The following is a 67,373-nucleotide window of genomic DNA, read 5'->3' as shown; positions in this document are numbered from 1 at the left end:
AAAACATAATCCGTTAAATCAACACTATATAGTTAGCTAGGTAATGTTAGCTAGACAGATATTAGTATAGGCCTACAGTAAACTAGCTTACCTTGTAAATAATCAGAATCAGCTTTATTGGTCAGCTGTGCCTATGCACATGAGGAATTTGTCTCCAGCACACAGCAGCTTCTAGCACTTGCAAACTCACACACACACACAAAAGAAAAATAACGAAAAAAGGAGAAAAAACCCCCCCAAGAAATAAATGGAAAAACAGGACATTGGAGGCAAGTTTGTATGCACAACAGGTATGTCACTACTATACAGAGTTTTGTTATGGTTGAGTAATCAGCAACTTATGCCCATATGTTACACCATGTTGCTTATATACTATATTGCCCATACACTATACCATACACCATACCACAACTCCACAACCTATCATGCCCATATACAATGCTATATACTCCTTCTATATTACACTATATTATCTTATTTACCAGGAGTATACACTATATCATCTACCAGCCACCTCACTACTACATAGTACTATATATTGTATACTTATGTCACAACTACAACAACAGCAATAATCAGTATACAGCAGTTGAATATGCATTTAAAATTGTACATTGTGTTGCACAAACATTGTATTACACATCTGGTTTGAGGAGGTAGTGCACATCGTAGATATATAGGTGAGACATCTTGACCAGAAGGGGCTGTTTACAAAGTGTCATATTTACGTAGTAAGTGTCCATTATTGCACCATGCTATTAAGTGGTCATGAGAGAGATGGCCTGTGGGAAAAAAACTGTTCATATGTCTGGTGGTTTTGGTGCACATTGCTCTGTAGTGCTTGCCAGAGGGTAGGAGTTCAAACAGAATGTGACCTGGGTGTGGAGGGTCTGTGCTGATTCTTCCCACCCATTTCCGGGCTCTAGAGGTGTACAAGTCCTGCAGGGTGGGCAGGGGAGTGCCAATGATTTTTTTTCTGCTGTCCTTACTGTTCTCTGCAGTCTGTTCCTATCCTGTTTTGTTGCTGCTCCAAATCAGACTGTGATGGGCATGCGCAAGACATGCAATGACTGCGGTGTAGAACTGGCTCAACAGCTCCTTTGGCAGACCAAATTTTCTCAATTGCCACAGAAAGAACATCCTCTGCTGGGCCTTTTTGAGAATGGAGTTGATGTTGGTCCCCCACCTCAGGACTTTGGAAATGGTAGTTCTCAGAAACGGTCTCCATGGTTAACACTGGGCTTTTGAATATTAGGGGGGGGGGCAGTGCTGAGGGGTGTCTCCTGAAGTCCATTTTCATCTCCAGTCTTGAGCATGTTCATCTCCAAGTTGTTCTGACTACCAGGGCAACAGCCGCTCAACCTCGTCAGACTTGTCGCCATCCTGGATGAGTCTGATGCCTGTAGTGTCATCTGCAAACTTCAGTTGTTTAACAGCTGGGTCCTTGAAGGTGCAGTCATTGGTGTAATAGTGGGGGAGGACACATCCCTGGGGGGCACCAGTGCTGACTGTCCGTATATCAGAGGTGACTTCCCCCAGCCTCACCTGCCATTTCCTGCCTGTCAGGAAGCTGGTAATCCACTGAAAGATGATGGGGATATAGTGAGTTGGGAGAGTTTGGAGGAGAGTATTTCTGGAATGATGGTATTGAACGCCAAGCTGAAGTCCACAAACAGGATTCTTGCACATGTCGCTGGGCAGTCAAGGTGTTGTAGGATGTAGTGCAATCCCATGTTGACTGCATCATCCACTGACCTGTTTGCCTGGTGGGCAAACTGTATGGGCTCCAGCAGGAGTCCTGTGACATTTATCAGGTGGGCCAACACCAGTTCTTTGAAGGTCTTCATGACCACAGACGTCAAGAGTGACAGGTCTGTAGTCATTCAGTCCTGTGATGGAGGGTTTCTTTGGGACCAGGATGATGGTGGAGCATTTGAGTAGAAGGGGACTTCACACAGCTCTAGGCATCTGTTGAAGATCTGCATGAAGATTGGAGCCAGTTGGTCAGCAGAGGCTTTAAAACAGGATGGGGAGACACCATCTGGATCCGGTGCTTTCCTGGTCTTCTGTCTCTGGAAAAGCCAGCTCACATCCTCTACATGTATCTTGAGTGCAGCCTGAGTATCAGGGGGGGAGAGTAGGGGGGGTGCCAGAGGTATGATGGGGGCTGTTGTCTTTGGGCTGGAGTGGGTGAAGGGTGTGGATTTGTCTCTCTCAAACCTGCAGACAAAACCTGCAGAAGACATTCAAGTCGTCAGCCAGGTCTTTGTTTGCCTCAGCATGGGGAGATGGTCTTCTATAGTTTGTGATATCTTGCAGGCCCCTCTACACTGACATAGCATTGTTGCCTGAAAACCTGTTTTTCAGTGTAGTTTCTTTCAGAAACTCTGATGTCCTTTGTCAGTGAATTTTAGGCCTGTTTGTACAGTGCTCTATCCTCACTGCAGTAGGCATTCAGCTTGGCCTGCACCCAGCTTGGCTTGTTATTTTGTTATTGTTGTATGTGCAGAAGGTCTTGGTAGGCACACACATGTCTTAACAAAAGTTGATTTAAGGTTGCCAGTTGCAGCTTCAAATACACTTCAATCGGTGCGGTCAAAACAGTCCTGCAAGTCAAAACAGCTCTGCTGTTCCTGCAGGACTGTTTTGGACTGTTCTTGCCTCACTGGTCCATTTCTTCACTGTTTTAACCACAGGCCTTGCAGATTTTAGTTTCTGCCTGAAGGTGGGAATAAGATGAACCAAGCAGTGATCAGAGTGCCCCAAAGCTGCCTGGGGAACAGAGCGATATGCATCTTTAAGAATTGTGTAGCAGTGGTTCAGTGTGTTATTTTCCCTGGTGGGACAATTAACATGCTCTCTGTATTTTGGTAGTTCATGGTTTAATTTTGCTCTTTTTAAATCCCCAAGGATTATGAAAAGTGAGTCCGTATGTTTTTGTTCCAAGCTGGTAAACTGATCAACCAGGGTTTGCAGTACGCCATTCATGCTGGCCTAGGGTAGGATGTAAACACCGACTAGGATGAAGGATGAAAACTCCCATGGTGAATAAAATGGCTTGCAGTTTATGAACAATGACTCCAAGCTCGGGCTGCAGTATTTACTTCACACAGCAAATGTGTACACCAACCTTCATAGTACATTCCTCCACCCTTGGCTTTCCCCGATAGAGCCTTTACGTGAGCCACTCAGTATACGTGGAATCCTGGTAGATGTAATCCGCTGTTGGGATGGATTCGCTGAGCCAGGTTTCAGTGAAACAAAGGGCAGCAGATCGTGCAGTCTTTGTTTGTCCTGTTGAGGAGAAGAAGCTTGTCCATTTTGTTTGGCATGGAGCAGAGATTCGCCAGGTGACTCGTTGGGAGTGCAGATCGAAATTCCCGCTGTCACAGCCTCACCAGTGCACTGGTGGGCTTCCCCTGTCTGCATTGCCTCCATCCACAGAGAGCAGCTGTTCCTCCAACTAAGATCTCCAAAAAACTTTATGGGTTTGGGAAAGCTGGTGAAAAACTGTCTTCAGTCGACTGACAAGTTGGCTGTGTCAAGCCCTCAGTGGATTGTTGCAGACTTGCAGTACAGTACGAGACCCTCAGGTGGGGCAGTGCTCGACAGTTGGACTGCTGTTGTGGTGCAGTATGGTACAAGACCCTCAGAGGGAGCAGTACTTCACCGTTGGACTGCTGTCATGTGGGGTGTTGTGTTGTTTGGTGTCTGACTAGTATCAGTCAGGCCCAGCTGGGTGTACATTCATCTCTAACAGCCTTCGCGTTAAGTATGAACAAATACCGAAGCCTGTTAGAGGGCGGAGCCCATACAACATAGAAATAGTAGTTGCCCCGGTGTTCTATGAGTATGCTGGGGTGTTCTAGGTGGTTGGGCGCTATGTCTCCTACCACTTGATTGAGGGAGGGTGAGGGAAAAGATCTGTCTCAGGTGCTGAGGCGGAGCCTCGAAGGGGTAAACCAATAGCGAAGCCCGTCAGAGGACTACGCACATACTCATAGAACTGGAGTTACATCCAGGGTAACTACTATTTTCCCACCATTCCCTCCAGGACCGTGGTAAAGGGTAAGGATGCAGTTTTTACAAGACGCTGACATAGGGACTATGTCAGCTGCATTGGTAGAGATGTAATGACATGTAAATATGACAAATCATAAGACTGCGGTCACAGACTACATAAATTGCTCATTAACAGCATAACAGCATTTTTACACGCTTTCAAATGTGCATAGTTGCTTACATACCAGTGATGAAATGTTCGTGGCGGTATGCAAATATATGCAAATTTAAGGAACATCATTGGCTGAAGCACTTAAAAATGCGTTGACGCTGGCAAAAGTGCCTTTTTTTTTACATGTACTTTTTTGGTGTATGGTGAGTTGTATGAGAGGTTAGCGTTGTATGAGAGGACTTGTACCGATTGGCTAGACAGAGGGACTGAGCTGGGAAGGATGTGCAGCAGGTTAGGGCAATCAAGGATAGAGATGGACGTGCTGACAAGCGAGGAGAGTGTGCTGAGAAGGGGGAAGGACTACTTTGAGGGGCTGATGAATGAAGAAAATGAGAGAGAGAAGGTTGGATGATGTGGGGATAGTGAATCAGGAAGGAAGTGAAGGCAGCTATGAAGAGGATGAAGAGTGGAAAGGCAGTTGGTCCAGATGACATACCTGTGGAGGCATGGAGATGTTTAGGAGAGATGGCAGTGGGGTTTTTAACTAGATTGTTTAACACAATCTTGGAAAGTGAGAGGATGCCTGAGGAGTGGAGAAGAAGCATACTGGTACCAATTTTCAAGAACAAGGGCGATGTGCAGAACTGTAGCAACTACAGGGGTATAAAGTTGATCAGCCACGGCATGAAGATATGGGAAAGAGTAATAGAAGCTAGGTTAAGAGGAGAGGTGATGATTAGCGAGTGGCAGTATGGTTTCATGCCATGAAAGAGCACTTCAGGTGTGATGTTTCCTTTGAGAATGTTGGAGAAGTATAGAGAAGACCAGAAGGAGTTACATTGTGTCTTTGTAGATTTAGAGAAAGAATACGACAGGGTGCCGAGAGAGGAGGTGTGGTATTGTATGAGGAAGTCAGGGGTTGCAGAGAAGTATGTAGGAGTGGTGCTGGATATGTATGAGGGCAGTGTGACAGTGGTGAGGTGTGTGGCTGGAATGACAGATGGGTTCAAGGTGGAGGTGGGATTACATCGAGGATCGGCTCTGAGCCCTTTCTTGTTTGCAATGGTGATGGACAGGTTGATGGACGAGATCAGGCAGGAGTCTCCGTGGACTATGATGTTTGTGGATGACATTGTGAGCTGTAGCGAGAGTAGGGGGCAGGTTGAGGAGGGCCTGGAGAGGTGGAGGTATGCACTGGAGAGAAGAGGAATGAAAGTCAGTAGGAGCAAGACAGAATACCTATGCGTGAATGAGAGGGAGGACAGTGGAATGGTCAGGATGCAAGTAGAGGTGCCAAAGGTTTGTGAGTTTATCGGGTCGACTGTCCAAAGTAACGGGGAAAAGAGGTGAAGAAGAGAGTGCAGGCAGGGTGGAGTGGGTGGAGAAGAGTGTCAGGAGTGATTTTTGACAGAAGGGTACCAGCAAGGGTTAAAGGAAATGCTTATAAGATGATTGTGAGACCAGTTATGTTATATGGTTTGGAGACAGTGGCACTGACCAAAAGACAGGAGGTGGAGCTGGAGGTGGCAGAATTGAAGCTGCTAAGTTTTTCATTGGGAGTGACAAAGGACAGGATTAGGAACGAGTATATTAGAGGGACCGCTCAGGGTGGGTGGTTTGGAGACAAAGCAAGATAGGCAAGATTAAGATGGCTTGGACATGTGTGGAGGAGAGATGCTGGGTATATTGGGAGAAGGATGTTGAATATGGAGCTGCCAGGGAAGAGGAAAAGAGGAAGGAAAAAGAGGAGGTTTATGGATGTGGTGAGGGAGGACATGCAGGTGGCTGGTGTGGCAGAGGATGATGCAGAGGACAGGAAGAAATGGAAATGGAAATCCTCTGTGGCGACCCCTAACGGGAGGAGCCAAAAGTAGTAGTAGTAGTAGTAGTAGAGGTAAAAATGATTGCGTGTACAAGTCTTTTGCAATGTGCATTCAGGCCCAAAGGCCTGCCATAGAATGCCTCCCGACATTGGTGCATTAATAACACCGCTAACTTGCTCTGAGGATATTAACAAACATGGCATGGAGCAGGATGCTACGGTGCCTCTAAATCTACATACCGGCTTTAGAATCAAAATCAGAATCAAGTTTATCGGCCATGGAGGTTTGCACTACATGGAATTTGACTCCGGTTTCGTGGCTCTCTCAGTGTACTTAACATAGAATAACAACACAACAGTCTTCAGATATATACACAATGATTGACTTATACAGGTGAAATAAGAGTTGATAAGGAGCAATGGCGCAGAGGATATACCAGAGATGCTGAAATAGATGTTAACAGGTTACTTACACACATGCCTGAGGTAGATGGACATGGCAGAGTGTACCATTATACTCTACTGTACAATGTACAGTACAGTATGTACAAAATGGTTGGATTTATTTGACAATGTTAAGTGTTCATTTGAAAGACAGCCCACGGAAAGAAACCGTTTTTATATCTGGTTGTTTTGGGGTACAGTGCTCTGTAGCGCCTACCAGAGGGGAGGAATTGGAACAGGTTGTGACCAGGTTGTGATGGGTCTGCAGTGATGTTGCCTTCCCGTTTCCTGACTCTGGAGGTGTGTAAGTCCCGAATGGAGGGCAGGTTGGCACCAAGGATTTTCTCTGCAGACCTAACTGTCCGTTGTAGTCTGTCCCTGTCCTGTTTGGTGGCCGATCCAAACCAGACAGTGATGGATGTGCAGAGGACAGACTGGATTATCGCAGTGTAGAACTGAATCAACAGTTGCTGAGGCAGATTGAGCTTCTTGAGCAGGCAGAGAAAGTACATCCTCTGCTGGGCCTTTTTGATGACTGTCTATGTTGGATGCCCACCATTGGTTCTGGGAGATTGTGGGACCCAGAAATCTGTAGGTTTTCACCGTAGACACCGTGCTGTTGATTATGGCGAGGGGGGTCAGTGTTGGAGGGGGTGGGGGGTGGGGTGGGTTCCTCCTGAAGTCCACTGTCATCTCCACTGTTTTGAGCTTGTTCTGCTCCAGGTTATGGCCATGCGGAATACCTCTCAATAGTGGTGAATTGGCAACTAACACTATGGTGGCACCGAACGTGATAGTTAACATTAGTAACTGTCGACACAATTTGACCCGTTCCAGATTTCATGCCCGTATATATCTCTCCTTCTCGTTTCCTCCCCTGTGGCGCTGCCTCCAGCCCAGGCTCCAGGTGTCTTTTCCTTTTTCGTCCTGCCACGATGACGTCATCTTCCTCTTTTGGAGGATTGTGTATCTCTTCCTCTAAGGACTGGAACAGTTGCGGCAGCAAGGCTGGGGACGGGAAGGTCCCCACATCTATTTGCTGATTTGGTGGACACATGGGTGGTATTAGTTGTCTTTACTGTACCTGGCCAGGGATTAGAGTGAAATTAATGTAAAATTAAACTGGCAGATTTACAGAAATGTTTGTCAATGTGCACCGTCACTGTGAAACTAACCTGAAATAACTAGACTACCTAATATGAATCAAATGCACATGAAGATTAGGGAACTCGAGCCAACGAAACTCGGTTTGGGTACTTTGGAATGAGATTTTATTTGAAAAAGGATATACAGAAAATGATAAAACTAAGCAACATGGATTGTATAAATATCTGTGCAACCGAAATGGAGCACCGAGGCACTTCAATGCCTTCTGCTGCCATATGATATATTTCTGTACAGACTCCCTCCAAAGTCTAATGAATCTCAATATACCACATTTTCCTCATAATTCATTTTCTATCATCCCTCAAGTTTTCTCTGATTTTGTATTTATTGTAGGCTATGTTCTAAGCTAAATGTACAATCAAAAAGGATTTACCAGGAATTTAGAATTTCAAAAAAGGAGCTGGGGAGGCGGATGGCTGTGTAAACACACATGACTACATAGAGGAGTGGTTGACTTAACACGGGCTGGAGTCAGATCTTGAGCAACTCAACAGACTTTCTTCACGAGCTGCTGTGGCAACTTAGCAGTCAGAGTAATGCACGAGTAGTACTAAACAATGGAAGCATGCAGACTAAAGATGGTGTGAAGCAAACGCAGAGAAATAAAAGTTCGGTCACACAAGCCACCAGGCAGTAGCGCTGTGCTTGGAAGATTTAAAACAAATCCAGCAACTTGACTAAGATCAATGAATTACATTCTGTTGTAGTGCTTTGGCCCAAAAACCCCAAATGGCACAATTAACAGGACAAAAATTAAGTGCAGAGTCCAAGTTCATCATACGGTACATACAATATGTTTAAAAGTTATTCTTTGATTATCCAAAGGTCATGAACCTGCTGCATGGCTCGTGCTCCGTACAGAGCGACGCGTCGAAGGAGCACTTTAGTTTTCTGTCTCACAAAAAGTGCGCCAACAGACCCAAGTTTCATAATTGCATGCCATTTAGTCTCACCTCGGATACAGTAGGTGTTGGTTCCAAATAATTCTCATCATACAGTACCACGGTCACAGTATTGCATGAAAATCCGATTTGTTCAGAGGAAATCAATTACTGCTCAAGTGAGACGAAGCTCACTTTGTATATGGTGTAGGGTTGACTTGTGTGTGCCCACTTGCACCAGCGCACCCTTGATTCATATGCTGTAGCATTACTGCTTCACATTTTACATCAACATTCCCACATTCAAAATTTCACAAAGATCATTACTTTCAGAAAACATTCATGTTATTGTAAATTACCATGTTAACAACATTTCTCTCCCGGGATATTCTTCCTTATCAGCCAAGTCAGCGGAGTCCTTTGAAAGGAAGTAGGTTACATGGGCAATACCACATTTTGCAATGTTATCGGTAATCACTATTATCAAAGCACATCATTAGCTCAAAAAAGAAATAAATAAATGTATATATATATATTTAACAATGTGATCCATAACACTGAAGTCTTGTGTTCATCTTGGGGCTTAGGGGGTCAGACTCCCAGCTTGTTGGCGATGGTCATGACCACTTTGAGGATAGGCATGAATGCGGAGATCTCGCTGAAGTTGCTGCTGCTGACCACCTGGGTGTGGACCTCCAGACCATGCTGGTAGTTCTGGCTGGCCACACAGCGGCTGATCTCATGTAGCCCCGCTAGGATATTGTGAGAGAGCTGGAGGATGGGTGAAAAGATAGTATGGAATGTTACTGTGGGATCCACATTAACAGCCATGTTTCTAACATAACGGTTTTGTTCTGACAAAATGGTGGACTTTTACCTCAACATTTAACAGGTGCAATTTACATCTGGGGAACTATCACAGCTATATACTTTTCAATACCAACCGTTTGCTCAATTATGTTTGTGAATTAGAAAGTAAACTAGAGAATGGTGGCATTTGCATGTCTTATAGGTGGAAAAATGAAAGAACCCTGCGTTCTCCAGAAGCCCCTTACCCCCCATTACTAAACGCTGTTGATGAAGTACGTTGCTCAGTATGCAACAATTCCTTACCGACTGGTCTCTTAGCTTGTCATAGAGGTATCCTAGACGTTTAGCTGCATCATCAAGTTTTCTTTTGGTTTGCTACAAAGGAAATATTTCTGTCATTTCATATTCAATATAATACCAAACCTTCCCTCTGAGTCTATGTAATATATTTATTGCCATTATTTCACAAGCTGAATGACACAATAGTGTGGGATGGCTGAGAGACTTACCGGGTCTCCCGCAGCAAGCTGGCAGCGCTGCACCAGGCTGTCAAAGGTGGTTTTCAGCACCATGTGTTCAGAAGGGATCTCTCTCTGCTCCACCCTCTCTGCTGGTAGCTGTTGCAGAAGCTGTGGAAAGAAACACAGTTCTCCAGTGTAGGCCTGTTCTCTGAGTTTTAGAGCACATGAGTATAGAGGAGTACACAATAAATGTATTATCTGTTGTCAGCTGACTATACTGCATTCAAGAAAGTAACCTTACATTAAAAAGTCTGTATACAACAACACCTGAAAAGAAATTTAATATATACTGAAGTGTAAGAATGTGCAAGAATCAGGATTTTTGTACTATTCGGTGACAGGTGGTAAACACTGTCATATATGATTTAATAATTTTACATTGTGGGAGTGCAGGAATGAGGAGACGGAGAGATCGAGTCGAGTCAATCCCGTTTACTTGCCACACAAAATAACACCAATACAGCTCAATCTCTCGTGGCAACCAGCTAACCGCTAGGCTGCTGCAAACATGGCTCACCCGGAAACTCTAAGCAGTGCCTACATCAGCACTCTGAGTGTCTGCCTTAAAGGAGCAGCAGCCCCTGGTGAATCTACCCTCATTTGTGTATCACCGCAACATCCCAATTGGCACTCGTAACACCTACTTAAATGTGTTTGTGAAGCATATTAATGTGTAGTAGTATGAAAACGGTCTGACACTGACCTGCACACTGGGCTCCTGAGGGGCTCCAGGTGGGACTTGGGCATGGTCGCGGGGCTGAGGCGTCTCTACTGGGAAGCCCATCACAGGAGCAGTGATGGGAGCTGGTGGAGTGTAGTTATCAGGAACCTGTATTTTGGTAAACAGTACAGTACATTCATACAGTAAGAAGAGGATTACAAAAGGGCATTACACCTTTCTGGTGAATGAACTGTAACCTTGTTTTACTAAACTACTGCAAAGGTTAGCGTGCATGACAATTTTTATAACATTCTCAAACACACAAATTAATAATGCAATCACTTGTTTAATGTATAAGAATTGTTTGTGATTTCTCACTAACCCAATAAGAAGAATGAATCATAGGTTAGGTTATAAAATTGAGCAATTGTATTTCTGAAATTATAATCAGCTCTACTTAACAGGTGCACGTTAGAGTACATACACCACATTTTTTTAAGTAGCCATCTCATCCATTATTGATAACTCAAAACAGAATTCTTATCTTTTCTGACATTGTGTACAGTTTAACCACCCATTGGGTAAACTTACATCTCATCAAGCTGCTATATTTATTAAAACTTCAAGCCCTGCTCGAGGTGAGGACAACAAGAAAACACTAAACACAAGTCTTAGATTTGGAAATCCTCCTCAAGTCTTTCCTAACAAGGAGACTGGGGTAAATAGAGCTTGTAAAAGTAACAGAGGCAGAAGTACCTTCTTCTTCCTGGGTCCACCTCGTACTGCTGGGGGGTCGTTCCATCCTTCCTGAGCTCCTGCAGCAGAACGTATTCAGAGTTAGCAACAGCTTAAGCCGCAGGGGCTTTTACGAACACGCATTTTCCCAGCACCATTACTCAAACTCAAACAGCCAAAGCCTTGAGCCTTTAACAGTCTCTTTGAACCAAGGTTAGTCTACATGGCGAAAGCACTCGAGAGAAAAAAGCAAATATGGCAGTGGTCAGGCAGAAACAAATACGAATAACTATTCATAAGAAGTTGTTGGTTTACTTTAAATTATTAATAAGTCATCATCACTACCAGGTATTCAGTGGATCTCAGGGCCCCAGACTCCAAAGCATGACTAACTGGTCACATTTTACCAGTGCTAGAGACAAACTGGTTGCTTTCACAGAAATCCTTTGGCTGTCCCTGTAGCAGAGGCCAAACCCAGCCAATTTGATCAAATTTTTACTCATTTTACACTAAAGAAAAAAATACTAAGGCTGGAACATAAAGTATGCCTAATAAAACATTTCATTACCCATTGTAGAAAATTATCTGGGCAGATCAAATTGAAATAATACCATGACAAATTCAAAGTAAACTATCAGCTGACATATTTCAATGGACAACATAAGTCATTGTTGAAGCTCTCTGGGACACAACTGTGATTAAGGGCTATACAAATTAAAGTGACATGACATGAAGCAGTCTCTGGACCAAACTATTGATGTCTTCAAATTATCTCATAATGCTACCAACATTACTAGCTGGTTGCACCAGAAGAAAGAAATGAGCTTGGAGCCCTGGACCCATTATGCTCTTACATATAATTATTTTTATTATTGTCATCAAATAAAGTTATGTATTCATTGGCATTGGTGATAATGCTCAATAAGTGTTTGTATTCATCAAAAGCTGCAGCTACACAATCTTGAATAAAACCTTACAAAAATGTCCAGCCAGTCTTGGATTTTGTCGATTGTCACCATGTGGTTACAGCTAAACTAACATATGAACAAGTAGATCCACACTTAAGCCTCTACATTTCCCTCAAGCGTGTGGCAGCACAAAAGCAAACGCTGCCATACATGTTTTCAGCACACACTTGTATGTATCCCTAAACCTGTCACCTTGATCCTCACACTGGGAACCCAGCCAAGGAAAGTAACCTGAAAGTCAAATAAGGGGGACAGCTGAACAGCAGTGAATGAATATTGGCAAAAAAAACCCAAAAACAAATCTTAGTTTGCAGAATCCCAAATATGTCTATCTATCTCCAAGTATCTAGAAATAACATGTCAAAAGAATCATTTTACTGAAAATCCTTTGTTAAGCACAACTAAAAAAAAGAAGAAAAAAAAGCAAATGGAATGAATATGAGTGTGGTGGTGATTTGCTTTGGAGTACACTCTGCCATGTTGTCTACCTGTGGGAGGAGGAGGGACGGCAGGAGCCGGGAAGGGCTTCACAGCAGGAGCTCCGGGTCCTCCCTGTGGATACCCTGGACCGAGCGGTGGGTATGGGCCAGTTGCCATGGGGGCTGCAGGAGGGCCCTGGTTGTGAGAGCCCCCTGGGTACATGGGGACAGGGGCTCCGGGTTGCGAGCTGACAGGCATGGGGCCTGATGGTAAAGACGTGGAGGGCATGAAGCCCGTTGGTGGGATCCCTGGGCTGGGCATGGCAGGCAGCCCCCCGGGGGCAGATGATGATGGCAGTGGAGGTCCTGATAAGTTAGCTGGTACAGAAGGACCTGGTGGAGGGAAGACGGGGGGCCCACCCATGGGCATGGGTTGAGGTTGGAAAGGCTGATGAGAGGGGAAGCCTGAGAAGGGACACAAATGAGTACAAATTACATTTTAACCAAATCATCTTTCAGCTGCTTTAAGTTGTGAGCAAATAGCTAATGTCAAACCTGAAGCAGGAGCCGGATGCTGTGGGTAGGAAGGTCGTATGCTGAGGCGTGGTGCACTAGATGGTGGTACATGAGAAGTGGGAGGTAGACTAGGCCCAGTGCTAGTAGGAGCAGCTTGCGGTGTAAAAAGTGAGGGCATGGGAGGCTGCCCACCTGGAGCAATTTGTGTAGAAGGGGAAGGCTGGTACTGACCCTTTGGTAACAACAGCAAAAACTGATCTCACTTATATTTTAGTAACAAGAAATGGTCCAACATCCATAATAACAAGGAAAAGACACAAACCGATAATGTGCAAATCAAGTATCTTTACAGCAATGTATTCAATAAACAAAGCTTTGAATGGCTGAGGAATCAATACCATTATTTGTGCATTTTGTGTCGGTGCCTGAGCAACAGGAGCAGGCTTGGCTGTAGATACACTGACTCTGTTGTAGGGGGCAGGAGGCTGCTGTCCAACAGCCACCTCTCCCTGAGCATGGAATAGCCTCTCTCTCAGCATCTTTATCCCGGGCTGGAGAAACAAAAATGTCAACACATAAATATGGGGCTTTTGAGTGTGACTGAAATACGTGCATAGTGGATGAGGTTTGTTGCTCCGCCTCTTACTTGATCTGACTTCTCAGGGAGGTAGGCCATGGCAGCAACAAGGCTTCCCTCTGAAGCCAGTATGCCAGCATAGCAAGTTAGCTTCTCTGCCAAGATGGGACTCTGAACTGCCACCTCGCTGTTGCGGAGACGCTCAATTGACTTGCGCAAAATCATCACCTTCTCTACCAGGTCCTGACAAGCCCACACGAAGATGTAGAAAAACATACACACAAACATACAGCGGTACCACAGGTCAGTGTACAGTTTTTAACAGAATTTATCTGTTACTTGCTGGTTCTCTTGCAAATCTCTTTGGACAAAAGCAAGAAGAATAATTGCATGACATTCATAAACACTTACCAGACACAAACAATACAGTCAATATTCCACCGTACCAACTTTTTGAGAAGGGTTACTGGGAAATGGCAACATTTCAGTAGGTACCTAATTTCTATTCATATGGTTGGTAGTTTTGTCATAAAATATTGTTGATGGTCATCAGCTCACTAAAAAGAGAGTGATGGCACATTAACGCCACTGCAAAGTTACACTTTTATCAACTTTGTAAAGTGCTCCATTTTTTTTTTTTTTTTGCTAGACATGTCACTATTTCAAAGTTCTAAGTATCTTGGTTTGGCTTTATCATTCATGTAAAAACAAAAAAAGGTTGAGCTAGTACAATCCTTCTTGCCAAGTTCCAAAGTAGCTCTTCCCAGCTAGGCTCTTACTCAGTCAAGGTGATGAAATGTCCGCTGAGTTTGAGCCAGCTTTGTCAACCCGGCTGGTATTTCCTGATCCTCTCGCTTCCACCCTTATCTTGAATTACCTGCCAGTTTGTACTGATTTTTTTCCCCAAACATTTACAACTCATCACAATGAAATGCCAGGGAGTGGGGTGGTGAGCGAGGGAACAATCATATTTAAGTGTGGGCCGCTTTGGATGATTTGATTTGACAGGTTGCTGCAGTGATCTGTTTTATGCATCTCTACTCTGTAAAAAACATGGTGAGAGGATCAACTGATACTAGCCAACTTGGCGGGGCTAGTGCCGAGCCGGGTGGAGCTATCTTGGGAATAAGGATAGAATTTGGCTAAATGAGCAAGCACCTAGTTGTGTGTAGTGTATTTTGGATCTTGGTGAGTGGGATTGTACTCCTGCTAAAAATAGGTGCTGGCAATTTGAAGAAGGTGGCATAGCACTGAAAAATATATAAAATTTGATGAATTGCTCAAATGAATTTATATATCAACAAAAGGTATACCTCTAGAATAAGGGGAGAGGAACAGTCTCTCTGCAGAGCCCAGGACTCTACTAGCTTCTCAATGTTTCCAGAACAGATGTAACAGAGGCAGGCCTGAAGGCAACGCTTCTCTGTCCCCTCATCCTCCAAACGGGCTCCCAGGGTGTCTAGCAGGTGGAAAGAATGAAAGAAAAATGAACAGAGGATGAGAGAGTGAATAAGCAGAAAGAATGCAGATATAAAAATGTCAGTCCTCAAGAAAACAAGTACTGCTGAACCTAGCATGGTTCATGTACTGCTGCACTACTGAATGACTTACCACACAGATGAGCAAAATCTTCTGGGTGAGCATAGGTCAGGAGAGCAGCAAGAGCCTCCTTCCAATTGTCCAGTTCGCAGCTCTGTACTATGTCTCCCCAGTTCTGGGTGACCACTGACGATATAAGCTGGGGTAGGGGATAACTGAATTATCTTATACTGGCAATATTCTTATTACCAAAAACCTGTACAAACTGGACCACATTGAATTCAACTTGACAGAACAAGTCAATATGAAATCATCTGAACATTCACAAGATACACATTCTCTTGCCATTGAGACGCTGTTCTTCTGCTTTTCCAGGTATCTCTGTTGGGTCTTCTTGAGCAGCTCCTCTCCTCCACTGATAGACAACAGGATGGCCTCAGCATAGCGGCCATCATTCAGACACAGTTCCACAGCCCCTTCAAAGTTTCCAACCAGCAGCGCCTGACTTATCAGGCCGTCAGTATCTTCAAGAAAACATAAAAGGCATAATCCATCTACCACAAAACAGCAACTGCCATGATATTCATACACAATAAGCCAGAAAGAAAAGATGAATTTACATATCTTAACAATGACCGCTGTGTGTGAATAATTTGGTGATGAGTGTTTTACCTGATGAGACAGGGATCTGGAAGTTGGGCTTTTCCTTAGGGATCTGGCTGAAGAAGTCTGATGGTGAGGCAGAACCAGAGGTTCTGCTGTCACCTGAAGCACTGGCCTCATCAGACCTCTAAGGAAAACAAATGAAATAATTTACAAGATTACAGTGGCAGCAAGGTCTGACAAATGTAAAATGTGGGCAAGACAGATCATAAAAAGTCTGGATGACTATAGGATTACTGACCTCTGTGGAGAGCTGCTGCATCTTTTCAGCCAAATCTTTAGCATCCACTCCAAGTCCGTTAGGCTGCAAATTCTTCCCCAGGCATTTTGAAATCTGAATTGACACAGTATTGATAGAGCCAATAGACTTCACACAAGAAAACCAACCTGCAAGTGTTATATCTTGAATAACTTAGACTGCTAGGTGCAAATTAAGGCAATACCTTTCTATCCAATTCATCTTTGCTGAAACCCAGAAGCCTAAGGAACTTAACACGGGCTTCATCTTCAAAATTGACCTGTAAAATTTAAGTGTTGGATTAGCTTTAAAACAGCAAAAAAAATCCACACAAATGGACTTGGCATGTTTATGGCCTATTTTCTGTGTAAATATGAATGCTAATGATTACATAAGGCCCACCAGAAGGAACTTCCATATGTCCTGCTCCGCATCAGATGGAGCGTTTTGAATTTTGGCCTGGCAGTAGCTGTTAAAAGAGCCTGACTGGAGTGTAGCCTGCAGCTCTTTGGATCGCTGGAGGAACTCGGTCTCTGTGGTGACCTGGCTAACAAAAACTTGTCTGGGAACAGGCTGGGGGCTCTGTCCTGGAGGCACCTTGAGGTTCTCAAAGGTTATAAGTTTCCCACCAAACTGAAACACAAGAAACCAGCAGGTCAGAATGGGATAAACAAGTCACTTAATACATTTATATTAATGTCCTCCTTAGACATGATGCTAAACATATTAAGAGAGTGTCTCACTCACAGCAAAGGAAGCCCCCACTGGCCTGCGCACCCACTTGGGTGGCTTCTTTAGTGGGGGGATTATGGTAGCCTGGGCTGACGGTTGGGGAACTTTAAGGGGAGGGAGCACCTGCCCTGTTCCAAAGGGATCCATCGTGTCAAATGAGGAGGATATCTGTGGAATGCAGGACAAAATGCTAATGAAACAAGTCCAAATGCTCAGAGCATTATCTTTGACACTTCAGACAGTCATTTAACTATCAACAAAATGACAAGTCATACATGTGTCTGTGACAAAATATCATTTATCCAGGTTAATCCATGTACAAAAAGAAGCAGGTTTTACAACCAACTAATCTCGCTGATAAACACGTCGTGGTTTTGAAGAATAAAATGAAATGCGGCCACAAAAGATATGAGAGCCACCACCTTATCAGCGGTGCTTTGCTGCTGGGCTTCCAGGCTCCCTCCCATCACAGAGTAGACACTGATCCTGCCATCAAATGAGGCTGCTGACAGCAGCGATGGATTTCTGGGGCACCATTGGACATCAAAGCACCATTGGTTGGTAGTTGGCAGCTCATAGATGACCTAAAACAAGAGACATGTGAGGTATGCTGGGTATATCTATGACACTGACATAATATTGGATGCAAGGTAACTTGGAACTATAAAAGAATTTGTCTTTAGAGGGGCATACTTCTCCTGTGTTTGGGTTCCAACAGAGGATGCGGTTGTCTTTAGCACTACTCAACAGGAGCTCTGAGTCGGCTTGGCTCCAGGATATGGACAAAATTCCCCTACAAGACAGGGAAAACAAGAAGAACAGAGTGAAGGTTCTGCAGTATTTCTTTAAAACATGAGCCATTATTATTTAGGTGGAAAACTGCTAAGGCCTTACCTTGTGTGGTTCTCAAAGACTTTGAGGGGGGACGTTGCAAAACGCAGGTCCCACATCTGGATGACTGGTAGGCGGTCATCTTCAGAGGCCAACACTAACTGAGTGGCCACATCAGGGTGCCAGAGCATTCCGGAACAGTGCATCTAGTCCACAAATATCCCATAAAATATACCGTATGCCAAAGATTTATTTTGGGGTATAACACTGAATTTTGAAAGCTCAATATAGGTTCCAATGCAAGATGAACAATAGACATTTTTAAAACAACCAACCCTGTTGCTGTGATCACTGATCTTGATGATAGGCTCATTCTTTCGCAGGTCCCAGACAACTGCTTTCCCACTGGGGTTGGAAGAGGCCAGGATGTGCTGAACCTGCCTGTTCCAGGACACAACACTGATATCCTCTGCAGGCTGAAAGGAGAGGACACAGTTAATCAAAATGTACAAACAGACAAAGGTTTGATATTTACATGATGCAACTACAATTTAAAATGCCATACTGACAGTGTTAGCTGTGCACATCTACATTCAGAAGCACTCACTGATGACAATTATTAGAAATGAAAGTGGCAAACCTAACCACACACACCATGTGACTCGCTGGAAAGATTGTTATCATTACAAAACCATGGTGCTAAGTGCTATACACACACCAATCATCTTTACTATATCAAAGAGACCACCCAGTGACATCACATGTTTTTAAAAATTTGGGACATGTCACTCTTATATAAGAAAATGTTCACACGACAGGGCATTATTATGCTCATGAGCCCAAGGCGGCTGAAACACACCACACACCAAGTGGAAACCACAAACAAAATTTTCTTGTGGCTTTCATTCTTACCTCACAAAGCTACAAAGGCAAGGACACAGGAAGACAACTGTTCAACTCAACAACTCCAGTAGAAGAGTATTTTTACTGCTTTGACTCAAAGCAAAAATGGGGGTTATCATTATGTCAGAAGAATCAATCTTTCCCGACAACAAACTTATTCAAAAATCATATTTTATCACAAATGTTAAGACAAAACACAATCACCTGTGTCTTTGCTCCTGGTGTCATTGGATTGCTAAAGTTGTTCAGATCCCAGATATATATCTCTGAATCATTTGCTCCTGATGCAAGGAGATTACTCTGAAAGAGAAAACAATTTAATTGTGTGGAATACAAAACCATTGGGAAAACTAATCAATGAGAAGTACTTCTTTATGTAAGATCACTGAAAAAAACAAAACAAAACAAGTCTTGAACCATAAATATTACCTGAAAAGGGTTGGAATCAAGTGCTCGGACAGGGCCTGTGTGCTTCTCAGACTGTCCAATTACTGAGTCGGTTCCATCAGTAATTATGGCTTCTGGGCTATATACTGTTAATGTGCCATTTTCACTCCCACCAATCAGTCTCCCTCCTGAGCCATCTGCTCCCATTCCAAAATTCACCCATATGATACTATGCAACCTGTAAGTTTGATGGCATGATGGATACAATTACTAGCAAAAAAAAAAAAAGAAAAAGGGATTTAATTCCAAGATGGCGCTATTGACTAAAATCACACATTTTACCTATACACTAGGACTGAGTGCTGGCAGAAAGTTATTTTCTTTGTCTACACATCACTTTCATGCCTCTCAGCATTGATTCCATATAAAAAATATACTCCTTAAAATGGTTTAGGCCAGTGACACTCAGTCCTTTACCAGGGCCATGCATATGCAGGTTGTCATTCCAACCTAACGCCAACTGATTTCACAAATGAGCACATCTTCAACCAGACAGGGAGACCTGATTGGTGAAATCAACAGATGTGGGCTTCACTGGATTGGAATGAAAACCTGCAGACACATGGCCAAACATGACATATGATTGAGTACTAATCAAATTAGGACCCTTTCTTTTATGATTTAAGAGAAGACTGGGAAACTACAATTGCTGTCAAGTGTCTAAAGACAGCTTGATATTCATAAAGGACGATTTCAGTGCCACAGCTGCTAAACTAGTGAAAGCAGCGGGTGAGTTTTTCGGGCGTTAGATGAACAAAACACACATTAACTTAAGTTTGCAACACTGAGTCATTGCGACTGTGTTACATATTTTAGCTCACCTGTTCGAGGTCGGCAATGATCCCTTGATCTTCATGTCAAGAGAAGGATCAGAAAAATCCACCTCAAATATCTCAAGGGCAGCAGTGGTGTTGAAAGAGGCATCCAGCTGTTGTGCTGAAGTGCCTATCCATTGACGCAACAAATCAAAGTAAATTAATAAAGATTGATCAGAGATGTGTAACATATACCTGAAAAGCTCAGTTCATCGTGTGAATGAAAATGACAGTCAGCAAGAGATGCATTGTGTCTTTCAGGCGAGCCATCCAGACTAGAATAGTCCCGCTACCTAATGCCAGGTAAATAGGGTGGTGTGAGACAGGACTCCACGCCGGGTGGGCTGTCCTCTGGATCTCCTTCAGCCTCATCTTCAACTAGCCGTGTGCGACTTCAGAGCCCTGGTAAGAGGAACACACACTCCAGCAAGTCAACAGTGAATTCCTTCACAGGCCATCGTTTTTGAGTACAACGACGGTAATCCTATCCATAAACTCAGTCGAATCGTGCGGCATTACGTCTGACATACACCTCCAATTTTATCCATCTCATGTGTGATGCATCAACATGATGAAACAGGGTGGCACCCATACCGACTCCCACTATGCCCTGAAATTACTAGCTCGGCTAGCTAACCAAGCAGATCATCCACAAAGGCGACGCCACATTAAATGGAAAGACTCACATTAAACTGACAGAAACTGGACTGATCGCAGACTCGCACTGAAGTTATGTCAACGCAAAGCGGCTCCGTTAACAAATCAAAATTACTTCAGCGATGAGCAGTTCTGTTCCGTTCAAACGTACTGAGCAGCACTTACTAGCCGATAGCAAGGCGGAGGACAGGAAGCGGGCGAACTGATCATACCTTCTGTAACACTACTTAATGCAAACATGGAGGAGTGAAACCCGCAAAAGCGGCATCTCGTCATCGTTAAAGCACTGGCCGCTAAGTTCCAGAGAATAGCCGCAAGTACGGGAACGCTGCTGTTAGCTGGGTTAGCTAGCTAAAGTAGCTAATTTACTCAGCCTATTCCACGAATAAGCGACACCCGATTGATCGGACCCGGCAGCTCTGATTTAAAAAAAAAAAATACCCAAAGACTTTTGACAATGTACTCACGTCAGAGTTTTAATTGCAGTGAAATCGGCCTAACCTACTACAAAACGAGGAGCTAGGTAATCGCTAAACCTGCGGCTAAGCCACGGCTTCCGACCAAAGTTCTATGCTGTGTTGTCACTCCTCTACGGTGGCCGACACGGGTTAGCAGGTGGAAATGTGATTTGCGGAGAAAGATTGCATCGCTTCTTTCAAGTTGCTAAATCCAGTTTCCAAACACTGGCATAAAAATGCTACACACTGTTTTAATTCTGACTTTTTTTTGGAAAATAGTAGACATCTGAATATACAGCCAGTATTATAGCTGGCTGACACAATTTCCAAAATCATAACAACACACACATGTTTAACGTTAAGTCTTTATTTTGTGGAAGAATCATATGTACACATAGTTGCAGTAAGAGCACTGACATTAGATTTCATAATTTTTGACGTCCTCTGGTGTTTTGTTTGGATCTCCTCCTCTTTCCAAGTACAGGTTGTTGTAGGGAAACTGCTTTGGACCCTGGAGAGGAGAAAACGTCACAATTAAAACAATTATGTTGGCGATGTGAAAAATGTTACAAGCGTTTACAATTACCCCAGGACAGCACTAAAATAAAGGATGGAAAACACAAGGTGACACAAGCCTATGAGCACATCAACTCAAACCTTTTCAACAGCTGGATTATTTCTTTCTCAAGGCACGAGTTCTAATCAATCAAATGCATTCATGCAGATAGATTATATGGGAGCATGATCTAATTTAGCTATAGTTTTTAATTCTGTTTACTATTTGGCTCTCCTCAAGCAAAATAATTTCAGCACTGTTATGGAATGATTTAAATAATAACCAACTCATGACTGCCTCTGGTGTATCTGATATCACCATGCTGGTGTTGTTCCCACATCTGAATTAATGTTGCTTCGGGACCATCATTGCAACTGACAAATCACATTGTTGCGCTGTCGTGCTTTTGCAACTCAGGGTTTTTGCAACTCAAGATTTAAGGGTTTATGAAATTGGGACGGTTGTGGGATTAGATAGTGGGTTAGCTATAAATTAGGTTAAGGTTTGCCATCAGTTAAGGTAAGATAAGTGTTAGGGTTGGTTGAGGTTATTAGGTTAGCTTTGGCATTTTTCTGGTCTTTTTCCTGCATCGCAAAGGCATGACATCACAACATGATTGGTCTGTTGCAATGATGGTCCTGGAGCAACATTAATTATGATGCCGTGGGAACGAACAACAGCAAAACTGCGATATCAGATCGTGCGACCGCCTCCACTCCCCAGATTCTGCAGTCAAAAATGCATAAGTGAGGCAGGCTATATAGTTTTGCTGTTACTGAAGCACCGTCTTCCCAAAAAACTTGGCCCCTGTGCAATCCTCGGCAAATTATGCAGCAATCTCAGCAAAAAAAAAAATCCAAGGGTTTATGAAATTGGGGTTGAGATGTTGACAAACTTGCTGTGTAAAACAAAAAACAAAACAATAAAAAAACAAACCGCTTGGGATTTGACCTGCTAAAAGTCTCAGTTGATGGTTTACAGTGGGCAACATGATCCAGAAAGGGCTGGTATGGGTGCTGGTCTTTGTTCCAACCAAGCAGTTACACACCTGAGTCTACAAATCAAGGTCCTTAGCAAAGACTATTGGTTGACCAATAGAATCAGGTGTGTAACTGCTTGGTTGGAACAAAGACCAGCATCCATAACGGCCCTTTCTGGATCATGTTGCCCGTCCCTGGTTTACGTTAAAATATTAAGCTAGATTTAAAATGTAACAAAATCCAGTGGGGAGTAACTGAAGGTATCATTCTGCTAAATCCCAATTGAGGCAGATCCAATCAAAGTTGTCTGTATATGATTCATTATTTAATAGTTCTGCCTTAAATGGTAGCTGTTTGTCTCCTATTTTGTTAGCATTTGAGTGAGCACTGATTGATATTGAGTAAAAGACTTTTGCTCAGTTCTAGAGTGCTCCAAAAAGAACAAAAATCTGTCTTTATATTGGAGACTGAGTGAATTTGGTTATTATCATTCACTCATACTGCGGCACATTAATCCTATGAATGGAGGATTCCGGACACTAGCCCAAATGAAGAGGGAGGACAATGATTGATAAGTCAATGTAGACAGAAAATGTAGGGCAATATATTAAGACCAGGTGTGGGTGCTCAGCAAGAGATGTGTCACGAAATCAAAATAAGTTGTCTAAATCTGCAGCATATTTATACAGCCGGGTGGTATAGAAACTAGTAATAGCATTGACAAAAGGCAAGAAAAACAACCACAAACAAGAAACATATTCTTATGCCCACTGAATGTATGTTACATTAAATTGCATTCCCTCAAACTCCACAAGGCTGACATGAATCCCCTCAACCCCCACCCCCTCTAAAGGTTTGTGACATGCAGATGTAAAGTCTTTGTTTTCTCTGCACTCACAATAGGTTGATAAACTGGCATTTCATGCCCAATGTAGAACATCAAAAGCATGAATCCAATGAAACCAAGCAGTTGTTTGCACATTGTGGACCAAGGAACAGGGCTGGGAGAGGTATCCACACGGTTCCGGATGTACATGTCAAAATCCCAGTGCATCTACAAAAAGAGCCAGAACATATAAAGACCAACTGTAAGGAGCAATCTGACACCGACAAAGACAGTCAAGTTGCTACTTCTGCCAAAAATATCAAAGAATTGCACACTTTAGAAGAGAGAGGAAACAATGGTACATGACAAATGGTTAGCAATTCAAGCTTTTTACATAGTTTATGTTGTCATCCAGGTTAGCTTGCGTCATTTAAGGTGTTTTAAAACATGTGTTATCGATAAACTCACTGAATGAATTTAGACAATATTAGATTCATCCCAATACATATATGGTAGCCAAAATATATATATATATATATATATATATATATATATATATATATATATATATATATATATATATATATATATATCAAGTGCCACTATTATCTCACCGGTTCACCCCAGTTCCTTCTCAGGTCAGGGTGGTCCCACTGGTACCAGGGGTCCCGCTCATGCTGAGATCTGTCCACTAGCTTCGGGTAATCACCATATCTACAAAACATAATTACATGCAACAGTCTTGCGAGAATATCTCATAGGGCAATTATCTGCAAACGACTAGTCTGATTATACTCAGTGGTTGATGTGATGCTATTTATTTGATCAACATGATTAAAGCTACGCAAAGGTGTAATTTTGTGTCTGTAAATGACTTAGCATGACTAAGAAAAATAATTATTAGACATTTTGTTTAAGGAATTAAATAATACTCTCACCCATCGCCATCGTCGGGATATGGTTCGTAGTCCTCAACCCTTATGTTGTACTTTTTTGCTGCAGCAGCTCTCTCCTCGAGGGTTTTGGGGTATGGGCCGTTCTTCATACCACTAGAGGCTGAAACGAACCAAAAATGCACATTTGACTACAAACACTCATCTTCGGGGTCGGTTTTACGAAATTATCCAAACAAATGGGTTATCCCAGCGGCGTTATTGAAACTGGCAGTGGCCACTTTGCTGCCTGCCGTACTGTAGTCCCGTCAAGGTTACGTCTATTAAAGGATCTAAACTCAAGCCGCTTTTAGATCTTAGGGGCACAATGCACCAGCGCCATTATCAGAAGAAAAAAACACAACTTACCAGCTCTACATCCTGACAGAAGCGCTGAAATGTTAGAATATTTCCCCTTTGAAAGAAACCGGGCCCATCGTTGGAAGCCAACGCCGGCCATGTTTAATAGCCGCTTCTGATTCAGGGACAACAAAGTACGCATGCGTAACGTTTATGGGTCGCCAAAAGGGACATTTAAATTGCTACCAGCAAACGACTGGGCAGGATTTGGTTGTTTGCGGTTTGCTAAATATTTAAACCTGATGTTTACAAAATCATTCACTGACAGTTGCATGTATTTTCCAATGTAAAACGAAAAAAGCACTATATGAGGGAAATATTCCGAATAATCCAAACAAATCGTTTTAGCACATAATTTTATTCAAACTTTTACAACAGCACATATATGGTCAAATTGGGAACAGTTTACAATGACAATCCGAACACCACCATTGGCCGAAGGGAAATGTTCCTCAGAAGGAATGCGCGGAACCTCTGAGTCCTGTTCCCCTTCCTATCAGATCCAGCACAGGTGCAGGTTTGCATTTACTGGGGGATCGTCACTCTGCCACTGATGTTTTTTGGTCTTGAAGACCAAAAAACGGAATTATTTTGCTTAGAGAAGTTCTGTAATGTCCCTTTCCACCTTCTCAACGGGACAATGAAGTTCGTAACTAAAACAAAGAGAAGTTCATTAGGTCTATGGGGGTATTTCTTCCCCCTAGAAATTCTACAATTAAAATAAAGAATTTGTTCAAGTCTATGACTTACCGTCTGAAAGGCACGCCATCTGCAGTGATCAGAAACTTCTCAAAGTTCCAGCGAATGTCATTGACTTTAATGGGTGACCAGTAGAATTTTTTAATATCTCCAATAACTGGGTTAACAAATGGCAAAGATTCCTGTTGCAAAAGAAAAATAGCAATGTTTGCTGTAAGCAAGCTTGGGTGTATACCAGAGGCAGCAATGAAATAAATCTAGTCAGTCACATTATTTTTAACGAGGCACAAGGAAAGCTCCAAGCCATGCAAAATGTATAACCTTTAGGTAGCTGAAAAGAGGCTCCTCATTTAGTCCATTCACCTCAACCTTGCCAAACACAGGAAACTTGGGGACAAACCCCCCGCCAGGTCTCACATGCTTGAGAATGTTAAGGGTTTCATCATTTACCTCTGGAGAAAAAAACCAAACATAAAATGGTGAGACAGTATGTTAAAATGGCTGTAATACATTTGTCAAAACTGAGATCCAGAGAGTCAACATAATGTCATTAAACTAAAAATAAAACACAGTAATAGAAAAAGAAAATAAGGCCACAGTGTATATAATTAATATGTTTCCTCTGGATCCTCTGATTATTTCACAATATGCTTGGCATATATGATTTAGCATATACATTGGATAAAAAGAAGGCTGCAGGACATTGTTAGTGGCTATCAAGTTAGATATTTTCAAACTGACTCTGCAAGACATAAAACAAAAAAGCAAAACAAAACACGATGCTGAGGAAAACACAAGCTCTTCTGTCCCATTCCAAAATCTTCAATGTGCCTACCTGGTGACTGAAGGCCAAACTGATTACAAGGGAATCCTAGGACGGTAAAGTTGAGGTCACCAAACATTTCCATTAGTGCATTCAGTCTGTGGTACTGAGGAAGGAGCAGTTTAATGAGTAGCTGTCTGAAATGCCTTTACAAAGAAGAAAATCACCTGTTTTGTATCGTGACATTAATTGATATGCCATTATTTATCAGTGATCTTTCAAAATATTACCTCCTCTATTGTTGACCCTCAGAAAGTGGCAAGGTTGACGACCAGAAGCGCCTTACCACGGTAGATACTGAGTGGAACAGGTTGTCCATCCAAGGTCTCAGCACAGAAATTATAGATTGATACATCTGCCATACTTGTATTTAAGCTTGTCTTTTAGCTTGTAGTCAGTCGAAGGTGGGTAGTCACTCAGCCACTCTGTTGCCTTACCTCATTCTGTGAAACATAACTCTTGGGTCAGCAATTGTTCAGCATGACTGACTCCATTGTTCCTCTGAGTAGAGGTGAATCGGCAGGACGCTCATTTGTTCAACATGTACATGAATCTGCAGAACAGATTTATTTGGCTGAATCTTGTGCTCTTATTTTCTGTTGATAGACTACCACAGAAAGAAGGCTACTACTAAACTCAGATTTCAGCTACTATATAGATATTTATAATCATTTTTTAAATTATTATTAAACAAAGGTATGAACAGATTCCAGCAGCAAATAGTGTGCTTATTCAAATTCCAATCTAAAATTGCATATTCACAGAGGGGGGGAAAAAAGATATCAAGGTCAGTGTGTCAGTTGCACTGATTTTTATGAGTCACCAAAAGCTGAAACCGCTCCCCATTACTATTTACAGCAGGGATTATTTATTTTCCCAGTCTCTGAACTGCATTGCTGTATCAATAACCGTTATGTGACCCATACCCACGTTGGGTCGATTACTTATTTTACAATGTATTTAGGAAAATATGTATTAGTCTATTTAATGTGTAAAAATGTATGTAAAATAAATATTAGGTACTACTACTAAAATAAATATTAAGTACACTAAACGAGTGTCTAAATCTTACATACTTAGGGCAATATGACCTTTTGTTGAATATTTAAAAAACCCAATGAATTTACCAAAAAAAAAAAAAAGAAACGTCAATTTACAAACCCGGAAATCCAAACACATCCTGCACAGCTACCCATACATTCTCAGGGAGTGTACACCCGGGGCTCGCAGCCGCTTATGAAGACAACACCTTACTCGTAACTCTGTGCAATATGGCAAAACAGTTAACGGACGAAGAAGCAGCCGTGCGAAAGTATGTGCCTTTTGTAAACGGACAGTTTTGTGAAACATGTCAGCTAGGCAGCGCGGAGCGGGCTGGTTAGCTCTTCGGCTAACATGCTAGCTTTCTTGACCAGCTAAAGCTAAATCCACTGCTTGTGTTTTGGTTTTGCGCATGCGCTTCCTAGTCCAGCGTTAACGCTGGTATACCCATTAACTGCCAAACTCGTTGTTAAATGTTCGGCGATATATAGAGAGTAAAATTTTACCATGGCATGGAAAATAAAAGTTGTGTTGATTGGTCGTAAACGGATCTCATTGTCTCGTTGTTTTTTTTGCCACCCAACGCTTTTACCGACAATGGGTTATGCTTGTTAAATCAAGTTTTGTACATTTCCCCAGATGCCATCTCTTGGACTTGCCATGGGAAGATGTGCTGGCGCCGCATATTTTAAGCTATTTGCCTTTGCGACAGCTCGTCAGCCTGCAGACTGTGAGCAGGCAGTTCCATGCCCTCATCCAAGTGTACTTAGCCAATTGTCGGACTCTTGATCTTTCACAGGTAGGTTAGAGGTGAACATGGCCAGATGTGCCTTGACAAAAAAAAACAAAACTTGATCCTCATGTACCCAGAAGATGAAAACTAAACCAGAATAAGACAAAGTATCCTTTAACTGTGGTGGCTTTGCCTTTAGTAGCTGTTGAATAAGAAAGTCATCCCCTTTTTATTCTGTCACTTCCAGATTGGTCAGTGCATTCCTAAGGAGGCCTTTTGCTCTATGTTAAGGGACAACAAAGTTCTCCAGAACTTGTCAGTTCAGAACTGCTCAGATTGGGTGACAGACAAAGAACTGCTGCCAGTGATAGGCCTGAACCAGCACCTGCTGAAAGTGGATCTAAGGGGATGTGTTCGACTGACCCGTCACTCCCTGGTGGCAGTGTCGTTGAGCTGTATGCACCTTCAGCACCTGGGCCTGGCGCATTGTGAATGGGTGGACAGCCTGTCCCTGCGCAGCCTAGCAGATCACTGCGGGGGGCTGCTTTCTATCGACCTCACTGCCTGCCGCCAGCTCAAGGACGAGGCCATCTGCTACCTGGCCAAAAAGTGTCTCAAGTTGAAGTCTCTGTCTGTGGCAGTCAATGCCAATATCACTGATGAGTCTGTTGAGGAGGTGGCCAAAAACTGCAGGGCCCTAGAGCAGCTGGACCTGACGGGGTGCCTGCGAGTTAGGAATCAGTCCATCAGGTAGCACCTTATGATGTCACTTGATGTCACACTTGATTTATTCAATAGTAAGCCAAATGTTACTTTAGAAAGTTGCACAGGCATCGTCTGTAATTGTTTCTTTTTTCCTTTTGACAACTCTGCATGCTGTGCTTACAGGACTGTTGCAGAGTACTGCCCAAAGCTGCAGTCACTGAAGGTGAATCATTGTCACAATGTGACTGAATCCAGTCTAGATCCCCTACGGAAGAGGAATGTGCAGATTGATGTGGAGCCGCCTCTACAGAGAGCGCTGGTTTTGCTGCAGGATGTTGTGGGCTTTGCCCCCTTTATCAATCTCCAAATATAGCCAAAAGGCGATCTGTCCAATTAATAAGTCCTAAATAGGTAAGTAGTCATGCTAAATAGCAATTTTGACATGAAAAATTATATACTTAAATAATACACAAGGGGGGAAATTTCCTTTTTGCCCCTCAGCTTGGGTGCAGGGTCAGCCAGCTAGACGGTTGCCCATGGAGCTGGTATGAATGAAGTATCTTGGTCAATGACAATTCGACAATGTAATTGTTGCCGGATGGGGGATTGCCAGAAAAAAAGAAATCACACTGGCCACTGACCATGAGCTTTACACAAGTCTTAACTAATATTCATTGGACAGACTGTAACAAATTTATCTTGTACTAACCATTTTTCTCCCATCATTACAGGTTTTATTTTCAAAGCAGTGGATCTGTTTCAGCTGCGTATCAGGAATATCAGCTGCGTTGAGCACTGCTACAAGAAGACAGTGTAAAAGCATACGGCAAATACTTTGTTTAAACAAAGTATAAGGAGTATAAGGAATGTCTGCCTCAGATGGCAATGAAACTACTCCTACACTTACAAACGACTGAAGAAAGCCATGCACTTTTCTATACATTTGACCCATTTCCAAATGAGACTGTAAACTGCACTATGTTTTTTTTTATCCCTTAGTGTTGGAAAATGTTCACTTTTAAGATGAGCTAACATAAGTCAAGTACAGCATGTAGTTTGGTTATCTGTGTTTTTGTTTGTTTTTTTTATTTTTTAAAACAGTATGTGCTTTACTTTATGTACGTTGTACAGTTGGTCATACTGTAAGAAAATTATCTTATGTTTCATTGGGAAACATTGTAACATGTTTGAGTTTAATTAAACATTCTATTTTGCATTTGTGAGTGCTAACTTAATTCGTTGTTGTTGTAAGATTTTTTTTAAATAATCTTTATTTCCGTTCAGCATGAAATACTTCCATACCTTTCTGTCCTGGGTTTCTCTTACATTTTCTGTTTTGCAGCCCTATTAATCTGAACATCGTTAAGGTAGAAAAATAACATTGTCAGAAAGGATTGTTATACTGCTAAGAGGTCAATCCCTTTACCATAATCCATAAAACATTTTAGAAATATCATGGATAATATCTGTAGTTAAAAATAGTGTCAATATATTGATTATTTCTTCTTTTTTTCTTTTTTTTTTTTACCTCGTTCAAAGACTTTCTGGTGCATTGCCTTGTATTAAACTGTTGTGTAGACATAGTTCACTCTACAGGATGTAAATATAGACTTAATTGTAGAAGCGACTGGCTTGTGTTGTTCTTGACTCATCTCTGTGGTGTAGTTTTATAGATCTATGCTGAATTTCATTTGCTAGAGTCTGCAAATGAAATAGTGATTTGTGACATTTGCACAGTGTGTAAAGCCCATCATCACCCACCGAATGTCAGCTTCTATTGTTCCAAGTCTTGCAATGGAGATGGCAGAAGAGAGAGAGAGAGAGAGAAAAGCTCAGTCAGGTAAGTATTGGTGTTTCCCTGAAGTACAGTAAAAGTTATAGTATAGGGACCTTCGATCTAAGCAATGCCAAATCAACAACCGAGGTGGGATTTCATGCAGTCAGTTTAAATGTAGAGGACCCTACGCGGGCTTTAATGGACCGGACGCCATTAATCAGTTTTAATTGTAGGTTTTGGAAGACTTAACACTGGCGTGTTTCGATATTCCCACCGTTCTCCACCTTTGGATGCTGCTGTTTAACTTGAATTGGACACCGGGAGGCAGCAATGGGTCAGCCCTTGCAAAGATGCAAGGATGCAGCGCGAGCCCCATGCAATGTACGTGGCCATGCAAAGACGGCAGTCATTATTTGCATGCTGGATACAAACTCAGCACATTGAAATCATAGCATATTATTTTTTTCTCTGACGTCATAATTGTGTTAATTAGAAAATTTACATGTGTAGTGTTCTTTGTTAATAAACTTGTTTGGCGAAGTTGTAACTTGCTCTTAACAAGCAGAGGTCTGTTTCTTGGCGGTCAGGTGTTCTCATCCAGGGAGTGAAGATGCTCCAACAGAGTTGTGTCTAAAGCTCATCACTATTCTACAGTTAGCAGTCGCTCACCAATGAGACATCGACGTTTATGTATCGAGAAAGAAATAACACATTTTCATTTCTTCTGGCAGAGCAGCAGCTACCTCATGCAGAATGACATGCAGTATTATCCAGATAATACTTAATCATCCCAAACGGAAATGTCTTTCAGCTGTTTCACAGTGCAAGCAAGAGCAAAAAAAAAAAGCTTAATTTTTCATCTCATGGTATAACAAAAAAGGCCAACTTCAGCACTAACTTTGGTCAACAGAGTCCATGCAGCATGCGTTGCATGCTGTGCAGCATCCCCTCTGTGTTGTGTTGCTCAGCAGCCAGTGGGTTAAAAGCATTTTAAACCATATCCATCATCTAGGGCCTCAATTAGCATTGATCTGGAAGGGGGGAAAGAAACATGGTTGTGTTATAATATACCACGGAGCAATTTCTGTTCCAGTGATTGAGTGTATGAGGGGATTTCTGAAACATAGCTGGCCTAACATATTTTGTCTTCCTGTCAATAATGTGGCACATGTCCAAATTATGGATCAATAGCGACTGATTGTTTTATGCTAAGGCACAATGAAGTTGGTCCATTTGTTCACTATGCATTTTTAGCCCGTGGCATTGTATGATATCGTTGATAAAAAAAAAAAACCTAGGCTGGATGCAATGTGAAAGAACATATCTCCATGACAGAGGTCTTTCTAGCAGAGTAGCGTGATGTTTTTCAGAGACGCTTAAGTGTCATTGGTGTGCGTGGCTTGGTTGCTTCATATAGCAAACATACGAGACTTCTCCCTCTTAGGGAACCCCCCCCCCATGATTTCAAAGTTGTCATGCTGTTATCTTGTTTAATGTGCTCTGGGGGTTGTTTTGCTTCAATCTTGAAAGCTGCCATTTGTTTTAATACACTTATTCTATATGGCTTGGACATGAAATGGGGGGTAAAAGTGAAAAGAAACACATGGCCTTTGGATTTCGTCGCTATGTACACGTCATGTTCGTATAGCTATGCAAGTGGATATACTTCACTACATGAAAATACTTATCGTCCGCCCAAACTGGCTTAGCATGCAGAATCCCATAATGCACAGATCACATCACAGTGAATGACAGAATGGGTTTGACCGATGAATACACGGACATACAGCCATGATGCCGTGATAAAAGCTTATTCCTTCGTTGAGCATGTTCATCTATTTCAAACCCGCCTATCGACCTGAATTCTATCATGTTTTACGAAATTTACCATGTGCCCACATATGTTTTCACATCAAAATGGGTATATTTATATGTAATGCATGCATTTACACCAAAATTGGAAATGTGCATATTTCATGTTAAACATCTACCCACCATTTCACGAACTTTTCCTTAAAAGGAATTTCTAATTTTGTGAAGAATGCCAATGAATTTGTGAGAAGATTTTGCAATCTAGCAGAAGCACATGCAAACTGAATGAATGTGTTTTGTTGCACCGACGACTGAGTGTCGATGTTTGCCAGATATTCACCAAATCAATTGTTATATCTATATATTCTGTAATATTTCTAGTTGCAGGCGGCATGGTGGCACACTGGTTAGCGCGGTCCCTTCACAGCAAGAGGGTCCTGGGTTAGAGCCCCGGGGTAGTCCAAACTTGGGGGTCGTCCCAGATCGTCCTCTTTGTGGAGTTTGCATGTTCTCCCCTTGTCTGCGTGAGTTTCCTCTGGGTGCTCCGGTTTCCTCCCACAGTCCAAAGACATGTAGGTCAGGTGAATTGGCCATACTAAATTGTCCCTAGGTGTGAATTTGTCAGAGAAAACATCCGTTTGTGGATCTTCATCTATGCAGTAGAGGGGGAGGAAACCAGAGAGGTGGATGTCACTTCCTCTTCATTTATCAGTAACCAAGTCCAGCTGAACATGCTTGCTGACACTACTACTACTACTACTACTACTTTTGATTAGGGGTCACCACAGCGGATCATCTGTTTCCATTTCTTCCTGTCCTCTGCATTTTCTCTGTCACACCAGCCACCTGCATGTCCTCCCTCACCGCATCCATAAACCTCCTCTTTGGCCTTCCTCTTCTTCTCTTCCCTGGCAGCTCCATATTCAGCATCCTTCTCCCAATATACCCAGCATCTCTCCTCCACACATGTCCAAGCCATCTCAATCTTGCCGCTTTTGCTTTGTCTCCAAACCATCCAACCTGAGCTGTCCCTCTAACATGCTGACACTATATGCCTAAATTACCGCTTAAATTAATGTAATGTTTGAAAAACACAATTTCTTCAAACTTGCTCAAATTCGTGTCCGATAGAGGTAGAACATAGAAAAGCACAAAATTTTTTACATATGCTGTTCACATGCATATCTCTATCTATCTATCTATCTATCTATCTATCTATCTATCTATCTATCTATCTATCTATCTATCTATCTATCTATCTATCTATCTATCTATCTATCTATCTATCTATCTATCTATCTATCTATCTATCTATCTATCTATCTATCTAGCGTTTTTTTTCCGGAAACCATCAATGGTGTAGATAAAAATATATATTCAGACAGATGCATGTATATATATATATATATATATATATATATATATATATATATATACACACACACACACACACACACACATACATACATACATACATACATACATACATACATACATACATACATACACACATACACACACATACATACATACATACTATATACACACACACACACACACACACACACACACACACACACACACACACACACACACACACACACACACACACACACACTATAAGTATATATACTTTTTTGACGTGAGAAATCAGAAATCAGAAGATGACAGTGTGGACTCGGACATGGATTACTTCTCAGTGTCTGACTATTTGTATTAATTCAATAAAATCCATACGCATTTTAAGATGGAGGGGAAATGAAGGTGTAACAGTTCAGGGAGGCTTAAAGGAGGGGCCAAAGTGGAGGTTTTTGTTCATTTTCATATTTTCAATTAACAGACTCTTCCTACTGTGTTCCATCAGTGAACGACTCTTTTTCATTTATTCTGTGTACTTTATCTCTCCCAGCCATTCATCTACCGCCTTATAGTGGAGTCTGGGATGCGGGATGTGTCTTTTGGCCACCAGAGAAGCATAACTAATGACGACATTAGGGTGGCTTTGCGAGCGTGGCCATCAAATGTCGATCAACCAAGCAAGAAATAATGTTGGATTTTGCAATCTGCATGAATAAACATTTCTGTTTATAATCAGTTGAAATAAATTGTGAGGGTTCCCAATTTGAAGTTCGTACCTGCACAAGACGCTGTGATGCAGTATCTCCCTTTTCGGGGCCCTTTTTTGTTTTTGCGTGTGAAATATGTAGAGCTCAGTGTTTTATATTCAGAGGGTGGGTATTTTGTGTAGATCCAGGCCAAGCACTTTTTTTCTTTTTTATACTCAGAATCCAGGCCAACTTCTATTGGAATGGATGCTTGGGCCAAACAAGCCATCTTTAGGATACCGCCTAATTAAAGTGACATTTGAAGCTTTTATTGCACACTAATAATTGTCACACCCATTAGCATCTCACTAATTACTCTGTTCCTAACCTCAGACTCGACAGCAAACACATAGGCGGCTAGCTCTGGGTTTAGCCTGCTGGCATTTGGCCTCACCAGTAAGCACACACAAAAAGCATGCCCATCTCTCTCCATTAAGCGGGGTTTTTTTTTTCTTTTCTCATTTTCTTCTAATGAATGAAACTTGATGACAAGTGCAGCTGGCTGGTAACAGTTAATTGCTAAGAATGCGCTGGCCCACTTCTTGTTTGACAAAAGCTCCATATGCTAACTTGAAGGTCAGTTGAAGTGTCGTAGACTGCTGTTTTGAACTATTGATTGAGGGGCTATGGATGGAAGGATTGATATTAGGCAATAACAGGTAGGGTTTGAGTTTCCAACGGTTCTTATTTTACCAGTATATTCCACCCAGCAATATAACACAGGATGCAGAAAAAATATTCAACAACATTCTCTGGTGTCTTTTGCTGGCGTATTGTCCAGCTGATGTACAGTTTAAGTGTTGTCTATACTGGACTGCAAAGTGACACTTGGGTAATGCTCTTCAGCAAACAGTGTGTTACTGCCTTAAATATAAGGCTGTGCCCATGCGATGGTCTGCAGGTCAAAAGCTCAACAATGTGATGTGGTCTTTGTTGGAGCTTGTCAAGCCACCGGGGATTGGCATAGTTTGCTGACAGCCATCCAGTTTTAATGTATGTCAAAAACCAAAACACAGAGATACACTTTGTGTTTTGATGTGATGAGGACACCGCTTGAGCAGGTTGACATTGTTCAAAGACACACACCGATCAGCCAAAACATTAAAACCTCCTGCCCCTTCATGCCACCAAAACAGCTCTGAGCCATCGAGGCGTGGACTCCACAAGACCTCTGAAGGTGTCCTCTGGTATCTGGCACCAAGAAGTTAGCAGCAGATCCTTTACGTCCTGCAAGTTGCGAGGTTGGACCTCCATGGGCCGGACTTGTTTTTCCAGCACATCCCACAGATGCTCGATCAGATTGAGATCTGGGAATTTGGAGGCCAGGGCACCGGCTTGCTCCCCCTGGCATCCTGGTACCATCTCTTCCCCAGGTAAACAATGCACATAAACCTGGCTGCCCACATAGTGTAAAAGAAAATGTGATTCATCGTCATCATCCGTGGTCCAGTTCTGAGGCTCACGTGCCCATTGTAGATGTGTGACTAATATTTTTTTGTTTTTTACATGGTGATGATGGTCACGTGGCTCAGGTCCTGGGCTGTTGCGGTGGTGGCTGGACACTGCTTGGCATCCTCCTCCTCCTCCATCCATTCCATCCATTATCCGAACCCCCTATCCTGCTCTCAGGGTCACGGGAATGCGGGAGCCTATCCCAGCAGTCATTGGGTGGCAGGTGGGGAGACACCCTGGACAAGCCACCAGTCCATCACAGGGCCCACACACACAAGGGCCCACACACACAAGGGCCCACACACACACACACACACACACACACACACACACACACACACACACACACACACACACACACACACACACACACACACACACACATTCATACCTAGGGACAATTTAGTATGGCCAATTCATCTGCCCTACATGTCTTTGAACTGTGTGAGGAAACCGGAGCCCCCGGAGGAAACCTGAGGCAAATTTATAATTTGTGATATTGGGCTATACAAATAAAATTGACTTGACTTGACATTGTAGGCGCTTTCGGCAGTGGACAGGGGTCATCATGGGCACTGTGACCGGTCTGCAGCTACACAGCCCAATACACAGCAGGGTGTGATGCACAGTGTGTTCTGACACATGTCTATCACAGCCGGCATTAACTTTTCCAGCCATTTGAGCTTCAGTAGCTCTTCTGTGGGACCGGACCGGGTGGGCTAGCCTTTGCTTCCCACCCACGTGCATCAATGAGCCTTGGGTGCCCATGACCCTGTCATCAGTTCATCGGTTGTCCTTCCTTGGACCATTTTTTGGTAAGTACGGACCACTGCATACCAGAAACACCCCACAAGACCTGTTGTTTTGGGGATGCTCTGACCCAGTCATCTAGCCATCACAATTTGGCCCTTGTCAATGTCACTCAAATCCTTATGCTTGCCCATTTTTCCTGCTTCCAACACATCAACTTCAAGAACTGACTGTTCACTTGCGGCCTAATATATACAATCCCTTGACAGGTGTCGTTGTAACTGCCTCATCCGGGACGGTGACGAGTCTGCATACAGATGGGACGTTGAACAGCTTGCCGTCTGGTGTGGCCATAACAACCTGGAGCTGAACAGGCTCAAAACTGTAGAGATGAGAGTGGACTTTAGGAGGAACCCCCCCCCCCAACACTGCCCCCCTCACCATAATCAACAGCACTGTGTCTGCTGTGGAAACCTTTCAGGTTTCTGGGGATCCACAATCTCCCAGGACCCAAGGTAGGCATCCAACACAGACACAATCATCAAAAGGCCCAGCAGAGGATGTACTTTCTCCGTCAGCTCAGGAAGTTCAACCTGCCTCAGGAACTGCTGACTCTACTCTGCAATAATCCAGCCTGTTCTGTGCACAGCCATCACTGTCTGGTTTGGATCAGTCACCAAACAGGACAGGAACAGACTACAACGGACAGTCAGGACTGCAGAGAAAATCATTGGTGCCAACCTGCCCTCCATTCAGCACTTGTACATCTCCAGAGTCAGGAAACGGGTGGGTGACATCACTGCAGACCCATCACACCCTGGTCACAACCTGTTCCAACTCCTCCCCTCTGGTCGGCGCTATGGAGCACTGTACCCCAAAACCACCAGATATAAAAACCATTTCTTTCCGTAGGCTGTCATTCATATGAACACTTCACATTGTCATGATAACTCTTAGTATGCTGTATATACTGTATATTGTATGTGTACATGTATATTCTGCCATGTCCACCTACCTCATGTTTAGAAGCAACCTGCTAACCTATTTATTCCAGCATCTTTGCGCTCTGCACCATTGTACCATTGCCTTCCAGTTCCTGAAGATTGTTGTGCTGTTATTCTACGTAAGTACACTGAGAGCCACTAAACCGGAGACAAATGCCATGTATGTGCAAAAACACATGGCCAAATAAAGATGATTGTGATCCTGATAATCCGCGGTAGTCACTTACCTGTCAGTGGTGTGAATGTTTTGGCTGATCGGTGCATCTCATAATATTACTGAGCGAAAGGTTTCTTTAGGTTTGTCCATCGATGATACTGGTCTAAGCAAAAGCCTTTCCCTCTTGTTGAGTATCTGATCTCGGGAAATTAAACCGGCTCTCGTCCCATTAGCAAACCAAAGCTAAGACCGCAAGCCCACCATTACCCAAGAAGGTTATCCGGATCATATCGAGTCCAACATTTTGTGATAACGGCTACGTAGCTATGCTCAGTTTGTCTGCAATATAAACGCCATCACTTACTTCAGGAGAGTAAATCCGCAGTAAGCATGATGAGGATTCATACTGGCAGCAACATTTTGCCCCCCGACTTAACTGTATTGCTAAACTGTAAGTAACTGTGTTGAACTTGGGGTCCTCCAGCAAGCAGGGATCAGAGTTCAGTGTTCGGCCTTAATCACGGATCACATCTCGTTACACTAAGCAGGCACTGAAAGATCTGCTGAGGCCGTCTCATCATTTAGGTCTTAGGTGGAACCGGCACCGAACTCTGAATTATTTACAAAGTAAACAGAGAACATCCTGCTCAACACTTCACTATATAGCATGTGAAAGATAGGCCGTCGTGACTTGTAAAGCCTTTGCATAACACTTAATCAATCTCAGAAGAACTTTTGGATATCTCCAAATTTTCCATTATCTTGCATCCAGATTATGTTCCGATTATTGTTTACGCTGGTCTATATGGTGCACTTTGGGTTTATATGTGTAATTTTATAACGGCTGAATTTTAATAAAGCAGATTGCAATTGATAATCTGTTAAGATTATATGTTTGGCATCTATTGTGCCCCATTATGACTTTGCTGAATAATGTGTTGCTGTGGTTACGTGAGTCTAGATGAACCTGAGATGCAAAGGAAGTATTTTGCATTATCTCTCAAAAGAAGCCCCACCAGCCAAGCCAAATATGTGTTTGGTGCGTGTCTCGGCCTGCAGATTAATGACATTAACAAAGTTTCCATTAGCGCAGCAATGGGGGGAGACAGAGGCGTCCATGCGGAAAGCCGCATGACTGAATCACTGATAAGAGAAAATGAAACACATCTCTATGGGCCAAGAGGGGGCCAGGAAACGCCACTCCAAATTAGCCCCGGGCCCAATTTGTTGTTACTTCATTATCCGACCAGTGTCTGTGGAGCGGGAGGGGAAGGTTGTGACCCATGTTTTTTTTGTTTTTTTCTTTGCCTAAATTCTCCTCTCTGTCTTCAGCGGCCTTCGAAGAAGTTCCCCCGTTCGAACAGGTGGCCCTGTAAGAGGACACATCAACTCTACCAGAGGATACTTCTCCCAACCGGAGAGCTTTCAGGAGGTTGTCCGAGAGTCTGCTCCCGCTGTCTGAGAATCTGGAGCATGTCGGCACTGTGTAGCATCAAGTGGGTGGTCAGACTCTATTCACTCAGCATAGGGATGGTCTTTGTGTTGGTAATGGGCTGCAAAAACATCCTCGTTCTTTCCCAGATTATTTGTGGCAGTCTCACATCTAGAGTAGCTCATTGTTTCAGATGATTTTTATGTTTTTAGCTCATTTTGCTTTATATACTTCATCTTATCAGGTCTCCTGTTGTTGTTGTTGTTGTTGTTGTTGTTGTTGTTGTGTGTGTGTGTGTGTGTGTGTGTGTGTGTGTGTGTGTGTGTGTGTGTGTGTGTGTGTGTGTGTGTGTGTAACTTCAGTACAGTAGTTGGTACTGTATAAAGTGCTGCATGCTGTAAGAGGTTGAACCCACATACGTCCAGCTAAGCAGTTGTACATTGCATATATTTCCACTTGTTTGGCTTATGCTCATTCCCTAACTACCACACATATGGAGAAAAACATCCTTTTATTTGTAAATTATATAATTTGTGTTTATTCATTTCTCTTAGTGGCATCATTTGTGCAAACAATATGCTGTTTTTAAGTCATTTTATTGCTGAGCATTAAGATGGAGCACCAAGTCTTGCTTGGTGCTTCGAGGTGACACCAAAACCTTCGACTGAATGTCTTCATATGGAAATTTGGCACAGTTTATATCATTTTAGGAAATTCTGTGCCTACTTTTACTATTGGAAGTTATTAGAGAGTAGATGGCAGCTATCAACAGTATTTCAATCCTTGAACGCAAATGCAGACAAAGAAACTCGTCATAAAGATCATCCTCTTATCGCTTTATAATATGTAACTGTAGATAATGATGAATAAATAAGGAAATTAACAACGGGACGACGATGAGCACTCTTAAAACACACTTGTTCACCTTAGCAGGCAGCTTAGAAATATGAATAATTGTCATATAATTTTAAATCGTTGCTATCGATAGCATTACAGGAAAAAAATACAAGAAAAAAAAAAGATTAAATTAGAATTAAGGCCTGAATTTGAAAGTTAAGTTTAGGCTCAAACTGGTAAATGGTTAAGGTTAAGGGAAATATTTTGGTCTAGACAGTCAAGACTGTTATGTACTATCATAGCCTCACAGCAAGAGGGTTGTGTGTTCGAACCCCAAGCCGTCACGGGTCCTTTCTGTGTGGAGTCTGCATGTTCTCCCCGTGTCTGTGTGGGTTTCCTCCGGGTGCTCCAGTTTCCTCCCGCCATCAAAAAGACATGCATGTTAGGGTTAATGCTCCTGTCTGTGCCCCTGAGCAAGGCAATGGAAAGAAGAACTGGAGTTGGTCCCCGGGTGCTGCAGCTGCCCACTGCTCCCATACAATAGGATGGGTTAAATGCAGAAAATAAATTTCATTGTAATGATAAAATGTAAAATAAGGTGGCTTTCTTTCATTTCATTATAGGAAACGGTTAAGTTACGATGGTGTTCACTGGATGAAACATCCCAAGTCAGTATCATAAGATTGTTAGCAACATTTGTAAGCCTGCTAATGTTACGCATCTGCTCATGTTAGCATAGGTGTCGTAAAAGCTAATGAGTGCCCTATGACTGATTTATTAATCACCATTATAACGCGTTAACACTGTTAATGTCAACGTTGCTGTGAAAAGCCTGTTAGCAAAACTTTGAGAGTAAGTATTGAGTGACTGATAAACAATAGTGATGTTTAAGCACGGGAAGAATTAAGTCCAGTTGTAAGAAAAAAACACTGTTGTGTCGGATGAGCTGAGCGGCTGAACTAAGATAGTGGGCAACCGGGACAACAGGTACCGAGGAGGCAGGAAGTGGAAAGGCGGGGAGGCAGGAGGAAGACAAGGCGTCTTATCTGCTCTTATCTGCCCGTGAAACCGGCTCTGCCCCTGGCTCGGCTGGTTTCTTATCTGCTATGGCTCACTAAGGCCCACCGGGGAGCAGAATCACCTGGTACCCCCGCAATCCTTTTTCATAGGCGCAATGAAGAGGCCATCTCTGTGGCTCATAGGAGCGCGAGACATGGATGCCATATGGCACTTTCTACTCCCGAGGGACTTTTGGCTTACATAGGGATGCCCAGCATTTAAACGGACACGAGAGATTTTGACTGTATGGGGGGGGGGGGACTGAGGCATTTATTCGGGCAGTTTGTGTTGTTTCTCTCTCGCTCTGGCTCATTGCTGAGAGTCATGTGCATTTTTGCATGGGGAGATTCCCCCCCCCCCCCCATCACAGCATCCATAGTAAACAGATGCTAAGACTGTGACCGAATTATAATTCATCTCTTCGGTGATTCATGGTATTTTCTTGTGCTTGTCTTTGATTTGTTTTTTTTGTCTTTTTAAGACTTTGGGGTGCAATATAATTTCCACACTTTCCATAATGAATTGCAGTCAGAACTTATGCTGATTACTCTTTGGTCTTGAATGTGAATACAAAGAAAAAAGCAAGTTTGACATCCTTTGGGCTTGGTAGCTTGACCCCATTGAAAACAAAAAACAGGAGAGGGCTGCACTACTGTATGTGGCCAGTGGAGGACATGCTTTCCTCAGACTGGGAGAAGCCACGTCTGACCTCCATGTAGTCTATGTATCATAATAGCGAGCACTTATTGAATAAATGGTGCTCTCTAGGACGCTTACAGCTGAAATCTGTGATTTGCCCCAACCTGTCTCTCTTTGTCAGGGAGAACTACAAACCAGGTGTAGCCGCCGTCGTGGCCGGCGTGCCGTCAGCTCAGCAGTAAACAGCTCCCATCCTGGGAGAAATGTCATCCTCAGACTAAAGCGAACACAGGAAGCCTACTGCATTACAAACTACATCAAACTATGTGGGAACACTGTTCTACTGGAATATGGAGAGGAACGTGAGCAGGAACGTGTTTCCTGTTGCACCAGTGTTCACCCTACCTGGTCAAACATCTCAGCAGCGACACAGAGAATCTCTCCAACCATGGTGAAGATGCCAGTCAGTATATTGTGACCTGACTCCACAGTCCAGGATGGATATAATAACTATTTATCAATGGAAAAAAAGTCCCTAATTTCAGCTTTAAGAACACCGCTATGAAAACACAGCTGGATATAAAGACAAACGTTGCCAACCACTGTTATTAAATACTATGTTAGTGCGTTATTGTGAAGTAATTACTCAGCGGTAGGCCAAATGGGATTCTTGTAAAGGCGGCCCTTCACTATGAAATATCAAACTTTTCCCACACAGGTGAAAGTCACCATGCGATGAACCCTCCCACAGGACAACGTGTTGGAGGTGGGGGAGGGAGACCTCCATCAAACTGCTTTATGAAGTGGATTGAGGACAATTTTCTTGCTGAAAGGTGGTCTACCTGGAAGGCCGAGGCCCCCTGCACCAGCTGCATGTCATTTCTATCAAATCTGGCCAGGGTCTGTCAATTAAGAAAACACAGGGCAATCTGTGGCTGCTGAAAGAGATCCCCTTGGCCCGCTCCCAGGCTGAGAGACGGCCTTTTGTTCCCAGGCATGTCTCACATACTTTCGGAGCCCCGATAAGCTCAGGCTTCATGAAGCCCTGCTTTATATTTGCCCACTGTAATGTCTCTGTGGGGTCAGGGTATATGGAGGAGCACAGTTGGTGAAAAGGTAATATCCCCCCCCTCCCCCCTCCCCGCTCATTATGGGGTCAGGAATAGAAGCCACAGGTTAGGTGGTCCTGAGGCCTGGCCAGGGACTTATGATGAATGATTCCCCCCTCCTCCCGTCTCTTTTTTCCACCTCTTTCATACCACCACCGTGGTGCATACATAACTGGCAAAACTAGAGGGCACCTTTGCCTATTTCCTGAAATTGGATAAACAGGTACTCTGTGCCTGGATCTGCCTTTGGGGGGGGGCAGGGAATTTGTTTGAGAAGGGGTTGGACCACCCACTGCCAGGTAAACAGGTACATCAAGGTGGGTTGAAATGTAAGAAGGGGAAGAAGGAGGTCCAAGGCTAAGGTGGGAGGTCATGGAGGATAGGGCCATCTCTGTGACCCGGCATTGTTTTAGTCCAACCTTAATAACGCCGACTGGTCTTAGGTTCGGACAAACACTTGTCTTTGCTGATGAGCTGTATTGGATTAACATGGTTGATGGCAGATAGAGAAGATGTAAGCTCTCTGTAGACGTGCCAAATTCTTACACCCCCCCCCCCCAAGTTATGAATGTTAATGGCGATTATACCTGCCCATGCGGTCGTTTCTTTGATTCTTTGTCAGCAAATTGCTCCGGGATACAACGTGTTTAACACCCGGTCCGCTCGCAGTTCCGTCAGATCGGTTTTAGACCAAGCTGAGTGCTCTTGAAAATTACATTTTTTTTGGCAACTTCCTGGGATGCACAGTCTCCCAGCAAGCCACCAAGGCTTTGTTAAGACTGTGCTAGTTTAAGCTTGCAGCTTTTCAAGCCTCCCATTATGCCTGGCTCAGTCGGGCAGAAAGCAAAAGAGCCTTTTCGGCAGTCATGTGGGCACAGTGGCATTATACACAGTTCAGTATTAGATATTTGTGAGTCATATAAACAGAAAGGAGGGTGCTGAGGCTTCTTGAAGGGAAAAGGAAGGAAAAAAAACTTTATAATTGGGGGGGTTGTATAAGCGTCTAAATCCTCCTCAAAGGATTTAGATTTTTTTCCCTCCCTATTGTGTATTTTGAAAAGCAGGGAAGACCTCGCTGCAGAGGTGACAAATCCTTTTACATAGAATTCATTGTTGTGCAGTTTAAGGACTAAGTGAAGTTGTCAAGTTTTGAAGGAGAGGAGCGGCTAATTGCCTCCCACTGTGAATATTTATTAATTCATGTTCAACCAGCAAATTATGTCAGCTCTATGTATGGCAGCGGCGGCGCGGGCCTGGTCTCGGTGTGATGCTGTGATAATGAAGGTGAATATTTATGCTTCAGGTGACCACTGCGGCGGCAGGTGGAGCGTCTGTAAAGCGGCGTCAGAGTGCAAAATTGACATATTGGGGAGCAAAGTTGGGGATGACTGCCTAAGAATGCAAATGCAAATGTTTAAATTGGAGAGATTGGAAAAATGATAATATGCAATGTCAAAACTTTCTGTCTTGGAAATCTGTGCACTTTTGGAGCTCTTTTTGAAGGGTCTGAGTATCGTCCCCCCCCCCCCCCCACACAAACTTGTGCCAGTTTGTTATTGCTCTGCTCCTCCCTCCCTCTCCCTCTCTCTCTCTCTCTCTCTCTCTCTCTCTCTCTCTCTCTCTCTCTCTCTCTCTCTCTCTCTCTCTCTCTCTCTCTCTCTCTCTCTCTCTCTCTCTCTCTCTCTCTCTCTTCTCTCTCTCTCTCTCTCTCTCTCTCTCTCGCTCTCCATGGGCTCCACCAATTATATCTGTATGGATTTCCCCATGGTGAGTCCCTGTCCTCTCTTTAAATCTACAGTTTGCTGGTGTTTGTCTCTGTGTGTGTGTGTGTGTGTGTGTGTGTGTGTGTGTGTGTGTGTGTGTGTGTGTGTGTGTGTGTGTGTGTGTGTGTGCGTGTGTAGTCTGGCCCCCAGTTGGCCCAGATGCGGGTGTGTACAGTGTGTAAATCTGGGGCTAGTTTGTGTGCTCTCAGGCATGACCCCCGACCCAGTCAGTCCTTGTATTCAGAGCGCCTCCAGCAGTGTTCCCCTCCTCAGCTCTGACCAGCCAGCCTCACAAACAAGGATTTAGGTCATCTTGACCCTCCACATCACCCTATGAGTTTGTTAGCGTCCACGAGATTCAGAGGCTCCGACGGTCCATGGATGGAGGGCCCGAGTTTATAATGGCCGCTCGCACAAAGCCGATTGTTCGATTTAAAAAATCAACCGAATTACAGCGTTGCGTATTTAGATGCATGTCTTGAGGTTTTGTTTGAAAATTCACTGTATAACACAACCTTGTCATACCAGCCTTTAGGAACAAAATGACTTTTTTTTTCAATTTCTTATTCTGAATATTTTGAGCACAATCAGGATCCACAGTTTGGTTGGTTTAGCACTGTAAGAAGTGTACCAGCGCAGACGCACCGGTTCAGCATTTACACGGAACCTCTAAAATCAGATTATGTATGGGTTCAATTGACTTAATGGATTTGAAGAGACTAGATCCTATTAAGGAATAGGGTGCCCTAAGGCACTGCCCCAGCCAATAGCAAGCTAATCTGGCATGCAAATTAAATCCTCCCTCAATATGCCTGCCTGTTTAATGCGATCCATTACACACTTTCACTTATTTATATATACTATTATAAAAGAATAGCCTTATACACAAACCGAGGGGGGGGGTGATTATGCAGTAAATGGTGCTCCTGCGAAGTGGCCCTATAGGGCCAGTGGAGGGAGCAGTGATGTTCAATGTCATTCAGCCACAGTCTCTGACATTGGGGTTGCCTCTGTGCTGGGAAAAACAGAAATAAGAAGACTGTCATAGGCTCTGAATGTGCATTCCCGCATTAATTTTCCTCCTTTTATGTCACTTTATGATAAAGTGAGTTTTTATTGCCCATTGACCCCCCCCCCCCCCCGATCTGCTGTGGCTGTAGTGTGCAAAATGTTGAGCTTTTTAGTATTTTGCACCTATATGCTGTCCATGGGGCAGGGGTAGTGTTTTTGCAGGGGAAATACATACCCAGATTAGATGCACTTCTGAATTTGATCGTGCTCTAATATCAAGGCTGGAATATTCAATCATCCGTGCCTCTTTTTTTTTATACACCTGATTCACCACTTTTGCCCCCCCCCCCCCCGCGTAGTACTGCAGGGAGATGAATGATCTGTGAGGCCGCGTGGCGTATTTGCAGTCATAATCTGTCACATGATCACGCTGAAGGCTGAATGGGATGTCTGCTGAGGAACTCTGGCGCTTCCACCCACTTTGGGTCTGGCGGGCTTTTCATGCCTGGTTACCTTGGAGCCTGCTTTGTTAGTGTCGGAGGGAATGGGGGTCAGAGAGAGGCCAGGTTTCACCAGACCTCTCCTGAAATATTACAGCCGGGTTTACTTACTATACCTCCCCAGCTGGGGAATGCACCTCAAATGAAAAAAAAAAAACCCAAAAAAACCCCTGAGAACTGGGAGGAGACTATATTGCCAGTGAGATGCCGCCACTGATGAGGTCTGATCATCGTCCATGTGTAATTTCAGTCAATCTCCGGCATTGTTGTGGCTCGAATGTGGGCGAAGGTTGTGTTGTAGTATTTGTATCGCGCTTTATTTAGGATCAAAGTCTGATTCAATCTGGTTCAACCACTCCCAGAGCACACTCAGTAGGTACAACTTGCTTTTGAGCAAAATTGAATAAGACGTGAATTGAATATTTTCTGTTTATCTGACATCGGTTCCCTGACAAATATAAATAAATAAAGCCTTCCCAAATGCAGGTATGCTTGAGTGTGTGCACCTCATTTCAAGCACAATTAACTTGAAATGGAGTGCTGCAGGATCAATAGTCCCCATTTGATCCAGGGGGTCTGTCACTCCATGGAAATGGCACACACATATGGTAATACAGCCCGCTTAACAACAACTTAGAGGATTTACTGTTGCCATTTTCAGACCAACATGAATAACAAACAGTAGGCCACCCTTGGGAGCCATCTTCTTTTATCCCAGCTTCAATTAATCCTAAAGAGAGATACCATTTAAACCTAATGAACAGGAGGGTAAGAACAATACACATTGACTCTATGAGGGGATGGCATTGGGGCGCCGTTGTCTGCGATATTCTTAAAGGGACACTTCACCCCAAAATAAAAAATATTGCCTCCATCCGATATTCTTAAAGGGACAGTTCACCCCAAAATCAAAAAATATTGCCTGCGATATTCTTAAAGGGACCGTTCACCCCAGAATAAAAAAAAACAAAAACATGTTTATCAATATAGAACTATTTTCTTAGCCCAAACTACACCTATGTGAAACTGCTCACAGCAAGGTGTGTGGATTATCTTGAGCAACCGGGCCATGATTTCTGGGAAAAATAAATTGCTGTTGAGTTTTTCAAATTTTTTTTTGGCACTTTCAGCAACACAAGCTGAGTACCATCCAGTTCCATCGTATTCAAGAGAAGGCAGACAGACATCTTTATGGCAGATATCTCCAAAACTTTGCAACTCACACCAAACCGATCTACACAGATAAACAGCACTGCAGGTAAGAGGAAAAACATGCATTTTTTGATTTTGGGGTGAACTGTCCCTTGAACCGTAGGCTGGAAGTTAAATGTCAGCATGGCTGCATATTTCAGAACACACCGTGGCCGTGCAGCTAAATAGGCATCTTAAGCCTTGACTATAGCGGCTTGTTACAGCAGCACAACATAAAAGAAAAATGAACACTGACTGACCCTGACGCAGCCCCCCATTCCACCGCCATATAAATAAGAAAAAAACAACAACAAAAAAAACAAAAAACATAGGGCAAATAAAGCAGGCGGAGCTGTGGCCAATTCCCCAACGGGTGCTTATATGAAATGCAACTTCCCAGCCTTTTCCCCAGCTCAGAATGTGGCATTTATTTGCAGGACTCTGTTTCAATTTAAAGGGAATGGCAGCTGAAGGAGGCACAGGGGACAGTGTCTTATCACCGCCACTTACTGCTCTTATATAGGCCCTGCTGCCGGCTAGGAAAACCCCTCGGCGTGCAGCTCCACTTCAACTGCGAAGACCTCCACCAGTCAATGTAATGTGCACAGCTCCCATATAGCCCCATGCTCCCAACCAGCTCCACCTGTGTATGTACGTACATACGTGGGCATGTGTGCACGTTTGCACCCAAGTGCACAACTTGAAACATGCTTCACTGTTGTTTTGTGGTGTGGCTTGGTCGTCGTGTGGCTCTAGATGTGCATCGTGCCCGTTTTTACTTTCGGGTTATAGTCCCAAACGGTGCACGAAAGGACGGGCATTACAAAAAACGACTTTAGTTTGATCTGGTGCTATGAGAAGGCATATGCACGCCGGCAGGGCGGCCCAGTGGGACTGGTGTCTTAGTGCTTACACAGAACGTCCCAGGCTTGGTCCCCCGCAGCAAAAATTAAAATCAATGACTTTTTTTTTTGCTGGAGACTTCAGCCGATCACATCAATTATGATTTCCCATTCATGAGCGTCATTAAGAAGACTAAGAGTAACTTGGAACAGCGGGGCGCACGTGCTCAAGGACGCTGGTGGGGCCGATCTGGGAAAAAAAGGCAGCATAAGGACATTCCTCGCCAAAGGGTTAATGCTGATGAAAAACAAACAAACAAACATGTCCACAGATAGGTGCTTACCCCGAAGAAAGAGTTTATATGCTACGAGCTCATTTGAGATTCAGCAGAACGTCTCACACAGCGGTTGAACATACAGGGCCGGCAGTGGGGGGTAAATTAGAGCTCGGAGATGAATTATCAACAATTAAAAAATCCCAGACTGAGCCAAAGGGAAACAGAGCACAGATGATATTGGCACTGGTTTCTAGATGCTGCTCTCTCTCTCTCTCTCTCCCTCTCTCTCTTTTTTATGGGTTAATTCAGATTGTTTTTCTGATTTGCCTTTATTTGGCTGTCTCCGTGCGGCACGCTGTGGGGTTGTTTTAAAGCTCACAGTTCTGCAACGTGAGGGGGATTTTGCGCTACATACAGATTTGAAATCTCTTTCTAACCAATCGTGATGTCAAATTTTTTATATATATAAAAAAAATCTCCTGATCCGACTCTCTGCAAATGATTTTGGACCAATAGGTTCCCTCTGGTGTAATAGCCAGGGATGCACCCCTCCCATCCCAACACATATGCACGTGCACGTGCACACAAACACACACACACACACACACACACACACACATACACACACACACTCTGCATGCAATGGTCTTGTATTCTGGTGATATTCATTTTGATTTCAATTAAAGATCCTGAGTGTGACTCTCATGGAGAAATTGCCTTGCCTTTAATTAGGTAGTCTAAGTTCATGGAGGCAATTGTTGTTTCCCCGGCGCTCTCAATTCGATGAGGCGAGGACGCCCATTTTATGGTAGCCTATGAATGGACATGGTCTCCTGCAACCCCCCAGCTTCTCTGTCCTGCTCGCTGTCTCGCAAGCAAACAGCGAATATCACCTCTCTGTTTGTCAGCGGCTGCAGGATGCACGCTGCCGTAAGACCGCGTGTATGCTGTGTGAGTGAGTGAGTGAGCGAGCGAGTGTGTCCTCTAAAACTCCCTCCGGACTGCAGGTGGGCTCCTTCATCTGTGATGAAGAGGTCAGTGGCTCTGAGGACCACATGGCGCGGTGCAGGCCACTGCCCGCTGGTCAATAATCTATTACAGGACACCCTCAACCCCCCCTCCCTCCCCCACCTCCCCCTCGGTGACTAATGCACTGCACAGAGATGGCCTCCCAATGGTTAATGCTGCCCGACTGACCCTAGTCCCCTCTGACAAATGCTGTCACTGCTTGATATGGAAAAGCTCCTTCTCACAGTCAAATGTCAGTCAGAAAGCCCCCCCCCCCCCGGTGCATCATGCACTTGGCTGGCAATACACGGAGTATACCCTAGCATACCAAATCTGCAATCCTGTCAGGTGCGTTTGCATTTAGCTATGGCGATGAGCCGGTCATCAACGCGGCCCGCAGTGCTGACGGGTACCGAGGCATGCGTTTTGCCACCGCTGATGGGATTGTCACTGCGTTTGGTGATTGTGCGAGGGGAGCCGCGTGGGGTTTAAGGTGCCTCACTAAAGCCGTGATAAACAGATCTCTTTATGGGGGCCTGATTGGTAGAACATCATGTTTCTCTGACAACCCTCACTTCCAATCAATTCATGCCACAAATTCCAACTCGCATTCACTCAAGCATTGCCTATAGCCTTGTTCCTCCATTTCCTCTCCTCTTGTCAGCGTCTGCGGCCTCTCCCTCTCCATCAGTTAAACAAACAGCAGCCAACAGGACCAATTATTTATCAGCACGCCCCGTGTTCCCGTCCCTTACCAACTCTGCACATGTCGGTTCAAAGGAACGCCCGATGACATTTCTCTTTTTAATGTGGAATGGAGCCCCCCCCCCCCCCCCGGCTAACTTTGCATACAGAGGTATTTACATCACGATTACAAGTTGCATCATATGAAGTGAGAAGCGGGTTTTCAGAGACTGTGCGTTGTCTTTACCCGACTCGTGAAATTTTCCTACAGTTATAACATAACCAACACAGGGGATCGGTGGTTCGAATCCCCGTGTTACCTCCAGGTCGGTCGGGCATCCCTACTGACACAATTGGTCGTGTCTGCGGGCGGTAAGCCGGATGAGGGTGTGTGTCCTGGTTGCTGCACTAGCGCCTCCTCTGGTTGGCCAGGGTGTTTGGGAGAGGGGGGGGGGGGGTTGGGGGGAATGGCATGATCCTCCCACGCGCTACGTCCCCCTGGTGAAACTCCTCACTGTCAGGTGAAAAGAAGCGGCTGGCGACACCACACGTATCGGAGGAGGCATGTGGTAGTCTGCAGCCCTCCCCCGGATCAGCAGAGGGGGGTGGAGCAGCGACCGGGACGGCTCGGAAGAGTGGGGTAATTGGCCAAAATTCGATTGGGATAAAATAAAACATTACAACATATAGCATTCCACATTTTAACCCCCCCCCCCCCAAATTCGCACAGCATCTCTTTGTTTCACCGTGGTGTGTTCATAAATCACCTGCTGCCTCTTTTTGGAGAGGCCGTCATTTGAAATTCGAGCAGCGAGTCTGGCCTCAGTGTGAGGAGGAGCATGGGCAGGCCTCATGTCTGCCCCGGTGTCTGCGTGTGCAGCAGAAGGAAATTAGCCGCACCTGAATGACAAGGCAAAGGCCCCCACCCCCAGAGGGACTGTGATCTACACACAAACTCCCTTTTAATAGACTTACACATCATTTGGCCTCTAAAGCTTGTTGAAGGGTCCCAGAGGACGGGGGAGGGGGGGGCAGGCCCCTCAGAGGTCAGCTCCGCCGTTTGCTGTAAACCAGCTGCAGTGAAAGGGAGAGCTTGATTAGATGGCCATTCACACCCAGAAGGGGACTGCCACGGAGGGACAATGCCACATTTTGCCTTGCAAAACAACAGGGGCATTTTGTCTGGCCTGTCACAGGCAATATTTGTTACGGTGCGGAGGGCCGTTGGAAACGGCCCGTGTGGAGGAGACCGCCGCACCGCAATGAGGATCGACCACGGAGTCGACGGCTGAAGATTGTCCCGGGCTCCCATTCCCACGTGCTTGCATCCAGCGTACAAACGGCAATCCTGACCTTCCCCTCCCGATTTAATAGCGGCCGAATTTGACATGCATCAGCCCGGCGCACTGATATATGCATGTCAGCAGGCCGTTGCGATTTGCAGTTTTTGGGAAGGAAGGCTAGCGTAGGAAATATTTGCAGATAGCATTTGAGAGGTTATCGGAGCATCTAAGCGGCTCATTCTGCCCCTGTGTCTTCTTTTCCTTTCTCCGCGTTGTCGTGTTGGCTGCAGTAAATAGCACACGAAATGCTCAAAACAGGATGCACTGTAGAGGTTTAAGGGGGAGGGGAGGGGTCCAGAAGGTTGGAGATATTCTGGACTGAAATGGCTATAGTAAATGAGCATATTGCTCGAAACTCACATCACACCCAAAACGCCTCATTGCAGCAACACGCTGGGGATAATGATTCACGGATTATGTCAGGTCCATAAAATAAAATTAATATCCTCTCGAAAAGATAGTTGTGCCCTGTTCATTAAGGTGCATACACAGACATTATGCTAGTTTTATATGCATGGCTGTCAAAAAAAAAAATTGTTATCCACCTTTCAGGTTGCCTCACGTGCTGAGACTGTGGACCGGTCTTTGGTATGTTTCAGCCGACCCCCCTGACAACGAACTGGAATAATACCATGTTCTGTGCCTAAGGTCAAGCCTGTAGCCATAGTCATAATATTATTCCATCTTTGTGCTTTTGGACATCAAGGATTCTCGGTTCCTTGTAATTGGTTGGATGAACCCCCCCCCCCCCCGACCAGGACAAGGCCAAAGATGGAGGAGCACCCAGAAAAGGTGTGTAACATTCTCACAAAATGTATAATAGATAGCGAGATAAGCCGTTTGTCGAGGAGACTTCCGGGCTTGCCATGAACAGCGTGTCCTACGCCGTTATCAAATGAAAGATGCAATAAAAGTAATCCACCCCCCTCCGCCCCAATGCATTTCTATAAATTTAGCAGATATTTTATTTTCAGGATTTAATTGACAACACCCCCCCCCCCTTCTTTTTTTTAATGTTCCAACATCCCTCGAAAATCTGCTGCTATCTCTCTCCAAGTTAACTCGGCGGGTGTCTGCTTAGGGTTAGTGAACAATGAAACCCAGCATCTGTGACTGGCAGTTTGCGAATACGTTTAAAGAGACACTCGACAATGGAAACGGAAACGGTACTTGACTGTGTTTGTGTGCCTGGCTGAACCCACACACGCACAGACACACACACACACACACACACACACACACACATTTTTTCTCTCTCTTTACACTTCATTCAGTGACATCTGAAACATTGATGGTTAATTATTTCTGAAGAGCCATTTTGCATAACTCCTGTGTCCCCGGGTTAATACACCAGCATTCCCATATCTTCCCAGGGGTGTATAGTTTGCATTTTAAGTGAGGCACAACACGGACACTCAGCAGCATCTTAACTTCCTAAGTTGAAGTGTGGCTGGGGTTAAGTGGTCCCTGTGCTCACAGCACCTATCTCAGCCCAAACATGACAGCTGGGGACTTGACTGTTGCTATGGAAATCACCCCCCTCCCCTCCTCCCTGCCCGCCCCCCCCTCCACAACCCCCTGCCCCCACCCCACCCTCCATCACCACCACCACCGCATGAAAATGCCCCAGACTGCTCATTTGAGACCATGCAAGTCCTCCTTCTCCTCTCCGTGTTAACAAGTCGAGTTTGGTGTTGTCCTGCCCCGTTTCAAACAGGGTTTACTGCACACGGAAAAGGGCTTGGGGAGCACTCAGACCCTCACGTGTGCCCAGCTCTGCTCTGCAGCTGGATGAAAGCAGAGAATGGTTTCCTAAAAGACATTTCGCTGGTGATAAAGCCTGGCAGAAATTGGTTGCCTTCTTATAGCATGTAGAAAACCAGAGTGGAAGTTTTAAATAATAATAATAATGATAATAAAAAACACTGTAAGAAAATATTGCATACTGTATGATTACATTTGGATTGAGTGGATAACTAACGGAAAGAGCATGGGTGAAGAGGCTTCACGCCCATTCTCTATTACAAAATGTGCAAAAATAGCAGAGATGCAGCACTGTAGGAACTAGGCATGTTTAGTCACACAGATACCTTTGGCCAAGCTGTGCAAACAACAATGCAATTTACTAGACAGGAAGAGAGGAAACACAGCATGTGTGTTACAGAAAATGGTCAATGTAAATAATCATCATCATCATCATCATCATAATTCATAATGATAATTCATGCAGCACTACATGTTCTGCAAAACGGGAAAATACTTCCATTGTTCAGATGCTCTAATATATAAAATATAAATTATCTGTTCATTTAATACGAGGTAAATCTAATTCATTTGTTATTTTAATACACATTTCTCAGATTTTAGCGGTGGCGTAACACAGATTGAGAATAAAGTCCCACAATGCCCCGCCAAGCATGGACTGATATTGATCAGTTCAAACAATGATGCAAAGGCCTCGGGTCTTAAACAAGTCATACGTTTTGCCCCTTCCAGCCCTTATACCTTAATGGAGACCAGATTACTAGTCTTCCTCGGCTAAAGCATGAGCTTTAGACCACGTATCGAAAAAGAAATTGTAAAATAAATAGGAATATGTCTCGACGCTGTCATTTTAATGCTGAAAAACTTAAGTGTGCAAGTCATATCAGTAACACATATACTCTCAGAAGCTCACTGCCAGAAGTGCTGGAGGAGCTTCATAATGAAGATATACATCAGGCTAAATAATTATCTTCTCTACATTTTATCACTCCCACTCTTTTCCTGTCTCGATCAATCCTGGGCCGAGGAGCCTTGCATGCTGCTGTAAAATGACTGTAAGCTGATGGATACGCTCCCCATCAGAACATGTGACCTGTCTCCATCGTGGCACCGCGTTTAATCTACTGTAAGTGTAGTCCTTGACAACAAGAGCATCCTGGCCTGACTGGGTGGGATGTCTGCAGCATCACATCATAAACGACCTGTGAGTGTCTCCAGATGGGTGTTTGCCCTGAAAACGTGGAGGTAATGCATGTATGGTGTTGGAGTATACATCAGTTATTTGGTTTAGATCTCTGTCTGCCTGCCCATCCAGCTATCTATCTATCTATCTATCTCATAAACCAACCAACCAACCAACCAATCTATCTATCTATCTATCTATCTATCTATCTATCTATCTATCTATCTATCTATCTATCTATCTATCTATCTATCTATCTATCTATCTATCTATCTATCTATCTATCTATCTATCTATCTATCTATCTATCTATCTATCTATCTATCTATCTATCTATCTATCTATCTATCTATCTATCTCATAAACCAACCAACCAACCAACCAACCAACCAACCAACCAACCAACCAGCCAACCAGCCAACCAATCAATCAATCAATCAATCAATCAATCAATCAATCAATCAATCAATCAATCAATCAATCAATCAATCAATCTATCTATCTATCTATCTATCTATCCCATAAATCAACCAATCTATCTATCTATCTATCTATCTATCTATCTATCTATCTATCTATCTATCTATCTATCTATCTATCTATCTATCTATCTATCTATCTATCTATCTATCTATCTATCTATCTATCTATCTATCTATCTATCTATCCCATAAATCAACCAATCTATCTATCTATCTATCTATCTATCTATCTATCTATCTATCTATCTATCTATCTATCTATCTATCTATCTATCTATCTATCTATCTATCTATCTATCTATCTATCTATCTATCTATCTATCTATCTATCTATCTATCTATCTATCTATCTATCTATCTATCTATCTATCTATCTATCTATCTATCTATCTATCTATGGAAATTTGTGAACTTCGTACCCTGATAAAGGTCACCTAGGACACACAAACTTCACTACACCTCTTGAGGAAAGTTTGTGATTTTTGAGAATAACATTTCTCACAACGGTTTGCTCTGCGGTGCACAGCTACACGCTCCAAAGTTGTGAAAGTCGTACAGGTGGAGGCTGGGAGGAGATGCAGGTGGGAGCAGTCCACTCTGCTGCCAGCTCTTCTCCAAGTCTGCTCCTTTCTCCGGGGCATGCGCTGACCTGCTGAGAGCACACATGAACGGTCCACGGAAAGGCCGCAACAGACAGGGATCCCGACAGCTCCACGTCCCCCCCCGCTGACACCTCATCCGTCCTGCAGTGTGTTGGCAGTGTGAAGGGTAAACTGGGCCGATCTGTGGGACAGGCGGGGAGGGCACAAGAGACCGACCTTCCCACCGGAGCCCCCCCCCCCAAGACCAGCACACTCAGATTAGAGGAAATTTGTTCCGCAATATTGTGGCCTCCTGCTTTCCAAGGCTGAGCCCGCACAGAAGGCAGGAGGCAGAGATTTGGGCGGTGGCCAAGCCTTTTCGTCGGGCTCCTCGTTCACGCCACATGTGCTGAGCACGACTCCCCACTGATCCCTCTAGCTTTATAGCCTCCCCGCCTGATGGAACAAATGCTGGATCCCAGAAAATAAACTTATCTCATTTGAATGACAACACATTCCCCCAGGTTATAACGGTGCACCATTTTGAGGAAGCAGACAGGTCAATTGAACATTTGCAGCTCAGCCGGGGAGGCTGTGAAAATGCTCCTCTACGCATGTCTGATGCTGAATTGGGAGCTGCTTTCCATACTGGGCCCATTGGTGGTTTAATTTAATTTAATTTAGGTGTTCTCTTGATATATATAGTTATAAAGATTTCATTTTAGCCTCTCATAGTAAATAAAAACTGTTTTTTTTTCCTGAGATAGATTATGTCTATTAACACTCATTCTTCCCATTTGGAAAACAGGAAGGAAGTGGCTTGATAGTGGGTGCAGTTTGAGCTCGTGGATCGGCTGGGTTTTTTCCAGAATGGAAGTGTCACGTGTCATGATTGATGACCTCAGTAGATTATCCTCAATACGAAAGTCATCATTGAACAGCAGGCCTGCCATTGTGTGTGGGATGTCTCCCATTGATTTAAGTAGTATATTTTCATGATCTATAAAGAGGCCAGCTGGAGAGAAAATTGTTTGCACTGAAACATTTAGTGTCTATGAGCCATCTTACTCTCGTGATTAGAAAAATGATTATTACGCTGCTCTCCACTAGGTTCCTGGTTACATCCCTGTGTACAGCGAGGTGGATCTGCTGTAGCTAATTTTTTTTATTTTTGGAATTTCCCCCCCCTTTTTTTCTCCCCAATTGTATCCAGCCAATTACCCCAGTCTTCCGAGCCGTCCCAGTCACTGCTCCACCCCCCTCTGCTGATCCGGGGAGGGCTGCAGACTACCACATGCCTCCTCCGATTCATGTGGAGTTGCCAGCCGCTTCTTTTCCCCTGACAGTGAGGAGTTTCGCCAGGGGTACGTAGCGCGTGGGAGGATCACGCTATTCCCCCCAGTTCCCCCTCCCCCCTGAACAGGCACCCTGACTGACCAAGGAGGCGCTAGTGCAGCGACCAGGACACATACCCACACCCGGCTTCCCATCCGCAGACACTGCCAATTCTGTCTGTATGGACGCCCGACCAAGCCGGAGGTAATGCGGGGATTTGAACTGGTGATCCCCGTGTTGGTAGGCAACAGAATAGACCGCTATGCTACCCAGACGCCATAACTAAAATTGACCAAAGTGAAGAAGGTTTCCCGCATTAGAGGAAGACATCATCCAGCCTACTTCAGTGCAGAGACGACAAACCACAATGTTCAGATGTATACTTCACACACGCTCATACCGCACAGTTATCCTGAATGAGCAGACATACCTGGGAGCAGATATACCTGGGAGTTAAACTCAGGTTATTCTGAATGAGCAGATATACCTGGGAGCTGATATACCTGGGAGTTAAACTTCAGTTAAGCTAATCCACTTTCAAAGAGATGGAGAGGAGCAGTCATGTGTCCGGTCTGGCACCAGTTTCCCGTCTGGCCCGTCCTCCCCTCCAATCTTAAACGGCACCCTAATGGACCCTGTCTGCGCACGGTGGACCTATTAACCGCGGATTTGTTTTCATCTCACCGACAAGCCAAGACAGGAACGTAATATCCACACAAAAGAGCCCAAAAGAGTAATGAAACAAAAATGTGAGTGAGGAGACAGGGAGGGACATCATTATATACAAATTAATTTTCTCCTGAGCCCTTGCTGCCCCGTCCTTTGGCCAAGAACTTGAAGGCCTTAATTGTTTTATAGCCCGGCCCTGTGGTTTCCGGCAATTAGGGTGCTCACATTTACTTCTAGCGCCATGCCATCGGGGAGAGACCGGACTCTGCCTGGCCCTGGGGCATCATAAGCAGAAGAAAGTGAGGCAACACCCTCCAAATTGGCAAACACAGGGGGCCATAGATTAACAGAAACGAATGCCATTAGTCTAGTTATAGGGGAATCATTTTCAACCCTCAGCTATCCTGCAGAGCGAAGCACATGGCCACAAAGCATCCGGGATCGACAGTCATCTCTAGGTGCTGAAAATCTTTCAAGCTGATCCCCTTGAATATTTACCCCAACGCGCGTTCGATAGATAAAAGATTTAAAAGATATTCAGGGCATGTGGAGCAACTGGTGAATTGTGCGGTCAATCTATTTTTAAGGAAATTCGGATGACGGCCAAGAGTGTTGTGAACACAATGATTAGAGAAGATTTAATTATTAGGTAATTAATCAGACAATGTCCTTTCTTGTCTATAGTTTATGTTTCGCATATCGAGCTCTGGGATCTCTTCTTTCCCTTCAACCCTATACTCAAGATGATGCAGCTCTTCCCCTATAGTGGTTAGATTGCTAACTCCACTTCATACAGGTGTAGAAACAAGAAGTTAGGAGAATAGAGATTCTTCATGATGCATACTTGGAGGAGTCTGGCCTGCGTAGAGATGCTGTGTGATAATAAAGCTGCAGACATCTGCAGGTGTGCGTGTGTTCACTGATCTTCAGCAGCAGATGCTGCTGACTTCCTTCTCCAGCGGCGGCTGCGATGTGAGACAGAGACCGGCGCGATGAAATCCGTCATCACTAAGTGACAATTTTGTTGACACGTTTTCTTCTTTCTTCTTAATTATATACATACTTTTTTTATTTGTATTTTCACATTTAACGTGAGTTCCCATCATTGCATGATGGGCTATGATCGTATACGTCTGTCTGTTTTCAGGATGGCGTGTTTTGGAGACTGGTACATGCTGCAGAATTTCTTTTTTTTTAGACGGCCTGTCTTAAAGTCCGCCAAATCCCCCCCCCCCCCTCCGCCTCCCTCGGGCTAATCAGGTGTAATTTAAATCCAAAATTCCTGACAGTACATTTTCTGATAGTATCGCCTGCATGTTCTGCTTGGCTGTTTGGATCAAAGACTGGTTATCTCTTCTATTGAGCTGTTCTAACCTCTGTCCACTCTCATTAAAGGCCGGGAGTGGTGAATTTCCCAGGCAATCAGGACGAACGCCCATGGCCGCTTATAGACTACGACACCTTTACTATTTAAAATGCAAGGCCAACTAGAACATTAAGTCGGAGGGGAGGGTAAAACCTCTGTGCACCGTCATCAGGTTCCTACAATAGATAAGGGTCAGCGGGGTGACAGGCCCGTCGTAGACGGACATGTAATACCCACGAGTGGAGGCGACCTGCGTTGCAGGTTACGCGGACCCCAGGCCACGGTCAGCCTTAGGAAGTAAAGGGGCTATACATGGCGTGCTCAGAAAACCGGGGTTGCTGCTGGGGATTCGGTATGAAGTGCGGGTAGATCTGCCAGCTAAAACGCTGAGACACACCAGCTGTGTTTATAAATTCCCAGTGCACCTGCTGGGGTTACGGCGCAAGTGCACTCAGGGATTAACCACCGGGGTACTGGGGGCACTGGGAGAGGGAGAACAAGGAACGACCCATTTATGTTAAGGAAGCATGTCAACACCTCCCCGGTGTCTAAACTTAAGCTATTCATTGTTGTCGTTGCTATGTGGGTTTCAAACTAATCTTTTCTTTTCTCTTTTTTCTTTTTTCTCTCCCCCCCTTCTGGCTGCTAAGCAAATATGTTCAGCTGAAGGGGAAACCGGCATGATCTGTGTAATCATTTGTGCTGGATGTTACCCGGAGCATGCAGAGGAGGAAAGCGCCGCTAACTCGCTAGCTTGAGGACAGAGACGGGAGGGAACAAGAGCCGCTTGACAGCCTCATTTGAATTTAGGTCGATGGCGTTCCTACACATTTAAGTTTTGCCAGAGTGGGCTAGTTCTTGATTACAATGTTGACGTATTACTTTGAATTAACCTGATTAATGTCATCGAACGTAAAAGCCCATAGCTCAGCGTTTTCACGTGATCAGAGGAGATGGATTAAGAAAGAAGGCTTTCAAATTGAATATACCTCTCCCTGCTCAGCCTGTTAATTGTACCATTTACCACCGCTTGAGTCACTGACCGACGCTATTTAGTCAAACTAATGATGATGCACAGGCCAAGCCATCCCTTGATAATTAAAGCAAAGCCCCATCTCTTTTTCGGCATTAGCTTTTTTGGTGAATGTACAGGTGCGCGCAAAAACATATTGAACTGTGCTGACTTTGGCTATTTAAATCACTTCACTGGGAAATGACCTTTTTTTCCTGATCTATTCTTTGTCGCTCGGTATTGATTACACAAAATGAGAACTGTTAACATTCCTGATTTGAACATTCAGTTAGGTGAGTCTATTTATCGAGCACACGGCGTCGGTTCAACCTCCCCCCCTTCACCAGGCAACCCAGAGAGTGAGTTGGGTTCTGCATTTAGGCCCTCATATTCCGACCAGGATGTTTGAGCCCCCCCCCCCCCCGTCCAAATGTTTTGGACACACACTGTCTGAATTGAGCACAGTTTTGCAAGGCGAGCTAGACTTCATGCCCGCCGAGTGCCTTCCTGAATTGATAAATTCCAACAAATAGGAAAAAAAAATATCCGTGATGAGATATGCACTATAATTCATCCCTACCTTGGCCTTTTTCTACTTTGAATGCACCCACGCCTCTAGAGAGCCCATGTGTCTCGCTAAACACATAACATTTGTTCTGAGGCAGAGTCGTTTCTGTAGAGCACAGCTCTTCTCGGGCAGCGGTGAGCCTAACTGAGCCAGGGAATAAGTAAATGAATAAATAGGCTGATGTTGAATTTTCCCCTCACTTGCCTCCACTGACACAAATAGGATCTACAGTAATTTATAATGCTGTTAGAGAGGCGGCTCTCTCTCTAACCGAGGTGTCTGTCACACAGTGAGCAGGAGGCCTCGCAGTGCCAGAGAAGAGGACCTGAAGCATCCCGACATCCTGCTTTACTATTCCGCACACACGGCCCAAAGGCTAAGTGACATCAAGCCTCATTATTGTCATCACATGCCACATTTGTAACTGGTTAGCGAGCAAATTGTGATAAAATAGGCTGATGCCCCTTTTGAGCCTCTTGTGCTGCACAAGCTGGACTTTCTGCAATGTTGGGGATCGTACTGGTGTGGGGAAATGACAGGATAAGGGCTCCTTTCATTTTCCATTGTGGCAAAATCAAATGTTTTTCGAAAAATATGCATCCGTCTGCAACACTTTGCATGTACAAATATTTTATACATCCACAGGGCACTGAAACCCTGAAAGGCTGAAAGGACAGCTCACATCCAGTGCATTAATTCTGTTGCACTTGCATGTCCTTCCTTTTCCAATTGACAACTGGTGGTTCAATAGGTGTATATATATATATATATATATATATATATATATATATATATATATATATATATATATATATATACATATATATATATATATATATATATATATATGTATACCAGAGACTGAGGACCAGTTAGTTTCCCTGATGCACTAATTGATGCAGCCCTGAGAACACTATGTATGTGCAACATCGATATCTATAGCCAACCTACAGTGAACTACTGCAGATATTCATATGGAGATGCATACTCTGTTATGCAATTATTTGCATTCGTAAGCGGAAATAATTAGAGGAAAAACATCTCTCGCTTGCATACACTTCAAATTGGCGGGAAAAAAAAGGAATCTGCCTCAACAAAGGAAAGACCCCCATGGTGTCTGGGTCTACAGTTTCTGTCACATATATTCCTTGGAGGTTTCATATGACAAAACACAGAAAGTTGCTTTGTTCCTCCTCTTGTCACGTTACACCCGTTACCCATAGTTTTTTCCCCCCTCCCTCTCTCTCTCTCTCTCTCTCTCTCTTTCTGTTGTCTGGCTGTCTGTGCTGTCAGCCCATAGCCTGGCACCTGCTCTCATGTTCCTAATTAGTCTCATTTAATTAAATATATACTGCAGCCCATCTCCTTATCTCTGGCTTTCTCCGCATTCGGTGCTTTTTGGTTTCAAAGTTGCCACGATCGGCTCACAGCTCGAGGTTGCTGGTCCAGGTTTGTGGATTCCCAAGGTGGTGTGTGGCTTTAACACCAGACACGTTTCACATGATCAGATCTCTGCAAACTGGTTTGTTTAGGGCTGTGACTTCCATAGCGGAGTGAGGATTTAACACTAGATGGGGCTCAGATGGGGAATCATCCATCGTTCTTCTTAGACAGTTTAGGTGAAAGTCGTTTCCCGTCGCGTCAGACTTCTTGGGGGATGTTGTTTGACATGCACGTTGGCTTGGTGCGTGTTGTCACCATATCGACTGTGCCTTGGGGTCGCATGTGTGGAACTTGGCTGAGGCCTCCCACCTGCCAACTTCGGCCTCCGGTTACACTCGGATACGTAGCATGCTCAAGAAAAGGTGCCATCAAATATTTACCGTCCGATCAACACGAAGACAATAGAGAAAGATCAAACCTTTGACTGGATAGGTCAGTCTCGGACTCATTGTTTGCAAGCAGGGAAAACTGCGCTGCATCGACCATATGGTGCAGGAGTTGCCACACACTGTGGGAACTCTCATGACGCTGTGTGTCTTGAACCTGCACACCAGTCAGGTTTACAACAATAATGCTAAAGAGAGAAAGAAAGAAAGTAAGTCCAACTTTAATATCAGGTTTCGAAGGCACTGCAACTAAGGCAAAGAAGCGGTGAACTGCAGCTTTTCTGTTTATTGCTCCCTTATGTTACAAAAACTGCATCTTCACATTTTGATACAGTACAGTTAAGATGTAAATGCATACAGCCGTACTGCAAATAATGAGTTTGATGTACAAAATGATATCGTATTATTCTCCTTTAAGCATCTCCTCTGCTTTCAACCATCCAAATAAATGATTTTTTAGCTGATAAACTGCGTCGCTGAAATAAGACCCTGTTTACACTTGGGTTTTAAAACGCGTTTTGGGCGATCGGATCACAAGTGGACAGCGAGACACCGCCGTTTACACCTGTGTCTATCACGCGTCTCCAAATGCGTCCTGCTGACCACTTGTGATCAGATTTAGTTACTCCGAAGATAAAGAAGAAGATGATGATGATGAAGATTTCCTGTTACGTCCTTGTCGGGGACGCATCGTTTACATTGCAAAAGAACATGTGGTCAAATGCGTCCCAGACCACCTCGATAAGTGGTTTAAGTAACTGGTTCACAAAACGGTTTGGTGGTCGTTTACACTTGTATTTAGCGCTGTTCCACTTATGATCCAATCGCAAAAACAAACAAACAAACAAACACCCCCCCCCGCATTTTAAAACCAAGTATAAACGGGGTCTAAGGGTCATCATACCCAATCCCCGGAGTTGTCAAAACTCAAAGCCACGGTCATCTGAGAGGTTGAATTGACCGCTCTTATTGATGGCTCTTTGGTCGTCAGCAGCACATTTTGTGAAGGCTCAAGAAGATAAACGAGATCCCAGAAGCAAATCTAACGAAACGCAGCTTTCGGCGGACGGACACTCATTCCGGTGCCCCGTGGGGAACAGAAATAAACAAAACCACAAATCTCTCAGTGTGGCCATTTCATTTCAAAGTCGGACTGAAACGTGGAAGTTGGGATGATTACTACTCCTACAGCATGCGGCCTCGCTGACTCGTGTTATGAAAGTATTCAGAGGGCTCCGGCGTTTACATCCGGAGGTCACGAGAGGGATTTGACCTGCTCTGCGACTTTAATCGCTGACGTCTGACTGGGAGATTTGAAATGACGCCGTATGACGCGTCGTCGACGACACAGTTTGTGTGCCACATCGGAAACAAGGGGCAGACAGCGCCAGTATTCAAGTGAAAAAAGCGAGGATACTCACAACGCCGCAGACACGACCCGGTAAACGCACAGATGATTTATTGAACAAACGTCAAGGTAACAAAAACAGAGGAGAGAAAACCCCGGTTGCCCCGGAAGTACATAATGCACTCCTGGCGTAAGGTATTCCTGTAAGTCTCTCAAGAACTTTGTTTACATTGAACAACAATTGGGGCAAAATATTTGTCTACACACTGAATAATTGTGCTTTCTTCCTGCTTTGATTTTGGGTTGACTTCATGGGACCTGTTTACAGAGGGGAAATGACAAGAAGTCGACTTGACAGGCCTGGAGTGAGACAGTTAAATGCCCCTTGCTGCTCTGGATAATTAATAAATAAAGTACCAGGGGAGTCCTGTCATGGCTTTCTGTATGACAGGGGCTGTCTCCAGTGCGCTAAAGCATTAAATGACCAATTCCTGTCAGGCTAACTTCCACTGCACTCCCTTGGCACCACCCCCCCCTCTCTCTCTCTCTCGTTCACCTCCCCTTGCTCTCGCGTCTCTCTAGTTCTCTCACACCACGTCTCTCCCTCGCTCTCTTTCTTGCAAAGAGAGCTACTTTGCTCTCTTTCGCTGCAAGTTTTTCAGCGACTGATGGCTCTAGTTCATTTCTGCTGAATTAATTGGTCCCTGAATGAATTCTGTTGACAGGGCAATTCATCATGTGTTTGGCCTGACAGTGACTGGGGGTGTTGGGAGTGCGGGGGCGAGGGGAGCTGCAGCAGAAGCTGGTGTTGGGGGGGGGGGGTGGGGTGGGGGTGTGTGGTGGTGGTATACGGGGTGGGGGTGATGATTCTGCCCTCTCTCTCTCTCTCTCTCTCTCTCTCTCTCTCTCTCTCTCTCTCTCTCTCTCTCTCTCTCGCCCACTCCCACTCTCTCCCACCCTTCCTTCTATTATTCCTTTTCCACTCCGGTCCCTGAACCGGAATAGTTGGCATGGCTTGTATGTCATTCTTAGGGTTGCCCCCCCCCCCTTCACTATGAATATCTCAGGGTTCCCTGGTTTGCAAACAAACAAGGCCAGCTGACAGATCCAGCTGATTGGGGAACTTGTCAGTCAGCTGAAGAGGATATCCCCATTATTGGCCAGTCAGGTAGCCAAGCCCCCTTTACCTCCCCAGACTGTTTGGACCACCAGTCCTGTTATGCAGGACCTGACACATTCACTAAGTGAGGCACATTGCATTAGGCTTTAATTGCATCATGTATCACACAGTAGCCATTAGGGTAATTATTTACTGGTGAAGGGTAAATGAGGTTTGGCTCTGGGTTGGCTTGTCCTGGCTCGGGCCAACTGTGGCATCAATGCCGGTGGAGCTGTCAACCCAGCCAGTGGCTTCATTTGATGGAGGTGTGTTACCCACCGATCATGATAGATCTGAATGCTGGTCATTTGCCTCATTTGGAAAAAAATGCCGTCGTTCCGACGCGCTAAGACCCCTCCGATCTTCTCCCCGCCTTTTGCTCTTTTTCCTACTCTCTTTCACTGAAGCGTAGCACTTATTATGTTCAATCAATCAATGTTCACTCATTAGGAACCTCCCCTGAAGTGTCTTCTGGATGGCCTCACACAGCAAGAGTCAAAAATTACTTCATAATTGCTGCTCAGGCATCATAACAAGCTAGGCTGCCCCACTGACACCACCACACAAACAGGTCTAACACAGCAATTGATGGATACTGGAGAACCATATTATAAATTGCCATATCCAATTAGATACAGGACATAAAGCAGCAGATCTATTTCCTGTTCCATAATGTCAAACTGATATCCGGGTATAAAGATGTGAAGTGCATTTTCATATTTCTTCAGCCCCCTTCTTGGCGAATCGTTGCAAATGATAACATCCCGAGGATTTATTGTACATTTGACACATCAGTAACCAAATATAATTCAGTTGGCACGCCGTGGCCATAGAAAGTCTGGGAAAGCACGTCGGAGGGAGGTTTCGGTCCGCCTGTACAGGCAGAGAGCAGCTCTAAAGGTCAACAGTTAGATTTCTCACCGTTGTTTGAAGTTACTATGTGCATTACGATGCATTGTATAATACACAAGGTCTTGAAACGGGGTCATCGTTTGAACTCATCCCCGTCCTGTACGTGGACTCTTCCGCTATGTAGCCTTGCCCATGTAGATCCTGTATGCGGAAAAAGGTGCATGTCAGCACATACAATCCTCTGCTGAGCTGGAATGGATTTTTTTTTTGAAGTTGCACAACTTGGCATAATGGTTAATTAGCGTTCACGCTCTGCACGTTAAACACAAGAGGATGCACGGGGTTTCTGAATAAATCAGTAACCCGTTGATCCAGACAGATTAACTATCATGAGGAGGGACTTTGTGGTATACTTTGAAAAATATTTACTATTGAATCAAGCACAAATACTGTTATAAGGTAAAGTACTTATTTATCTGTTTATTTCATTGGTTATTCGCTGATTAGTTTTTGTTTTTTTTGTCCGGCAAATTAAAAGTCTTTGCTGCCGAATGGCCCATTTCCCATAAAGACTATGGTGACTCACCATTTTCAGCTCATGGCGCTGAAAGTCAAACTCGTGACGTTTGGACTTCTGCTGAGGAGAACGTTTGGCTGTTAGCAGCCAAGCGTCTTGCAGACGCAAGTGCAACAGACAGGTGTTTTGTGTGTCGCATTTGTGATGAGAGCCAATCAACCGCTGCTGATCTGATATATACGGATACAGTATATTCCTTCTTTTCATAGTCCTCCTTTTCTTTTTATGGATGCTGCTGTCATCCGGCATACTGCAGCAGAGATGAGCTTGATTGACAGATGCATCCAGGTTCACAGTTTATTGGTTTTCTTCAGGAGAGCCAGATATGCCAATTTAGACAGGAGAGTGACAAAAAAGTTCCCATCTAAATAGATTAATTTTACTATTGGGAATTCGCAGCTGGGAAAATTCATTTCAACCCCCTCCCCTTTTTAACAAGGGCTGTGAATGACAACCATATACGGCGGTCAGGGGCTGACAGAGCATCAGCTTTTGATGCTTCACAGGGGAGCCATGAAATAAACAACAGGCTGGGAAAGTGAATTAGATAGCGAATCCGTCTCCTTTTGGGCTGGAAGGAGCCGAGTGTGCCGAGCAACTCAACATTTCAGCGTGGTACAATTTGGCGAAACTTGCTCTCTTTTTCGTTCCTGCGAGAGATTGTGATCTGGATTCAGCGAGGGCCTTAGCTGCCCGTAGAAGTTTACTATTCCACCCTACCGCATATTAAAACAGTGGTTGCACATGGCACAAGAGGTTAGATGAGGTAGCATGTCAACATCACTGTTACAGACTTCATACGTATGCAAGAAGATCCCACTGAGAGTGAGGCTCCAGCTATGGCGAGACTAAAAAATTGGGAATGAAAGACTTAAAAATAAAATCACAACTCAGTTTGAATCATGATTTTATCCCTTTTAAATGCCATATGCTCGACACCATCCCAAACGTGCCCCGCAGACCCCTAGGTGATCAAAACCCTCTGCAAGTCACCTGTCTCTAATCACGACCATGTCCATGTCGTTGTAAATCAACGGTGATAAAACTAAGTCATACAGAGTAGCAGTGGCGGAGGGATTACAGAGGGCGGGGTGGGGGGGAGGATGAAAATAAGCTCTAAGAGGGATTTCATGCATAAATCTCTCACTGCAACTTAGCCCAAATTGAATTCAGCGCCGTGCTAGAAAATTAATTCAGCTTTACAAAGCATAGAGAGAGGTTAAACACTCTTATGTGCTGCTCAGTGATCCACAGCGTGGAGA

General features: G+C 44.1%; 4 protein-coding genes across 5 annotated transcripts; 1 reads left to right on the top strand and 3 right to left on the bottom strand.

The window, feature by feature from the left end:
- Positions 1–7,695: 7,695 nt before the first annotated feature.
- On the bottom strand, positions 7,696–21,104 carry sec31b (SEC31 homolog B, COPII coat complex component). 2 transcript variants are annotated; one of them, XM_056297762.1, is made up of 27 exons: positions 20,988–21,104; positions 20,157–20,265; positions 19,870–19,993; positions 19,031–19,226; positions 18,806–18,901; positions 18,034–18,174; positions 17,762–17,904; positions 17,561–17,660; positions 17,290–17,451; positions 16,883–17,035; positions 16,538–16,768; positions 16,341–16,415; positions 16,139–16,231; positions 15,907–16,024; positions 15,580–15,758; positions 15,307–15,433; positions 15,009–15,154; positions 13,765–13,938; positions 13,517–13,669; positions 13,158–13,350; positions 12,672–13,067; positions 12,376–12,414; positions 11,237–11,295; positions 10,523–10,648; positions 9,808–9,927; positions 9,602–9,673; positions 7,696–9,259 (listed from the first exon to the last, which is right to left on the bottom strand). In XM_056297762.1, the coding sequence occupies exons 2-27, from the start codon at positions 20,233–20,235 to the stop codon at positions 9,080–9,082; spliced, it is 3,675 nt and encodes a 1,224-aa protein (XP_056153737.1). In that variant the 5' UTR covers positions 20,236–20,265; positions 20,988–21,104; the 3' UTR covers positions 7,696–9,079. The 2 variants fall into 2 exon arrangements, with proteins under 2 accessions (XP_056153737.1, XP_056153738.1); XM_056297763.1 differs by lacking the exon at positions 12,376–12,414.
- A 227-nt stretch (positions 21,105–21,331) lies between these two features.
- Positions 21,332–24,774, bottom strand: ndufb8 (NADH:ubiquinone oxidoreductase subunit B8). The gene is made up of 5 exons (XM_056297506.1): positions 24,642–24,774; positions 24,279–24,396; positions 23,955–24,054; positions 23,413–23,568; positions 21,332–21,489 (listed from the first exon to the last, which is right to left on the bottom strand). The coding sequence occupies exons 1-5, from the start codon at positions 24,772–24,774 to the stop codon at positions 21,397–21,399; spliced, it is 600 nt and encodes a 199-aa protein (XP_056153481.1). The 3' UTR covers positions 21,332–21,396.
- A 453-nt stretch (positions 24,775–25,227) lies between these two features.
- On the bottom strand, positions 25,228–26,516 carry gpx9 (glutathione peroxidase 9). The gene is made up of 5 exons (XM_056297488.1): positions 26,385–26,516; positions 26,167–26,260; positions 25,653–25,783; positions 25,383–25,513; positions 25,228–25,285 (listed from the first exon to the last, which is right to left on the bottom strand). The coding sequence occupies exons 1-5, from the start codon at positions 26,514–26,516 to the stop codon at positions 25,228–25,230; spliced, it is 546 nt and encodes a 181-aa protein (XP_056153463.1).
- An 833-nt stretch (positions 26,517–27,349) lies between these two features.
- On the top strand, positions 27,350–29,854 carry fbxl15 (F-box and leucine-rich repeat protein 15). The gene is made up of 5 exons (XM_056297684.1): positions 27,350–27,466; positions 27,835–27,994; positions 28,176–28,678; positions 28,817–29,044; positions 29,365–29,854. Exons 1-4 carry the CDS (start codon positions 27,426–27,428, stop codon positions 29,004–29,006), a joined length of 894 nt encoding a protein of 297 aa, XP_056153659.1. The 5' UTR covers positions 27,350–27,425; the 3' UTR covers positions 29,007–29,044; positions 29,365–29,854.
- Positions 29,855–67,373: the final 37,519 nt, after the last annotated feature.

This window comes from Lampris incognitus, chromosome 17, assembly GCF_029633865.1.
Source record: "Lampris incognitus isolate fLamInc1 chromosome 17, fLamInc1.hap2, whole genome shotgun sequence".
NCBI classification, from domain to species: Eukaryota; Metazoa; Chordata; class Actinopteri; order Lampriformes; family Lampridae; genus Lampris; species Lampris incognitus.
Note: the sequence above shows the minus strand (reverse complement) of the source record. Positions and strands in the feature narration are given on the sequence as shown.

What these genes read in the sequence shown, in the direction of transcription:
- sec31b (XM_056297762.1), bottom strand. Translation starts at nt 20,235, where the DNA reads ATGAGGCTGAAGGAGATCCAGAGGACAGCCCACCCGGCGTGGAGTCCT. An exon ending in GTCTTTGAGAACCACACAAG is followed by an intron (nt 17,661 to 17,761) that starts GTAAGGCCTTAG and finishes CCTGTCTTGTAG; the next exon opens with GGGAATTTTGTCCATATCCT. An exon ending in CACAAAATGCACAAATAATG is followed by an intron (nt 13,351 to 13,516) that starts GTATTGATTCCT and finishes TTGTTACCAAAG; the next exon opens with GGTCAGTACCAGCCTTCCCC.
- ndufb8 (XM_056297506.1), bottom strand. Translation starts at nt 24,774, where the DNA reads ATGCGTACTTTGTTGTCCCTGAATCAGAAGCGGCTATTAAACATGGCC. An exon ending in TCTGTCAGGATGTAGAGCTG is followed by an intron (nt 24,397 to 24,641) that starts GTAAGTTGTGTT and finishes GGTTCGTTTCAG; the next exon opens with CCTCTAGTGGTATGAAGAAC. An exon ending in TGCCAGTTTATCAACCTATT is followed by an intron (nt 21,490 to 23,412) that starts GTGAGTGCAGAG and finishes TCTCCTCTCCAG; the next exon opens with GGTCCAAAGCAGTTTCCCTA.
- fbxl15 (XM_056297684.1), top strand. Translation starts at nt 27,426, where the DNA reads ATGGCAAAACAGTTAACGGACGAAGAAGCAGCCGTGCGAAA. An exon ending in GAAGAAGCAGCCGTGCGAAA is followed by an intron (nt 27,467 to 27,834) that starts GTATGTGCCTTT and finishes ACATTTCCCCAG; the next exon opens with ATGCCATCTCTTGGACTTGC. An exon ending in GGACTCTTGATCTTTCACAG is followed by an intron (nt 27,995 to 28,175) that starts GTAGGTTAGAGG and finishes TGTCACTTCCAG; the next exon opens with ATTGGTCAGTGCATTCCTAA.